Raw genomic sequence first — 59,846 nt, 5'->3', positions numbered from 1 at the left:
AGAAAGTGGTCCCAGGCTGGTAGTGTTTGGAGGCCTGGAAGAAACAAATACAAATCCTCACTGCACAGGTTCACTCTTAACCCAGGACTGAAAGGATTTCCAAGGATAAACAGGATTTCAAAAGCTAAATATGAGCACCCAAAATATAATTTTAATATACCTGAGGAAATAAGCCACCATGAATGAATCCACAGAAACCACAAACAAAATAATGAAGCTTGTGAACTTTAGATAGTGGAACTATTGGTTACAGAATGTAAAATAAGTTTATTAAAATGATTAAACAAAATAATATATGAGTAAGAAACAAGATACTGCTTTTTAAAAAGTGACCACGAAGCTTTGAGAAGTAACCAAGTAGAACTTCTACAAATAAAGAATTTAATAATTGCAACCAAAGCCAATGTTTGGGTTAAATAGCAGATTACACACTGAAGAGAGAATTAGTAAACTGGATGACAGATCTAAAGAAATTACTGAGAGCAGCCCAGAGACAAAGGAAGTATGAAAGAAAGATCAAGAGACATGGGGATAGATTGTGAAGATCTACCATATACTTAGCAAGAACTCTGAGAGAAGAGAGAAAACAAAAGGGATAGTAGATGAGATAATGCCTAAGAATTTTCAGAACTGAATAAAGACAAGAACCTTCAGATTCAAGAAGCAAAGTGAAGCCCAACCAGGATAAGCAAAAGAAATCTTTTCAAACACATCAACATGAAACTGCAGAATACCATAGGTAAAGCAACCAGAAAGGAAAGACACACCCTACAAAGAAACAACTATTAAATTTCTGAAGATTTATCAACTGCAACAATGGGTGCAAGTGGACAGTGGAAAAATATTTTCAAAGTACCAAGATAAAATAACCAAATTTACAAGTGTAGACCGAGCTAAATTATCAGTCATATGAAGGTGAAATAAAGATATCAGACAAAAGCAGAGACCGTTCGTTGCTGGTACTGTAACAGTGTTGTAGCTACACTTGTGGTGCTTGGGGCGCCTGGGTGGCTCAGTTGGTGGTTAAGCGGCTGCCTTCAGCTCAGGTCATGATCCCGGAGTCCTGGGATGGAGCCTGCTTCTTCCTCTCCCTCTGTCCCTCCCCCCACTTCTCATGCTCTCTCTCACTCTCAGATAAACAAAATCTTTAAAAAATAAAAATTTAGGGGCACCTGGGTGGCTCAGTCGTTAAGCGTCTGCCTTTGGCTCAGGTCACGATCCCAGGGTCCTGGGATCGAGCCCCACATTGGGCTCCCTGCTCTGTGGGAAGCCTGCTTCTCCCTCTCCCACTCCCCCTGCTTGTGTTCCCTCTCTCACTGTGTCTCTCACTGTCAAATAAATAAAATCTTTAAAAATATATATAAATAGGGCGCCTGGGTGGCTCAGATGGTTAAGCGTCTGCCTTCGGCTCAGGTCATGATTCCAGGGTCCTGGGATCGAGTCCCGCATCAGGCTCCCTGCTCCGTGGGAAGCCTGCTTCTCCCTCTGCCTCTCTCTCTCTCTCTCTCTCTATCTCTCATGAATAAATAATTAAAATCTTAAAAAAAAATTTAAAAATTTAAAAAAATAAAAAATATATAAATAAATAAATAAAAATTAAAAAATAAAAAATACAGCATTTAGGGGTGGCTGGCTGGCTCAGTTGGTAGAGCATGCGACTCTTGATCTCAGGGTCATGAGTTCAAGCCCCACGTTGGGCATAGAACTTACTTAAAAAATAATTTTTTTTAAGTTAAAAAATAAAGTGCTTATTCATTTTTCAAGTATCCAAAGATAATAAAGAGTTCAAAACCAGAAATGTTCTGTTATATCAAAAGTGATATCAAAAAAAAGTGATGTCATCTGCAACCATTTATTAGGCAAGAAGAGTCATATCAAAGTACTCTTCATTCACTTTCACATTTTTATTACACCTCTGAATACCTGTATAAATGAATAAATGGCTGAATCATGTCCCAGGCCACCATCTCAAATATTAACTTGAAAACTTATTTAAATACTGATGACACTTGGTTCTGATATGCAAAAGAAAAAAATATATATATGCACTCTGCCCTCCCCGCCACATATACTCTTAAGAGGTACCATGTTCCCCTGTCTATTCATACTTCAGTATGCTGTCTGTTGATGTTAACTGAATTTTAACTGACATAATTTCATTTCAGTGCCGCTATATTAATCCCACTGTGAAAGAAATGCTTGTAAAAAACACGGAATTCTTTCTTGTAAGAAAACGCTAAATAAGTAAAAAATTAGACTGGATTTGAAATTTTAGTGGTCTCTAATTATTTCTTTTTTTATGGCATTTGGTTGCCTTTTTCAAGTTCTTAAACATACCTTCAAAAAGAACTATTATGACTAGTCAAGTCATACATGTCAAATTCTAAAGGTTTATTCCCATAAAAACAACAGAATGTTTTAGGAAATTAAGCAGTGCTAGCATATATAAATGTATATCATTCCATTACTCTATGAAACACTGTCAACCAAACCCTGGTTTATTGGCTTCTGTTCTGAAACATGCCTGTCCTCAACGCATTGCCCTAAACAAACAGAAGGACATGCTTGCCTTTTTATTTTTATTTTTTTTCAAAGATCTTATTTTTAAGTAATCTCTACACCCAATATGGGGCTCAACCTCAAAACCCCAAGATCAAGAATTATATGCTCCACTGACTGAGCCAGCCAGGTGCCCCATACCTTTATGGCACTTACTTTATTTTCTAATTTTTTCCCAAGAAAAATAGTGGAATAAGAGCTTTTTAAAAAAAAAAAAAAAAAAGTCACTGAAGATACAAAAAAGAGGGGTATCTGGGTGGCTCAGTCGGTAGAGCATGTGACTCTTGATCTCAGGGTCATGAGTTCAAGCCCCAAGTTTGGCATGGAGCAAAAGATACAAAAAAGATTTTTTTTGTAAATGTACAACTTAATAAAAAATACTCTAAAAATGACAATCCGAATTGTCTTCCTGACAAATTCAGTACTAAGTATTAGTACTTAGTACTTAGTTTCATCTAGCCAATTCATATATTCAAAACAGTATAATAAAATACAAAAGGAGAATGGAAATGCTTTAAGGAATAATCAATCTTGATATTAATAATTTCTTAGCTGTCCTACTTTATTTTCTTTAAACTCTCGATGAGTAACTTTAATATTCAAAATTCATGTTTAAATAAACTGAGTCATCCAAAATATTTTATTCTTATTTATAATGATTTTCTCAATTTTTAGCTGAAATTAAAATGTTTCTAGTCATAAAATGAGAATAATTTGTCTCTAACATATAAAGTACTCATTTTCGTAACCGAAATGAGGATAAAATCACTTCTCACAAGATAAATATTTAACAAAATTAAGTTTCCTCTTCTGTTGGCACTTGCTTGAAGATTATCAAAGGTCTATACAACAGAGCACTAAATTCTGGAATTGGTTGAAAATGATCCAAAATTTCCTCTAGTACACATAATTTTAGACATAAATGAAGACAAAAGCAATGACAATTCTAGAAGAGCACTTCTAATTGCAAGTAAATAGGTCTTATTTAGGTTTATGGGAAGCATTAAACTCCATAAAACTTATAGGGAAAAATGGCCGTATTTGAAAACAGCCACAAGGATTAGAGTGGAACACAGGATGGTAATGAGCAGAGTCACAGAACATACTAAAGAGGTATGTATAGTCAGTCCCACTGGAACCTGTAGAGTCACGTTTTTATATACCTAGAGAGAGAGAGAGAGGTTAGAGACATTTAAAATGCATGTCCTAAGGTAAGACCAGTACTTGACTTTTAATGTAATTTTTTTCTTTTAGTATCTTTCAGCCAATGCTACACTACAGGGAACATTACTATTTGAGTGATTCTTTTGGATTCAACATTTCATTTAATATAATAGAATCAGACTCAATCACAATAATCCTTAAATTCTCATTAGTTTTGACTACTACTTTCTACCGATGCTAGCTATCTCCCATTGTCACCTCTGTAATCAATATAAGCATTTACCTCCTTTTGCTACGTTTCATATTAGAATACAGAATTCTCTCTCAAAGCCCCAAAGGAAAAACGTTAGAACAACAATAAAGCTAAAGTATCCAATCACTCCTGTTTTGCTGTTTCTCTCTCCAAAATACCTTTAAAAAGTCTGTTATTCACAAATCACACAATTGAATGTCTTTTACTGTTAAAACATCAAAGTCATTGTCATCCTGACCAGCAAAACAAGTTCTCCTACAGTTCAACTTGGTTTTTATTTTCTATTTGGTTTTGAAGATCAAGGGGGTCAGTTAGAAACTCTAGGAAATTTTATGGTTTAAAATAGGTTTTTAAAAACATGAAAATTTAGGTAACTTGGGAATGCTCTTATTTTTGGTTCCTTTTTATAAATATCTGGAGTATAATTTCACACCCCAAACAAATGTTACCAACATAATCTGTAACAAAGCCACCTGAAATTTAGCTTTCAAAAAAATGGTGTCTTAAATCAACAAGCCTTAGTGTAGATCACCCCCTTAGTAATGGTCACCTATTTCTCTGGTATACATAAACAAGAAATGTTAATACACGCACATACAATTCAAAGGGATTAATTATGACCTCTTATTTCAAGTTACATGGTCTAAAGGAGAACTGGATTCAGAATGTTTTAATAAGGTAATTACTTACTTTGTAGCAATGCATACAACCAATATTTTAAATTAATAAATTATAAACACTAATTATACTCTTCATTCACGTAAGAAAATCAAATGTAATTCTCCAGATGTATTTTAGAGTGTGAAAAAAGATTCGGGTTCCATATGGTAATGGAAATCTACTCAAAAGCAACTCTACATTGCAAAAGATATCAGCACAGTCATACATCTTACCAATTGTCAGTTCTAAGAGAATTCCCCACTACAAAATAGCAGTGCTTTGTAGTAAGCCTTCACCATAAGTAGTTGTTTTCTAGGCTAGCTGGTAGACAGGCTTCAAAGCAACTCCAAGGAAAATACTTCAAATCTAAATATCTACAATAGCCACATGAACAAATCTGCTTTATGTTTATCTGACTGACAGTCTGTCTGTTGGTTTAACATTTTAAATTTATTTTCCTTTTATTGCAGACTCATTTGACTCCTTATAAAAGTAAACTGTAAAAATGATGACACAGATTGTGCTATTCCACCAAAGGAAGCAGGCATTAAAGAGAATTAGGGTCAAAGAGAAACACAAACAGATATTACAACCATCAGTTAAAATGCAGCTCATAAAAGAGGAAGGAAAGGACAGAAAAAGAGGGAAAGAAAAGAAATGGTTGTATAAGATCACCACTCTGAAGAGAGAGAAGTAGACCATGTTAACTAAAGAAGGTAAACAGAAAACTACACTCCTTAGACAAAGCCAATGTTAATGAAGTAAGAATACTTACCTAATTTAGTAACTGAAAACAAGGTCAGAGGTCAAAACTATAAACATGGCTGGCCACAACCTGGATTTAGATATATAAATAGCAATACAACTGTCTAGAAACTTTATCACCGTTGAAATACTACTACTTGGAGCCTTTATTACCCTTTTCTCACTTGTTTTGTGCCATATAATGAAGTTAACTAATGGATTTTTGTTGTTCAAAAATTAATAAAAAGTTCTAAATAAAATAAAGTTGTACTGATAAAGTAAAACTCTTGGGTTTTACTGAAACCAGGCCACTTTCTTACACCATACACAAAAATAAACTCAAAATGGATTAAAGACCTAAATGTGAGACAGGAAACCATCAAACCCCTGGAAGAAAACATAGGCAGTAATTTCTTGGACATCAGCTGTCGAAACATTTTTCTAGATAAAGTAAAACCAGATGGACATAGCACTGTTCTTCATTGCTACTCCACATCTTTAAAAAGCATATTAGCTATACTTAGGCTCTGAACCAATGAGGCATGGAACTAACCCTAAATCTCCAGTCCCCAAATTAAATGATTCTGTAACTATAGAAATGAGGAACCACTGCTGCCATTAGTAGCAAGGAAACAACATTAAAAACAAACAAAAACAGCTTTCAATGGTAGAAGAGAAAATTGGCAGAAACATTATGAGTTTTAAATAATGTAGCATGATCGAAAAACAACATAAAATATTAACTTACTGATTTATATTTCATATTGTTCCACTGGCAGATATCCTTATTCTTCAAAGCACAAGGAGCTGCCACTTGTGACTGAGCCCAGCATTTCAAAATTGGAAACTCTGAGAAAAAGTGGTAGAACATCATATCAGAAAACCTGCATCTGGACTAGACCCTAGGCCAGTCTTTCATGTTGAGATATGAGTACTCAAACACTTTTCTACACAATGTACATGACCTGAATCCATCTTCACATGCTATTTTATTTAGCAGCCTATCCTAAGAGGATGCCTAAGAAATTACAAAATTACCAAGACTGTGCAGAAGTTAAGCATGAGTTCTTAACAAATCTCATTACAGTAGGTGCCACTTTTTAAAAAAGATGTTATTTATTTATTTATTTGAGAGAGAGAGAATGAGCAGAGGGAGAGAGGGAGAAGCAGACTCCCTGCTGAGCAGGAAGCCGGATGCATGCGGGGCTCAATCCCAGGACGCAGGGATCATGACCTGAGCCAAAGGCAAACTCTCAAGCAACTGAGCCACCCAGGCATCCCCAGTAGGTACCATTTTTAAAAAAATTTAACTTAAACTTTTTTTGAAATATAACATATATTCAGAAAAATGAACAGATCCTAAGCATACAACTAAAAAAATTTCCATAGACTAAACTAACCCATATAAAGAGCATTGAGGCTAAAAAAAACAAAAACAAAAACTAGAACCCCAGGGGCTCTCTCAAGAGAGAGAGCTTTTTCAAACTTTTTTCAGACAATTAAAAGAAAACTAGGTTGGATGAACAAACCTAACAAAGTTGAACAGTTTATTATTTTCTCATCATGAAATATATGATGGCTGCAAAGTATGATTAAAAACTTCCTATCCTCCAATCTTTAGTGCTACTGGTTTGTGAATATTCTAATCAACCCAAATTTGAAGACCCAAAGAACCAAAATCGGAAAGGGGTTTCTTAAAGTCTTGATTCTAGGAAGACTGAAAATGGGGAAGGATCATTTTTTTATTTTTTTTTAATATTTTATTTATTTATTTGACAGAGAGAGAGACAGCGAGAGGGAACAAAAGCAGGGGGAGTGGGAGAGGGAGAAGCAGGCTTCCCGCTGAGCAGGGAGCCCGATGCGGGGCTCGATCCCAGGACCCTGAGATCACGACCTGAGCCAAAGGCAGACGCTTAACGACTGAGCCACCCAGGCGCCCCACATCGTTTTTTTAATTTACTCAAACGCACACATAAAAACAGAAAGAACAATTACACCCGAAACCAAAAACTAATGGCCAATATTTACAACAAAACTAGGTGGTAAAGTATCCCCTCAAACACGAAAACCTATGCAGGTGGAGACAAACACCAACAGCTGCAAGTCCAGCAAATCAGCATGAAGAAACAGAAAGTAACACAGGGGCAAAAAGAAACACACCAGACATTATATGCGTAGTCCTACAAGAACTCAGCACCACCTATAGTCTTGTCAAAAGAATCAAAGCTAAATCTGATCACACCTCTGGAGCCAGCAGCCAATTTCCAGGAAATAAAGAGGCTAGATGAACAGCATGAGTACAATCACCAAAACCCCAGCCATGAGAAACTAGACAGGTCAAATGGCCCAGGTTTCTCCACAGGTAAATTAAAAAAAAAAAAAAAAGCAAGGGGAAGAGGAGAAACCTGTAAAGTAAGAGACTTAATGGAAATACATTTCTTTAAATGGGGAAGATGAGGCTTTACCATCTAAGAATGCCCACTTGGGCAGAAAAAGTATAAAGAAACATAAGCAAGTGATTAAGTCAGGATATGGGTTAGTCTTAGAGGAAAGGAGGAGGCTATGATTGAGACAAGACACAGAGAGCTGCTGCTAGGGTGACTGGCAAAGCTCTATTTCTCTACCTGGGTGGTAGTTACAAGGGTATTTGCCTTATAATAATTTACTAAAATATTTGCTTGTGAGGTTTTCTTGTATCTATGGTGTATTTTACAATCAAAAAGTTAAAAAAAGAGGGATGCCTGGGTGGCTCAGTCAGTTAAGCGTCTGCCTTTGGCTCGGGTCATGATCCCAGGGTCCTGGGACTGAGTCCCACATCAGGCTCCTTGGTTGGCACGGAGCCTTCTTCCCTCTGCCTGCCCCTCCCCCTGCTTGTGCACACGCACACGCTCTCTCTCTGACAAATAAATGAAACCTTAAAAAGAAAAGTTAAAAAAGAAAAAAGAAACCTGCTTTTGTCATCCCTGTCCTTGACTTCAGACTTGCCACCATACCTTTATTTTTATTTTCAACCCTCAGAAAAGACTTGCAACCCTCACCTTGGTCACAATACATCAATAAATCAGGGTTATTGACCACAATAAAGGTTTCCCCATCTTTACTATGTGGCCGATGATAGCGGTAGTGCACAGGCAAAAAAGCTTGGAAACAGTCAATGCACTGTGAATCTTGTCTGGCATAAATTAGAACTTCAGATTCCTTGGACAAATAACTGGGAGCTTCTATATTAAAGTCTTCTGAAACCATCACTGCCTGTCAAAAAGAAAACAAATATTAATCCAGAAGAAGAAATGAATGGGGAGGATTAATAAATAAAGCCACAAGATTGCTATGCAGATGAACAGAAATGTCAAATTTGAGTCAAACTCACTCCCCTTATAGATAATTTCCATTTCATTCCATCCTCAATTTTAAATAGAAAATACAGATGTGATCTATGTTTAATAAAAGTTTGTTTACTAAAAGTAAACTGAGGAAATTTTACTAATAAAAATTATGTATTTGTAATATCCTTATCAACCTTTGTTTAGGTGACAAAAGAGGTACTAAGAAAAGAGAAATTTTGTGAATACAGCATTATTTAATAAATATGAAAACTATGACAAAAACAGTTAACCCAGTATTGGATTGAAATGATTGGTATCATTCTGGTAATTTCCTGTTCTTGAGAGAAGCAAGTAAGATGGCAGTGAGTAAGATAGAGCACTGTGGTCAGGAAGTCAAAGCAAAGGTCAGCACTCTTCCCATATTAGGTATAAAAAGTTAAAAGAAAAATAGTAAATGATTCTTTAAAAAAATAATACAGTAAAAACCATTTTAAAACAGGTATTCTAGGGGCGCCTGGGTGGCTCAGTCAGTTAAGTGTCTGCCTTCGGCTCAGGTCATGATCTCAGGGTCCTAGGATCGAGCCGGTGACAGGTTCCCTGCTCAGCGGGGAGTCTGCTTATCCCTCTCCCTCTGCCCCTCCCCCCACGCTTGTGCTTTTGCTCACTCTCTCTCAAATGAAGAAATAAAAAATCTTAAAAAAAAAAAAAGATATTCTACTCCAAAAGTAAAAATGCATATGTGGCAGAAAATAGTCCTAAATTATAAATGTGTATATTATATATATATATACACAATATACACACACACATATATATATAATCCATGTACACGTATTTATGTTTGAGGCTCCATATATATATATATATATCCATCCACACATATTTATGTATAAACATACATATGCACATTCACACTCACATATACTTATACATACGTATATAGGCACTATATAACCTATGAGTCTGTATGTGAGTATGTATACACACACAACTTGTCTCTAGATTCTCTATGTGAAGTCCTGACATAGCTCCAAGAAAAAAAAAAGAATTAACATCTTCCTGTCATGGCAAGCAAACATCCTAATTCTCTTGTTTGACAGTGACACCAAGTGCTGTATTTTTTTCATATTTTTCCTTCTCTGTTAATCACAGGAATAAAAAGAATTCATTGGCAAAGGCCAAGTAGTTATATAATCTTATGAGTCATAATGAACTTTAAAGGTGATCAAATTAAACCACTGTCCCAATGAGGGCATTCATTGTTCAGGATCCAGCCACTGCTTGAATACACTCAAGGACTAAAAGGGAGGTTATTACATTGAGTCATATCATTTTATCTTCTGTTAAAAGGTTATTCCTTTTTTTTTTTTAGATTTATTTATTTGACAGAGAGAGAGCAAGAGCGTGGGGAGGAGGGGCAGAGGGAGAGGGAGAGAGTCTTAAGCAGGCTCGGTGCTGAGTGCAGAGCCCAACACAGGGCTTGATCCCACAACACGGAGATCACGACCTGAGCCGACACCCAAGAGTCAGATGCTCAACCTACTGTGTGACCCAGGGACCCCTATTCCTTTTTTATAAGTAGAAATCTAATGCTCTGGCCTTTAACATTCACAACTGTCCTTGCTTACAGTATCTACAATAAATTTGTTCCTTATTTCACTAAGGGTCACTCAAACATCGCCACTAAGTTTGCTCCTCCTCAGAGAAACAGTCATAGTTCTTGTAGGGGCACCTGGGTAAACAGCAATAATGTATTATCAAAAAAATGAAATGATGCATAAAAAATTCATCCAAAAAGAGCATATACTTGTTAAAAGACATGGATCTATACCTTTTCACAACAACACTCAACTACACGTCACAAACCACCACAGCTAAGTTAAATGAATTAAGCTATGAAATTGTGCCATACCTGTAACATTTGCCAGATCTTTCTCTGATAAACTATAGCTCTTTCAAAAACAGAAATAAATTCTCCCAATTAAGATACAGTAATTGGTGCCTTTGAACAACTTATACAATCTAAAAATATAAAACCTTTTTCTTTTTTAAAGATTTTATTTATTTACTTGACAGAGAGACACAGCGAGAGAGGGAACACAAGCAGGGGGAGTGGGAGAGGGAGAGGGAGAAGCAGGCTTCCCTGCCGAGTAGGGAGCCCAATGCGGGCCTCGATCCCGGGACCCTGGGATCATGACCTGAGCCAAAGGCAGATGCTTAATGACTGAGCTACCCAGGCGCCCCTAAAAATATAAAACTTTATAAAAATGAAATGTAGAATACTTTTCTGACACTGGGATGTTAATTCTAACAGTACATTTTTAAAAATGTTCTATCTGGCTAAAGGTTCACCAATTTTATCCATCTCAAAGAACCAGCTTTCAGTTTCACTGGTTTTCCCTGTTGTGTTTCTATTTTCTAATTCACTGATTTCTGTTTTTACTATTTCCATTCTCCTACTTACTTTGGTTTCATGTGCTCTTCTTTTTGTAATTTAGGGAGGCTTGGCTATCACTAATCTGAGACCTTTCTTCTTTCTAAAATAGGCATTTTAGGACTATAAATTTCCCCCTAAATGCAGCTCTAGCAGCACCCTACTAATTCTAATATATTGTTTTCACTTTTATTCAGCTCAAAATACTTTCTCTTTTGATTTCTTCTTTGACCTATGGACTACTTAGAAGTATGTTAATTGGCTCCCAAATGTTTGAGGCTTTTCCAGAAATCCTTCCATTCTTGATATCTACTTTAATTCCTCTGTAGTCAAAGAACACACTTTGTAAAACTTGAATTTGTCTAAGTATATTGAGACTTGTTTTATGACCTAGAATATGCTCTATCTTGATAAATGTTCCATGTACACCTAAAAAGAATGTATATTCCACTATTGTTGGGTGGAGTGTTCTATAAATGCCAGATTAGGTCAAGTTGACAGTTTTATTCAAATCTTATATATTCTTACTAATTTTCTGTCTAGTATATCAATTAATGAGAAAAGGGTACCGAAATCTTCAACTCTAACTGTAGATTTGTCTATTATACCTTACAGTTCTACCAGTTTTTCTTCATGCATTTTGAATCTGTGTTATTAGGTACATAAATGTTTATGGTTATTATTTCCTTCTGATGAGTTTATCCCATTATCAAAATGACTTTCTTTAGCTCTGGTGATAGTCTTTGCTCTGAAATCCACTTCACCTAAAATTAATATAGCCACTTCAGCTTCCTTTTGACCAGTGTGACCATTATATCTTTTCTTTTAAAATTTACTGTTCATTTCTTGTAAGCAACATACAGTTGGTTCTTGCTTTCTTATCCAATCTGATGATCTCTGCCTTTTAATGGGGATATTTAGACATTTACATTTAATGTGACTATTGATATGGTTGACATTTATCATCTTATTTTCTATATTTAACATCCAATTTTTGTTCCTTTTATGTTCTTTCTCTGCTTTTTGGATTAAATGAATACTTTTATAATTTCATTATAACTGCTTTGCTGGCATATTAGCTAAAACTCCTTGTGCTTTTTTTAACATTTAATTATTTATTTTTAAGTAGGCTCTAGGCCCAATGTGGGGCTTGAACTCATGACCCTCAGATCAAAAGTCATTTGCCCCATCGCCTGAGCCAGCCAGGCACCCCAAAACTCTTTGTTATTTTTATGGTTACTTTAGGGTTTACAGTAAATATCTTTAATGTAGCAGTCTACCCTTAAGTGATATTTTTTTATTTTTATTTTTTTAAAGATTTTATTTATTTGACACAGAGCGAGAGAGAGAGAGAGAGCACAAGCAGGGGGAGCAGCAGAGGGAGAGGAAGAAGCTGACTCCCTGCTGAGCAAGGAGCCCAATGTAGGGCTCAATCCCAGGACCCTGGGACCATGACCTGAGCCGAAGGCAGATGCTTAACCGACTGAGCCACCCAGGCGCCCCTACCCTTAAGTGATATTAAACTACTTCACATTTAGTGTAACAACCTTACAAAAGTATACTTCCATTTTCTCTTTCCCAACTTTGTGATATTAGTTGTCACGTATTTTATTTTTACATATGGTATAAATGCTATATTATTTTTGTCAATTATCTTGTAAATAAAAAATTTAAATAATAAGAGGGAAAAAAGTCTTATATTTACCCATGTAGTTATCATTTCAAGTGCTCTTCTCTCCTTAGTGTAGATATAGATTTTATCTGGTATCATTTTCCTTCCACCTGAAAGACCTCCTATAACATTTTTTATAGTGGAGGTCTATTGGTGATTAATTCTTTCAGATGTCTGAAAAGTCTTTATTTCATTTTCACTTTGAAAGATATTATCACTGCATACAGAATTCAAAATTCACATATTTTTTTCTTTCAATACTTTAAGGATGGTGTTGTACTGTTTTCTTGTTTGCATTATTTTTGACAAGAAACCTGTTATCTTTTATCTTTGTTCCTTTATATTTTACATGTTTTCCTTTCCCTCTTGACACTTTTAAAATTTTCTCATTCTCTGGCTTAAATCAACAACACAAGAAACAACAGGTGTTGGCAAGGATGTAGAGAAAGGGGAACCCTGTTGCACTGTTGGTGGGAATGCAAACTGGTGTAGACACTCTAGAAAACAGTATGAAGGTTCCTCAAAAAGTTAATGATCCAGCAATAGCACTACTAGGTATTTACCCAAAGAATACAAAAATACTAATTCAAAGGGATACATGCACCCTGATGTTTTCAGCAGCATTATCGACAATAGCTAAATTATAGAAACACTGTTAAGTATCCATCAACTGATGAATGGATAAGGAAGATGCAGAGGTGCCTGGCTGGCTCAGTCAGTAGTACAGCATGTGACTCTTGATCTCAGGGTTGTGAGGTTAAGCCCCACATTGGGCAGGGAGCCTACTTAAAAAAAAAAAAAAATTTAGTATATAAATACAATGAAATATTATTCAGCCATAAAAAAGAATGAAATCGGGCGCCTGGGTGGCTCAGTTGGTTAAGCGACTGCCTTCGGCTCAGGTCATGATCCTGGAGTCCTGGGATCGAGTCCCGCATCGGGCTCCCTGCTCAGTGGAGAGCCTGCTTCTGCCTCTCTCTCTGCCTGCCTCTCTGCCTACTTGTGCTTTCTCTCTGTGTGTCAAATAAATAAAATCTTTAAAAAAAAAAAAAAAAACAAAATCTTGCCATTTGCAATGACATGGACAGAGCTAGAAAGTATTATGCTAAGTGAAATAAGTCACAGAAAGACAAATGCCATATGATTTCACTCATACGTGGAATTTAAGAAAGAAAACAAATGAACAAAGAGAAAAAAAGAGAGAGAGGCAAACCAAGAAACAGATTCTTAACTACAGAGAACAAACTAATGGCTACCAGAAAGGAGGAAGGTGGGGGGATGTGTTAAACACGTGATGGGGATTAAGGAGTGCACTTGTTATGATGAGCACCAGGTGATATATGGAAGTGTTGGATCACCATTTTGTACACCTGAAACTAATATTACACTGTATGTTAACTAACTGGAATTTAAATAAAAACTTAATCTTTTTCTTATTCTCATAGTTTTATTTTTTTTTTAAGATTTTATTCATTTGAGAGAGAAAAAGAGAGAGAAAGCACAAGGTGGGAGAGGGGCAGGCGGAAAGGGAGAAGCAGACTCCCCACTGAGCATGGAGCCCAACATGGGGCTCGATCCCAGGACCCTGAGATCATGACCTGAGCCAAAGTCAGACACTTAACTGACTGACCCACCCAGGCACCTCTCATTCTCATTGTTTTAAACAATTTGAGTATCATGTATCTTGGTATAGTTTTCTTCATGTTTCTGGTACTTGAGCATCTTAGATATGTGGATTTATAGTTTTCATCAAATTTGGAAATTTGTCAGCCATTATTTCTTCAAATATTTTTTTCCATCTCCATTTCTCTCTTCTCTCCTTGGAAATTCCAATCACACCTTCTCCACCCCACCCCCCACACTGAGCTTTATTGAGATATAATTGACATATAACATTGTATAGGTCTAAGGCATACAACATAATCATCTGAAATACGTTTATAATGCAAAATGATTGCCACAGTAAGGTTAATACAACCATCAACACAGTTACCTTCTCATGTGTGTGTGCGTGTGTACAATGAAAACTTTTATTTTACTACTTTTTAAAGTAATCTCTACACCCAACATGGGGCTCAAACTCATGACCCTGAGATTAAGAGTCATGCTCTACTGAACCAGCCAGGCACCCCCGATGAGCACTTTTAAAGTATACTCTTTTAACAACTTTCAAATATACAATACACTATTGTTAACTATAGTCACCATGCTATACACTAGACCCCCAGAATTTACTCATCTTATAACTGGATGTCTGTACTCTTTGACCACCTTCAACTGTTTCTTCCATACTCTTGCTTCAGGCAACCACCAAACTACCCTCTGTTTCTGAGTTCAGTTTTTTTTTAGATTCCAAATATAAATGAGATCATACAGTATTTGTCTTTCTCTGTCTGACTTATTTCACTTAGCTTGTAGCAAATGGCAGGATTTTCTTCTTTTTTTTAGGTGAATAGCATTCCACTGTATATATTTCCATACATATTTTTTTATTCACTCATCTGTTGATGGACACTTAGGCTGTTTCCATAGCTTTTCTACTGTGAATAATGCTGCAAGGAACATGGAGCTAGAGATAATCTCTTCAAGATAGTCCAATCACAGGTATAGTAGGCCACTTGAAATTGTCCCACAACGGGGCGCCTGGGTGGCTCAGTTGGTTAAGCGACTGCCTTCGGCTCAGGTCATGATCCTGGGGTCCCTGGATCGAGTCCCGCATCGGGCTCCCTGCTCTGCAGGGAGTCTGCTTCTCCCTCTGACCCTCCCCGCTCTCATGCTCTCTCTCTCTCAAATAAATAAATAAAATAATTTTTTTAACGTCTTTTTTTTTTTTAAGATTTTATTTATTTATTTGAGAGAGAGAGAGAGCACATGAGAGGGGGAGGGCCAGAGGGAGAAGCAGACTCCCTGCAGAGCAGGGAGCCCGATGCGGGACTCGATCCAGGGACCCCAGGATCATGACCTGAGCCGAAGGCAGTCGCTTAACCAACTGAGCCACCCAGGCGCCCAATAAATAAATAAAATCTTTAAATAAAAAATTAAAAAAAAAGAAATTGTCCCACAACTCACTATTACTCTATTCACTTTTTATGTTTCTTTTTTTTTTTTAATCTGTTTTAGGTAGCTTCTATTACTATGTCTTCAAGTCCATTAATCTTTTCTTCTGCAATGTTTAAAATGCCATTAATTTTATCCAGAATATTTTCTATCTCATATACTGTAGTCTTAATCTTCACAAGTTTAATGTTGTCCTCTTATATATCTTCCACATCTATACTTAGTTTTTTGAACATATGGAATACAGTTATGATAACTGTTTTCATAGCCCAATGCTAACATCTGGGTCAGTTCTGGATTGGTTTTGATTGATTTATTTATCTCATTACAGGCTATATTTTCTCCCATCCTTGCATCTGATTTTTTATTAAAATCAAGACATTGTGATTTTGATATTGTTGGATGCTGGATATTTCTGTATTCCTGTAAGTATTCTTGAGCTTTGCTTATATGCAGTAAAGTTACTTACAGTTTGACTTTTTAAAGGTCGTGCTTTTAAGATTTGTTAAACAGGAATGCCATTATGTTCAGGCTAGGGCTAAATATCCCCCACTACTGAGTAAAAGTTCTTCCGTTTACTCTACCTAATGCCCAATGAATTATGAGGCTTTTCCTAGCATGGTTGCTGGGAACAGACACTACTACTGGCCCTATGTGAGTGTCTGACACTGTAACCTCTAATTTTTTCATATGGTTCTTTTCCCAGCAGCAAGTAGTTTCCTCACATACATGCACTAATCAATACTCAACTATGTACTTGAGGGGAAACTTTTATGGATCTCTGGAGTTATCTCTGCAATTCTCTTCTCTCTCTACACTGCCTTGTGAATTCTGGTGACCTTGGTCTTCCCAGAATTTCACCTTCATCTCATCAACTCAAGAAGTCTACTAGGCTCTGCTTGGGTTCTTGCTCCCTATACTACAGCCTGAAAACTCTCCAAGGCAATAAGCTGGCACAGTCCTAGAGCTCACCTTATATACTTTCCATTTATTTCAGATATCACTGCCCTCACTGCCTGATATTCAATGATCTTTTCCATTATTTCATATAATTTGTCTATTACTTGGTTGTTTCAAGTGGGAGAATAAATCTGATCTCTGTCCTCCAACTTGGTCAGGGCATAAGTCCTAATACTACATATTTTGATTGAGTAAAACTTATGATTTCAAAAACACAGCATTTCCATTTTGACTGATAGAAGAGCAATTTCATATGCTTCAATCTAATATTATGCTCTTTTCAAAGAATGTGAGATATTTTTATTAAATATATCAAATAGCCCTACCTAAAAATGAAATGAGATTCATTTGAAGTGCCTTATTCATGGTGACTCTGTTTAAGACTTGTCTTTATTTTCAAATTGCTCACAAACCATCACAAACTCCTTACAAAACATTTTATTGCCACCATCGCTCATTTAATTTGAACCCATTGTTCTATTTGCTGCAGTCACAAATTTTATCTCATGGAATAGTCAAGATCTCAATCTAAATACATAAGTATCAATCATTCCCTACATAAAAATTTCCTTCTATCCAGTTATATTCATCATTTAATACCACTTCTTGAGACAAAGTTTCTCTGCACAAAGAATCGGGCCACAGTCTCAACAGCTAGGCAGAAAGAAATAGCATCTCATATATCAGGATACCAACTTCTAATTATCTATGTGTCACAAATGAGACATCTATTTGAAATGAAAAAGTAAATTCACTTAAAATGCTTATAATTAGGGATTAAAAAATTAGGAAACAGAAAATTAAGATAAAGAGAAGTTTGTCAATCAATCCAGAGTGGCATCCTTTGCCTGCCCAGTCTTCTTATTACAATTAATCTGCACATACCCAATCTTATCCCAAGAGGGGGGCATGTGATCTCTTTTTGGGTACTCCTATGCAAAAAAATTCCATTTTCTTAAAACATGGTAGGCAATTTTATTAAGTAGGTTTAAATATGGTTCCAATCCATGTCACTACAAGCCAAGAACCACATTTAAATTTGAAACCTATTATTTAAAATTTTAGAAGCCTCATTCAGAATTCATGACTCAGTGAAGGAAAGAAAGGAGGAAAAAAGCAATGAGGTATTTCCACATGTATACATTTACTGAGACCGCCATATATGTGAACATGTTTATCTAAACTGCTATATATGTACAAAAAAACCTCAGAACACAGGAAGAAACTTGGTGAATGGGGGTTGAGATAGGTGGAAGCTCATCATTGTACACCTTTTTATACCTTTTGAATTTTGAACCATGAGAATATAATTACCTATTCAAAAAAATTTAAATAAGTAATTAAAACAGATGAAGAAATTGGCCTAAACCACAATTAGAAATAAATTGTCATCATAAATGACTCCTAGTATATCTATTTTGCCTCTTTTATATTCACATATAGATTATAATCTTAAGAATAAAGACGGTGCTTCCCAAAATTTCTTAATAGGAATCATCTGAGTTGTTAAAACAGACTTTGGGGTCCAATCTAGACCTACTGAATTAAACTTTCCCAGGAAGACATAATCTGCACAAAAAGTGGCCCCAAGTGATTTTTACCAAAAGTCAGAGACCCTGTTAACTAAGGAATAAAATTCATTTCTGGAAAGAGCAACAACTTTGTAATTAGACAGCTCTGGATTTATCTTTTGGCTCTTCCATTTACCTGTGTGATCCTGGATAAGTTACCTGGCCTTTTTGTACCTCAGTTTCCTTATCTATAAAATGGAGAAATAATACTACTAGGGTTGTTATAAAGATTGATCTATGCAAAGGGTATGGTACATAATCTTTCTCTAATGCTTAATTTTACCTTGCTTCCTTAAAAAAAAAGAAAGAAAGAAAAAAGAAGAAGATGTCTGACATACAGATAGCCAATAAGTATCAGCTTCCTTTCCTCCCACATCCAAATTATACAGGTGTTCATATATATGTCACTCAAACAATACTGTTAAATGCTGCTGAAGCAGTATTTATTAATCATTAATCTTCTCAAAGACACATAATTTTCTTAGTCATGAAACTAAGAACCATTCTAGCAAAAAGCATTTAACTAGCTCAGTTTAGTTGGCTTATTACTGACAAGTTTGACACATATCACTCACTTTTTAAAGAATACTTCCATCCTACCTAAAAAAAAAGTTACTTTACACACTTTAACAAAATGAATAAAAAATACAATGTTGTCTTGTCTATTATTTTTTCCTAATCCAAATTATAGCATCCCTAAAATAATTTCTCTCTCTTAAAAAAATCCTCTAATAGTTGTACCTCTGTTATGTTTCTCTCTCGTAATGAAGCCAACTCATACGGATCCACAAAAAGTCCTGTCGGGATGTACTGTTTAATTAAGAGTCGGCAGGTCCGTAAGTCCTCAATGCTTTCTCCAAATTTCACTTTTATTAAAAGGTCTCTGTAAGACAAGTATGTTTAAAATATATCTCTTCATTCAATTATTAAATGACATAGCATAACATTATATTCAAGTTGGTGGAAACACTGTATTTCAAATTCAAACTCAAAATCTATTTTTCAAAACATTATAAAGTCAAATGAAGTATTTATATCATGTCAGAACCACTCATTAGATCTTTCATAAATTCTTGTCAAGAGCCACATTATAGTATTAGTATGAAAACAGACAACGATCAATGGAAAGAAATATAGTCCAAAAATGGACACACATATATTTATATGGCAATAAAGGTGCCAACATGATTTGATGGGGAAAGGAGAGTCTTTTCACCAAATGGTACTGAAACAAATAGATATCTATATAGAAAAAAATGAACCTTGACATCAACCTCATACCATATACAAATATTAATTTGAAATAGAAGGGTGCCTGGGTGACTCAGTCAGTTAAGCGTCTGCCTTCGGCTCAGGTCGATTGAGCCCCACATCGGGATCCTTGCTCAGCGGGGAGCCTGTTTCTCCCCTGTCTACCGTTCTCCCTGCTTGTGCTTGCTCTCTCCCTCTCTGTGTCAAATAAATAAATAAAATCTTAAAAAAAAATAATTTGAAATAGATTATAAACCTAAATGTATAACTGTCCCAGCTTTCTGTCTGAAGGCACATTTGGGACCAAATGCAGGGAAGGAAATCCAAAGTACAACATGGTGGTTTTGCTTAAATTATAAAACAGAGACAGAATTTAAGAGAGACTGAAGTGGCTGGAAGTCAAGGTGCTAAATTCTAGAGAGGAGGGAACTATGTAGAAAGAGTTCTATAAATCTGAATGGGACTCCCCTTGAGATTTTGTTGAATACTAAGAAAAGCATGAGTAACGTTTAACTCCAAAAGACTGGGCAAAGAACGACCAGGGAACTGAAAAATGAGAAATTCTAAAATTTCACACACAGTTGGGAGATATTTGCATTTCAACCAACCAGAGATCACAGCTTTTGGTAGAGATACCAATAGAGTAAGGCCTTAGCAGCTAAATTAGCCTTGCAGTAAAGGCCACTTTAATTTTAGACCTATATAAAAAAAAAGGTTAAAAGGATCAAGCTCATAAACAAGTAACTTAATTGCTAACAGAAAAAATAAGACAAACACACTCAAAAACGCTCATATCTACAACATTCACTTTGTTCAGTATCCCATCAAAAGTCTCTAAACATGTGGGTGCCTGGGTGGCTCAGTCAGTTGGGCATCCGACTCTTGGCTTTGCCTCGGGTCATGATCTTGGAGTCCTGAGACTAAGCCCTAAGTTGAGCTCCACCCTCAGCACAGAGTCTACTTGGGATCTTCTCTCTCCTCCCCCCTCAAGGGCACTCTCTCTCGCTCTCTCTAAAATAAATAAATAGGGGCTCCTGGGTGCCTCAGTCAGTTAAGCATCTGCCTTCGGCTCAGGTCATGATCCCAGGGTCCTGGGATTGAGCCCTGAGTCAGGCTCCCTGCTTAGTGGGGAGTCTGCTTCTGCCTCTGCCTCACCCCTTCACTTGTGCTCTCTCTGGCTCTCTCACTCTCTCTCAAATAAATAAAATCTTAAAAAAAAAATAAAATCGTTAAAAAAAAGTCACTAAAGATGCAAAAGAGCAGGGAAATGTGACCAATAACCAAGAAAGAAATCATTCAATAGAAAGAAATGACAGAATTGACAAAACTAGCAAAGGACGTTAAAAGTCTTCTTAAATATGCCCAACATGTCAAAGGTTTAAAGAAAAAAATGAACACTGTGAAGGAAAGAGAAGAGATTTTATATATATATATGAAGAACTAAATGCAACTTCGAGATGAAAAGCAATTTCAAAATAAAAAAAAAACTATCCAGACATGAGTAAAAGCATTTAGACACTGCAAAGAAAAGATCAGTGACTTGGAGACAAAGCAACAGAAACTATCCAAACTGAAGAATAGAGAAAAAAAATTGGGGGAAAAAAAAAGAAACAGTTTCAGTGACTGTAAACAATATCAAGTGGTCTAATATATATATCTAGTTTGAGTCCTAGAAATAGAGAAGAGAATGTAATAGAAAAAATATTTTAAGACATAATGGCTGAAAATTTTCTGAATTTCATGAAAACTATAAGCCCATAAATCCAAGAAACTCAACAAATCCCAAGCAGGATAAACACAAAGAAAACCACACCAAGGGGTGCCTGGGTGGCTCAGTTGGTTAAGCGACAGCCTTTGGCTCAGGTCATGATCCTGGAGTCCCAGGATCGAGTCCCGCATTGGGCTCCCTGCGGGGGTCTGCTTCTCAGCAGGGAGTCTGCTTCTCCCTCTAACCCTCCTCCCTCTCATGCTCTCTGTCTCTCATTCTCTCTCTCAGATAAATAAATAAAATCTTTAAAAAAAAAAAAAGGAAAAAAAACCACACCAAGATATACTATCATCCAGTCACTGGAAAAAAAAATCTTAAAAGCCATCAGAGGAAAAAGAAACATTATAGAGAATAAAAAAGAATAAGCCAGAGAACAATGGGACAAAGCATTTAAAGTATTAACCGAGAAAAGGCTACCAATATAGAATTATATATCCAAAAGGAAAAGCCTTCAAAAATAAAGGCAAAATAAAAACTAAAACAAATATGAACTAAGAGAATTTGTCACTGCAAGAAATGATAAAGGAAATTCTTCAGGCAGAAAGATAACATGTGGAAAGAGGGATCTACAAGAAAGAAGAGCAAATGGTAAGTATGTGAGTGAATATAAGAACTTTTTTTCTTATTTTTTATTGCTTTAAAATGTGACTGATAGAGAAATTGGAACCCCGTGCATTGTTGCTGGAAATGTAAACTGGTGCAGCCTCTAAGGAAAACAGGATGATGATTCCACAAAAAATTAACATGGATGAATCTTGAGCACATTATGCTAAGTGAAATAAGTCAGTGACAAATACTGTGTGATTCTGCTTATAAGAGGTACTGAGGGGCGCCTGGGTGGCTCAGTCATTAAGTGTCTGCCTTCAGCTTGGGTCATGATCCCAGGGTCCTGGGATCGAGCCCCACATCGGGCTCCCTGCTCTGCGGGAAGCCTGCTTCTCCCTCTCCCACTCCCCCTGCTTGTGTTCCCTCTCTCACTGTGTCTCTCTCTGCCAAATAAATAAAATCTTAAAAAAAAAAAAAAAAGGTATTGAGAGTAGTCAAATTCAGAGAGACAGAAAGTGAAACGCTTGTTGCCAGGGGCTGGAAGGGGAGAATGGGGGGCTGTTTAATAGGTAGAGTTTCAATTTTGCAAGATGAAAAGAGTTCTGTGGATGGATGGTGGTGATGGTAACACAATAAAGTGAATGTCCTGAATGCCACCCAAGTGTACAATTAAAAATGGTTAAGATGGGGGATGCCTGACTGGCTCAGTTGGTAGAACATGTATGTAACTCTTGATCTCAGGGTCATGAGTTCAAGCCCCACATTGGATGTGAAGCCTACTTAAAATTTTTTTAAAAATGTTAAGTGTTGGGGCACCTGGGTGGCTCAGTCGTTAAGCGTCTGCCTTCAGCTCAGGTCATGATCCCGGGGTCCTGGGATCAAGCCCCGCATCGGGCTCCCTGCTCAGCGGGAAGCCTGCTTCTCCCTCTCCCACTCCCCCTGCTTGTGTTCCCTCTCTCGTTGTGTCTCTCTCTGTCAAATAAATAAAATCTTTAAAAAAAAAAATGTTAAGTGTTATGTTATGTGTGCTTTACCACAATTAAATAATAATAAAAAAATACATGACTATTCAAAACAAAAATAATAACAGTAGCGGGGCTTATAAGTAAAATATAAAGTTGATACATGTATGGCAACAAAAGCATAAAAGAGAGGAGAAAGAAATGAACTATTCTAAGATTTATATATTATTCATAGTATGGAATAACACTGGAAGGTAGACTATGATAAGTTAAAATTGCACACTGTAAACCCTGAAGCAACCAACTAAAAAAAGAGAGAGGTATCATTAATAAGCCAAAAACGGAGATAAAGTGGAATGCTTAAAAAATACTCAATTCATCAAAAATAAGGCAAGAAAAGAGAGAAAAGATTAGCTAGGACAAATAGAAAAGCAAACAGAGAGGCGCCTGGGTTGCTCAGTCAGTTGAGTTGACTCCTGATTTCAGCTCAGGGCATGATCTCAGGGTTGTGGGGTAAAGCCCGGAGTCAGGCTCCATGCTGGGTGAGGGGCCTGCTTGAGACTTTCTCTCTCCCTCTCCTTCTACCCTTCCTCCCCCTCTCTAAAAATAGAAAGAAAAGAAAAAAAAGAAAAGCAAATAGAAAAAATGTAGCAAGATGGGTAGATTTAAATCAAACCAACCAAATCAACATTTATATTAAAAGTAAATGGTCTAATCACTCTAATTAGAATGTAGAGATTGACAGACTGGTTAAATAGCAACACTTAATTATATGCTGTCTACAACATACATATTAATAATAAAAATAAGGAGTGGCTACATTAACATAAAAAATGCAGACTTCGGAACAAGGAATATTGTCAGGGATAACAAAGGACATTAAACCAAGATAAAAGGATCAATTAACCAAGAAGATATAACAATCCTAAATGTACTGTGTGCACCTAAAAAACACTGCTTCAAAATATTCATGTATTTTATTTCACAGCAAAAACTGGGAGAACTTCAAGGATAAATAGATAAATCTGCAATTACAGCCAGAGATTTTAATACCCCTCTCTCGATAATGGATAGAATAAGCACAAAAGCAGGAAGGATACAGAAGGCATGAACAACCTTCAATCAAGTTTATCTGACATTTATAGAATGTTCTACCAAACAAAAGCACATTACAGAAGAAAAATTGTAAGCTGGGCAATTAAAAAAATCTCTAGAAGTTTCAAAGGACTGAAATCATGTTAAGTATAGTCTCTAACCACATGGAATTAAGTTAGAAATCAAGAGGAGGAGGAGACACGGCCTTGACCAAAGCCACAGCCTCAGGCTCAGTCTCCTCCTTTGGCTATGCCTGGGATCTGCTGCCAGAAGGCTTTGGCTTCACGGCTGCTTGTGTAATCTCAGGTTTCTTTACCTCCAGAAGGAAAAAAAAATGGATACCTCACATCCTGGAAATTCATTTAGGAGACTGAAATTAGGGACTTCTTTCAAATTTGGACATGGCCAATTGAGGAGCAACAAGACCTAACAGGCCAAGTACTGTAAATAAAATATGCCAGTTGAAACTAGTACTTCTGGGAGAGTCTGCTGTTGGCTTATCAAGTCTAGTTTCAAGATAGTACCACTGTGGCTGCTTTTGTAACCCAAGCTGTCTATCATGATAATACAACAGTGAAGTCTGAAATACGCAATACAGGTGGTCGAGAATGATACTATAGCCTAGCTCCAATGTACTACAGAAGAGCACAGTCAGCCACAGGTGAAGAGGAGAGCTCAAATGAGTCCTTTGCAAGAGCAAAAAACTGAGTTAAAGAACCTCAGAGGCAAGCAAGTCTTAGCTTTACCAGGAAACAAAGCTGACCTAGAATAAAAGAGCTATAGATTTCCAGGAAGCACAGTCCTATGCAGATGACAAGTTTATTATTCACAGAGATATCAGCTAAAACATCAATGAATGTGAATGAAATATTTACAATAATAGCTAAAAAGCTGCCAAATAATGAACCACAGAATCCAGGAGCAAATTCTGCCAGAGAAGAGTAGCAGAACTTACTGAACCTACACAGCCTACCAGGGGTCAGTGTAATTAAACCTCCCCTTTGAGCTATCTGGAATATTCTTCTGCTTCCTAAATGTAAGTAACAGTGAAATTGGTGCACTTACCCAGTCCAGTATAACTTCCAAAAAGAGACTTATGATAGTCAAGTTTCTTTTTTTTTATCTGTTAATTTGAGAGAGAATGAACGGTGAGAGGGAAGGGGCAGAGGAACTGAGCCACCAAGGCGCCCTGAGTCAAATTTCTTTTCTTTTTTTTAAAGATTTATTTATTTATTTGACAGAGAGAGAGAGAGAGAGATCACAAGCAGGCAGACAGGCAGGCAGAGGGAGAGGGAGAAGCAGGCTCTCTGCTGAGGCAGAGGGAGAGGGAGAAGCAGGCTCCCTGCTGAGGCAGAGGGAGAGGCAAAAGCAGGCTTCCCACTGAGCACAGAGCCCGATGTGGGGCTGATCCCAGGACCCTGGGACCATGACCTGAGCCGAAGGCAGACACTTAACTGACTGAGCCACCCAGGTGCCCCTCAAATTTCTAATATAGAAGTATTTTAAGTGTTTTGAACTTAATTTTTAATAACATTCATGTGTCCCTCTGCCTGTTTCAGTAAAAGGAGAAAATGAAAGCTGTGTGTGTCTACTTGCTTTATTGGAAGGTTAGGGGAAATCATTTCTCAGCACCCGAGATCTAACAAACGACTATCTGGACCCTCAGTTAACCAGACAGTTCTATGAAAAAGTCTATGAAAAAGACTTAGAACTTATTAAGTTCCCTGCTCAGCGGGGAGCCTGCTTCTCCCTCTCCTCCCAGCTGTGCTCTCTTTCACTGTCTCTCTCTCTCTCTCTCAAATAAATAAAATCTTCAAAAAAAAAATTTTTTAAATATCAAATCTTAAAAAAACAAAACAAATTAACAAGAAAATAGTCCCAAGGGATGCCTGGGTGGCTCAGTTGGTTAAGCATCTGCCTTCGGCTCAGGTCACGATCCCGGGGTCCTGGGATCGAGTCTTGCATCGGGCTCCTTGCTCAGTGGGGAGTCTGCTTCTCCCTCTGCCTGCCGCTCCCCCTGCTCGTGCGCTCACATGCTCTCTCTCAATGACAAATAAATAAATAATCCTTAAAAAAAAAAAAAGAAAAAGAAAATAGTCCGGTATCTTCAGGCGAAGAAAATGAACATCAGTGCATTCTAACCTATAACCAGTCCTGTTATGTTTTTTTAGAGATTTATTTATTTGACAGAGAGAGCGCACAAGTAGGCAGAGCGGCAGACAGAGGGAGAAGCAGGCTCCCCGCCAGGCAGGGAGCCTGATGCGGGGCTCGATCCCAGGACTCTGGGATCATGACCTGAGCCGAAGGCAGCTGCCCAACTGACTGAGCCACCCAGATGCCCCACCAGTCCTGTTATTTTTAAAATAGACTTTAAGGGCACCTGGGTGGCTCAGTCAGTTAAGTGTCTGCCTTTGGCTCAGGTCATGATCCCATGATCCCATGATCCCATGCTCTGCAGGGAGTCTGCTTCTCCCTCTGCCCCTCCTCTCACTTGTTCTTTCAATCTTTCTCTCTCTCTCTAATAAATAAATAAAATCTTTAAAAAATAAAATAAAATAAAATAGACTTTAAAAAAATCAAATGTAACCATAGCTAGCTTTAGGAATATGAAACTGATAAATGCATCTTTTGGAGGGGGGAGGGGCAGAAAGAGAGGGAGAGGGAGAGAGAGAATCTCAAGCAGGCCCACACCCAGCATGAGCCCGACATGGGACTTGATCCCACAACCCTGAGAACATGACCTGAGCCGAAATCAAGAGTCAGATGTTTAACCAACTAAGCCACCCAGGCGCCCCATGATAAATGCATCTTAATGAATAGCACTTCCAGCAAACATGCGAGCTCTTCAACAAAAATGAAACAAACCAGATGTCTGTGAATCTGTTTACTTACTACTGATTTTGTTTAGAGGTTAAAAAGGGGCTTTTGTTCCCTTTGGATATAATAAAGTCAATGCACTATGTACATTTAAACTTATTTTAAATTCAATATTCAACTGTATTGTAAGTAGGATACTACACTGTAGTTTCCATATATGTTTACTACTCTTCTGCAATATTAAGAGTTGTTTAAAAGTATACAAACTGTACAGTTACTAAAACAACTAATTATTCCTCTCTCCTCCTTTGAAAGGAAGGGCTTCAGTTGTTCCTGTATGGCCAGACCACCATAAACAACATACCTGTAATCTGTCACATGAATGTTGCAATATGTTGATAATCTTGCAGCCTTGTTTTCCCAAATTCATTTTATTTTGATCCATTTGGTATATTGTACTAATTGTTTTAGATATTTCCACTATGTGTCAAAAATGACTTAATCTATTTAAGTACTGAAGAGCTATCAGAACTTATACATTTACAGTAATTCAGAATTAGTAGGAAAACAGTTCACCAGTGTTTAGTTTTATATTGAGGTGTCCAGGTTGGAATAAAATAGTATAGGGGCACCTGGGTGGCTCAGTTGTGAAGCGTCTGCCTTCGGCTCAGGTCATGATCCCAGGGTCCTGGGATCGAGCCCCATGTCGGGTTCCCTGCTCAGCGGGAAGCCTGCTTCTCCCTCTCCCGCTCCCCCTGCTTGTGTTCCTGCTCTCGCTGTGTCTCTCTCTGTCAAATAAATTAAAAAAAAAAAAAAAAAAATCTGTAAAAAGTTTCTGGAAAATCCCCCAAAGCCTTAAAATCAAACAACATATGTCTAAATAACTGATGTGTCAAAGAAGAAATCAAAAAGGAAACTAAAAAATATCCTGAACTAAATGAAAATGAAAAAAAATGTCAAAATTTATAGGATACAGCTACAGCCCTGTATAGAAAGAAACATACAGCCATAAATGCAAAGATACTTATATTAAGGGAAAAAAATCTAAAATCAATGACCTAAGCTGCCACCTTAAAAAACTAAGAAGGAAGAAATTAAACTCAAAGCAAAAAGGAAAGAAATAATAAAGAACAGAAATCAATGAAATAGAAAGTAGACAAATAATAAACATCAATGAAATGTCTTCTTTCCAAAGATCAGTAACATTAATGAATCTCTAGACTGATCATGAAACAGAAAAAGCACAGACTGCCAGAATTAGGAATAAAAGAGTGTGTGGGGGGGGGTGCCTGGGTGGCTTGGTTAGTTAAGCAACTGACTCTTAATCTCAGCTTGTCTTGATCTCAGGGTCATGAGTTCAAGTCCCGTGTTGGGCTCCATGCTGGGTGTGGAGCTTACTTAAAAAATTCTTTAGGGGCATCTGGGTGGCTCAGTCAGGCATCTGCCTTCGGCTCGGGTCATGATCTCAGTGTCCTGGGATGGAGCCTCGCATCGGGCTCCCTGCTCAGTGGGGAGCCTGCTTCTCTCTCTCCCTCTGCCTCTCTCCCTCGCTCATGCTCTCCCCCACCCAAGTAAATAATATCTTTAAAAACAAAAAAAAAATTTTAAATAAAAAAGTTATTTTTAAAAAAGGAATAAAAGAGGGAACATTATTATACAACCTTTACCTGTGAAGAGGAAAACAGGAATATTTTAGTAATTTTATTCCAATAAATTAAACTTAAATAAAATAGCTAAATTCCTGGAAAGTAAAAATGACCAAAACTGACAAAAGAAAAAATAGAATATCTGAATAGCTCTGTATCTTGAATTGTAATTAAAATTTAAAGCCTTCCATACAGAAAACCTCCAGCCTATATGGCTTTATTGTTGAATTCTACTGAATATTAAAAAAAAATATCAATGCTACACAATCAGAAAATAGAGAAGGAAATATTCCCCATTTTTTTTTTTTACAAGGCCAAAACTGGCCTGACACCAAAACCCAAATGAGGCATCACAACAAACAAGAAGTACAGACCAATATCCCTAATGAATAGAGAAATAAAAATCCTTAACAAGATACTAGCAAATCAAATCCAATAATATTTCAAAAAGATAATGCATCATGACTAAGTGGTAGGTTTATTGGAATTATCAACGTATGTACTGTACCATATTGACAAAATAAAGTAGAAAAATCAAGATTCTGTTATAGTAGATGCAGAAAAAGCTTTTCACAAAGCTTAATACTAATCAGGAAAAACACTTTAAACTCAAAGCAAAAAGGGAAGAAATAATAAAGAGCATAAACCAATGAAATAGAAAGTAGACAAACAGAGAAATGTCAATGAAATGTATTCTTTCCAAAGATCAGTAACATTGATGAATCTCTAGATTGATCATGAGAAAAAAACACAGGAAAGTTAACGTAAGAGAACATCCTCAACTGATAAAAGCCATCTACAAAAACACCTAGTAAACATTGCGCTTAATGGTGAAAGACTGGATACCTTCCCTTTAAGATGAGAAACAAGGATGAATGGAAAGGGAAGGATGTCTGCTCTCACCACTTTTATTCACACTGTATTAGAGCTTCTAGCCAGTTTAAAAAGGCAAGGATATAAAAATCATACAGACTATCTTTCCTCACAAACCCATGATCATCTATGTAGAATATCCTAAGGAATCCAGGAAAAAGCTACAGGCATTGATAAGTGATCTCAGCAAGGAATTAGGGTACAATATCAACCTACAAAAATCAACTGTATTTTATTACCAGCAACAACCAAGCAGTAATAAAATTTTTAAAATAATACTTTTTACATAAAAAAACAAACCAACCATGAAACACTTAGGGGTAAATTTTTTTTTTAAGATCTATTTATTTTAGAGAGAGAGGGAGAGAGAACACAAGTGGGAAGGGCAGAGGAAGAGGGAGAGAACTTCAGGCAGTCTCCACTAAGCATAGAGCTCGACTTTCGGCTTGATCTCAGGGTCCTGAGATCATGACCTGAGCCAAAACCAAGAGCCAGGTGCTTAACCAACTGTACCACCCAGACGCCCGGTTTTTTTCGTTTGTTGGTTTGGTTTGGAAGATTTTATTTATTTATTTATTTGAGAGGGAGAGAGCACATGTATGTGCACGCACATGCGTGAGTGGGGGTACAAGCAGAGACAGACAATCTTAAGCAGACTCCTTGCTCAGCAGGGGCCTAGTCAGGAGTTGGGGGGGGTTGGGGGGGGCAGCGGCGGCTTGATCTCATGACCCATGAGATCATGACCTGAGTCAAAACCAAGTGTCAGATGCTTAATCAACTGAGCCACCCAGGCGCCCAACTTAGAGGTAAATTTAACAAAAGATGCGTAAGACTTATACTCTAAAAGTCACAATATCGTTAAAGATAAGCTGATAAACCTAAATTAATGAAGATGCCATATGCATGCACTGGAATACTCATTAACAGTAACATGTCACTTCTCTACAAATTGATCAAGAATTTCAACAGAATCCCAATCAAAATTTCATGAAGCTTTTTTGAAAAAATCTACAAATTGATCCCAAAAGTTATACGGAGCTGCAAAGGATCTAGAATAACCAAAACCACTCTGAAAAAAAAGTTGAAGCATTCAGATGTTTTGAAGCTGTAATTTCAAGCTACAGTTATCAAGGTAGTGCATTACTGGCATATGGATGGACGTTTAGATCAAGGGTTGGCAAACTTTTTCTGTAAAGGTCCTAACAGTAAATACTTTAGGCTTTGTGAGCCTTATGAGGTTTCTGTTACATATTTTTCCTTACCTTTAACAACAACAAAAACCTTCAAAAATGTAAAAATTATTTTTAGTTCAAGAGTGGTACAAAACAGGCCATGTGCAGGCTTTGGCCTTGCGCCAGTTTGCCAAATGTTTGTGCATAATAGAGTGCACAAATAGATACTCACATATAAGGTAATTATTTTCCAATAAATGTATCAAGGTAATTTGATGAGGAAAGAATAATCCTTTCACCAAATGACGCTGGATCAACTGGATATCCATAAGGAAAACAATTAACCTCAACCCTTCCTTAATAGTACACACAAAAATAATTCAAAATGGATCACACCCCATATGACACTTATTTCTTTTTCTTTTTTTATTTTTTATGTTGGCTCTACTCACGACCCTGAAATCAAGACCTGAGCTGGAATCAAGAGTTGGATGCTTAACTGAGTGAGCCATCCAGGACTGTCCCATATGACACTTCTAAAAGAAAATTTCACTGATCTTGAAACAGACATGGATTTCTTACACAGGACACAAAACCACTAACTATAAAAGAAAAAAATTGATAAATTAAAAATTAGAATTCTTACAACCCAATAATAAGATGACAAACCACTCAGTTTAAAAATCGACAAGATTTGGGGCATCTGGGGGGCTCATTCAGTTGGGCATCTACCTTTGGCTCAGGCTGCGATCCCAGGGTCCTGGGATCCAGCCCCGCGTCAGGCTCCCTGCTCAGCGGGGAGCCTGCTTCTCCCTCTCCCTCTGCCACTGCCCCTGCTTGTGCATGCTCTCTCTGTCAAATAAAATCTTAAAAATAAATAAATCAATTAATTAAATAATTAAATAAATAAAAATGGACAAGATTTAAGCAGATGCCTCACAAAGGAAGATACACCAGTGGCCAAAAAGCACATGAAAAGATGCTCAACACCATTAGTCATCAGGGAAATACCCATTAAACCCACAATGAGTTACCACAACACACTGACCAGAATCTCTATAATTAAAAAGACTGACCATACCAAGTGTTGGCAACGATGTGGCAGGGACAGAACTCTCATACACTGCTCATAGGAATGTAAAACAGTATAACCACTTTGAAAAACAGTTTTGCAGTTTCTTAAGTTCAACATACACCTACCATACAGCCAGCAACCCAACAGAAATGAAAACATGTTCACACAAAGACTTGTACACAGATGTTCATTATAGCTTTATTTATCATAGCCCAAAATTAGAAATGACCCCAATGCCATAAAAATGTGAATGGATAAACAAATTTTAGTACTCAGCAACAAAAAGGAACAAATTACTGCCGTGCAGAACATGGATAAATCTCACTGATATAATGCTGAGAGAACCGAGATATCAAAAAGATATACTGTATGGTTTCATTTACATAAAATTCTAGAAAATCTATATAGTGAAAGAAAATCGATCAGTGGTTAGCTGAGTCTGGGTATGGGTGAGGAAGAGTAATTCAAAGCAGCAGCACATGGGTATTTTTGGAGATGATGAAAATACTCTATATTTTGATTGGGGTGGTGGTTACATGGGTATATAGAATTGTCAAAACTTGGGGCGCCTGGGTGGCTCAGTCGTTAAGTGTCTGCCCTCGGCTCAGGTCATGATCCCAGGGTCCTGGGATCGAGCCCCGCATCGGGCTCCTTGCTCCGTGGGAAGCCTGCTTCTCCCTCTCCCACTCCCCCTGCTTGTGTTCCCTCTCTCGCTGTGTCTCTCTCTGTCACATAAATAAATAAAATCTTAAAAAAAAAAAAAAGAACTGTCAAAACTCAATGAAGTTGATTAAAAAATCACTATGAGGGGTGCCTGGATGGAGCAGTCGGTTAAGACCGACTCTTGGTTTCGCTCAGGTCATGATCTTGGGGTCCTTAGGCCCCACGCTCAGCACAGAGTCTGCTTGAGATTCTCTCTCACTCTCCCTTACCCCTTCCCCCCAAAATAAATAAATAAATCTTTAAAAAATCACTATGAAATAGTACTATAATAATTCCTTTTACCTGTAAGAAAACAAAGCACCAGGGTTAAAACACCCGTGTTACAGTCTTTATAGAAAAATTGTTACCTCTGACTCAAAAGGTATGGGGAAATGCTTTGAGACTTTATTTAAATGTATGATATTAGGTTTTGGTTCTCAGACAATCAATACATTTTTATGGACACACTGCTCCTAGAACACAGCAGCAATTTCAAGAATTGACTATTAAGAGCAGCTATACAGAGAAAGAGTTGTTTTGGATTTTTTTTTTTTTTTTGCTTATATTCTTCCAAGTAGCCTGAGGTAATTTTACATATGGCATTTTATTTTCCTAATAATTTGTATTCATTGAAAGAATTTTGAATAATATTTGTGGTATTGTTATATTCTATTTTCATCCAAAAATATTTCTAGTGATGTAAAAGCGAAGAGTAGAATACGCCAATCAATTAAATCCAAAAGGATTTAAATTAAATTAAATCCAAAAGGATTTGAGGAAACAAAAATATTTTCCCTCCTTGAAAAAAAGAGAAAGAAAGAAAGAAAGAAAATCGAAGCACTGAGAAACTAATTTATCCAAGAGCCAGGATTCAAACCCTAATAGTTTTACTCTAATGCCCACATTCTTAGCCACTATATCACTCTTCCTCTATAAAAGTAGAATATATACCTATAATATCTTTTATTCCAGATAATGCATATGTATTTATGAACATGTTCTATTTTATAATTAGAAAATATATATATACTTAAAAAGACAGAGACTATTCAGGACCTCCCTCCAAGATGACATTCAATCTATTAATCAGAACATGTTGGATAACTCTGTTAATCTTTATGAAGTCATTCAACCGTTTTATCTTTCAGTTCACATTCTTTATCTTGTTCACAAATACAACATGTAAAACTTCATCAAAAGTCTTGCAGAAAATCAGATATACTATATCTACAGCATTTCTTTGATCTACCTATCTAATGGATCTGTATGAAGGACATAAATTTGTCATAAATTCATGCTAGTTCCCAGAGACTACCACTTCCTCTTCTGTGTTCACAAACCATCCTTTTAACAATCTGGGCTAGAATTTTGCCCAGAAGCTACATCAATTAACTCCCAGATTATCCAAAGATTACAAACAGAAGTTCAGCAATCATTTAAGCAAATTCTTCTACTACACTGAACTATAGATCATCACAGAAGGGAGACCCTAAACTCATTCATAATAGTAAGGTCCTTTTATATAATTCCCTTACATATTCTTTTTTTTTTTTTTTTAAGATTTTATTTATTTATTTGACAGAGAAAGACACAGCGAGCGAGGGAACACAAACGGGGAGTGGGAGAGGGAGAAGCAGACTCCCTGCCGAGCAGGGAGCCCGATGCAGGACTCGGTCCCGGGATTCCAGGATCATGACCTGAGCCGAAGGCAGTCGCTTAACCAACTGAGCCACCCAGGCGCCCTCCCTTACATATTCTGCACTTCAGTTTCCTCCTACCAATATTTGCTTGGCCCTCTCCAGAGTGGAAGTAATTCTTCTTGACCAAGAAGACAGAAATAAGAAAAGCTAACAAATTCTACTTTCTATAATCTGTTAATGTTTCCTCCTCTACCCTAGCAGCAAGACTACACCTACTCTAACCATTTACCTAAAAAGCCTTTTTAAAAAATGATTACTGGCATTTTCTGAAGGTCTCAAATAACTCTGAGATTTCTAGTTTCTGAATCTATTCTTACGGGTTCTGTCACTCTTCATCCTTGGTTTCATGTCCTGGTTTTTACCTTCAGTACTTCTAACTGGACAGCTACTTTTGCTGCCACAATAGCCTTTTCAGGAACTTCTTTCTTCCTCACTGACAGTAATTACACTGTCAAATGTGCATTATTTAGTATTTCCTATTTCTCTTGAGAATACATCCCAATTTCTCTAAGGACAGAAGCTATAACCTTGGCATGGGTGCTGGGTGGTTCAGTCGGTTGGGCATCAGACTCTTGATTTCTGCTCAGGTCATGATCTCAGGGTCCTGGGATGGTGCTCAGTGGGGAGTCTGCTTGTGATTCTCTCTCCCTCTGCCTCTGCCCCTCCCCCTGCTTGCACACATGCTCTCTCTCAAATAAATCTTAAAAAAAAAAAAAAAAAGAAGCAGCTATAACCTTGGCATAACTACCCTGACATTGCTTAAAATTTGTCTAAAACTTGGTCAAAAACTCCTTTTAGAAGTGACTTCCCTCCCAAAATCAGTTTGTTTGTTTTTTTTTTTTAAAGATTTTATTTATTTATTTGACAGATAGAGAACACAAGTAGGCAGAGAGGCAGGCAGAGGGAGAGGAAGAAGCAGACTCACCGCTGAGCAGGGAGCCCGACGTGGGGCTCGATCCCAGGACTCCAGGATCATGACCCGAGCCGAAGGCAGCCGCTTAACCGACTGAGCCACCCAGGCGCCCCAGCCCAAAATCAGTTTTATTATTTTATAGTCACATCTCCTCTTTCACTGAAACTGTATTGCCCAACTTGATCATCTATCTCCTTGTTTGTAATAAAAACTAACATTTCCTGGGGATGTACTATGTGACAAGCACTACATTAAAAGACTTCCCATATATTCTCAGATTTAATCCTTGTGAACCTAATGAGGAAATACCATCATTATCTAATTTTACTGGTAAGGTGGCAAAGATTTAAGTAAGCTTGACTTAGGCCGACAGTTACTAAATAATAGAGCTACACTCTGAGCCCAAATCTGTCTGAGTTAAAAAACAAACAAAACAAAACAAACCCCAAGTTTTTTCTACTATACCTCCTAGCCATTCACATGTAGGCTAACTTTAAAGAGAGTGAGAGTGAGATGTCTCAGTTTAAGGTGACTTATAAAATGCAGCGATTTTAAAAAATAAATGTATCAGATTTTATATATCAAATATCAGAATCATTTCAAATTAATTACCTTGAAAAACTTTAAAGTTTGGGAAGTTTTCTTACAGAACAGTTTCTACAACTTTTTATTACTCTTAAATATCTTCAATACTAGCAAATATTCATTTTTGAGAATTTTTTTAAGTGGGAAGCAAAGCAAGGTTTACTGAGCGATAGTAAAGTTTATTGAATGATAGAGTACAAAGCTCCCAAAGAGGAAGGGGACCTGAGATGGTTGCCCAAGAATAATTTCTATTTTGGGAACAGCTTGGTCATTTGGAACCAAGTCTTATAAATCAGAAACAGTGATTTAGGGTGATATAATACATGAGACCATGGCTTTGGAGTACGATAGTCATAAATTTGAGTTAGAGCCCTACCACCCTAACTTTTACTAAATTATTTAAATTCTCTGAACCCTACTTCTCTCATCTGAAAAGCAAAAAAGGGAATCACTTTTTGGCCTTCTGGCTAAGATCAAGTGAAAAACAAGAAAGGTATCGTCTATCTCACAACCATTGTGAAGATTAAGTAAATCTGGCTATATGTATGTTATATATATTAAAAATACACATGTGGGGCGCCTGGGTGGCTCAGTCGTTAAGCGTCTGCCTTCGGCTCAGGTCATGGTCCCAGGGTCCTGGGATCGAGCCCCACATCGGGCTCCCTGCACCGTGGGAAGCCTGCTTCTCCCTCTCCCACTCCCCCTGCTTGTGTTCCCTCTCTCACTGTGTCTCTCTCGGTCAAATAAATAAAATCTTTAAAAAAAAAAAAAATACACATGTGGGCACCTGGGTGGCTCAGTTGGTTAAGTGCCTACCTTCAGCTCAGGTCATGATCCTGGGGTCCTGGGATGGAGTCCTGTGTCGGGTTCCCTGCTCAGCAGGGAGTCTGCTTCTTCCTCTGCCCCTCCACTCCCTCCACTCGTGCTCATGCGCACACGCTCTCTCTCGCAAAAATAAATAAAATCTTTAAAAAAATACACATGCATGGTAAATAATACACATTTGTTTTCTCCTCTTCTCTGTTATTGTATTTATTTATTTATTTTTTAAGATTTTATTTATTTATTTGAGAGCAAGAATGAGAGAGAGAGAGCATGAGAGGGGGAGGGTCAGAGGGAGAAGCAGACTCCCTGCCGAGCAGGGAGCCCGATGCGGGACTCGATCCCGGGACTCCAGGATCATGACCTGAGCCGAAGGCAGTCACTTAACCAACTGAGCCACCCAGGCGCCCTGTATTTATTTTTAATAATTTATTTGACAGAGAGAGTGCGTGAGCAAGCAAGGAGAATGGCAAGCAGAGGGAGAAGCAGACTCCCGGCTGAGTAGGGAGCCCAACACAGGACTCATCCCAGGACCCTGAGATCATGACCTGAGCCGAAGGCAGACACTTAACCTACTGAGCCACCCAGGCACCCCCCTCTACTGTTATTTTGATCATTATTTCAAACTGTGAACCACAGATGATAAATCTGTCACTTATAACTTGTAAGAAGGCAAGCAATTTTCAGTTTATCCATTTTCCAGCTATTGATTTTTTGCTCTAAATTATACGAAACAGTACTATGACATAAGTAAAAGTCAGTGGGCAACTTACCTATGGAAACCGTCTTTCAAAACTTCTTGCCTCAAAATAATTTCTGAACAAGTGGCCCTTATGCCTATAAGAACCAGAAGATTTCTTAAAATAAAATAAGCACTCAGTGAAAGAATACTTAAATAATTAGAAAATTGTTTGAATAGGCTTTACTTGCCTGGAAAATCTAACCAACCTATAAACAAAACAAAAGCTTTTAAAACTTAAACAATTTGAGCTATCTAAAAAGCTACTTCTAATAAAGCATAGGCATTAAGAACATTGACTTTGGTGTTAAATTGCCTAGTTTCAAATCTGAGTCTGTCCCTTAAAGCTATGTGACTTTGGACAAGATAGTTTATCTCTCTAGTATTTGTCATGAGAATTTAATACATGTAGAAGCATGCAGAACAGGGCTTACCACATAGTAAGAGCTCTATGTGTTTGTCATTAATACTATTTTATTCAGATGATCCCAGGACACCAAAAGGAACAGAATGGCTAAAGAGCCAGGAAAACTCAAGTTTTAATCCTGGTTCACTGAAACCGTGTTTCAGATACGTACTGCCAACTTCTGTATTCTACCACCCATGCCTACAAAACTGAGAAGATGGTACATTTATACCTTGTGGAGCTGTTGGGAAAGTTTAAAACAGAAACAAAAACCTGAGGCTTGTGAAAGATTCAAAGGGTTCCTTTATAAACGTAGAATAACCCCAAATCTCACTGTACTGACACCATGCAGAAGTCAGATATTAAAACTATTACTCGATGTCAGCATCATAAAATTAAAAATTCAGGGGCACCTGGGTGGCTCAGTCAGTTAAACGTGTGACTCTTGATTTCAGATCAGGTCATGATCTCAGGCTCTGTGCTGGGTGTGGAGCCTGCCTAAGATTTTCTCTAACTAAAAATAAATAAATAGATAAAAATAAATAAATAAATAAATGGATGGATGGATAAATAAATAAATAAATAATTCAGTTACTGATGACCATCAACTCTGCCAGGTACCTTGCTATGGAACTTTACTCCATTTTCAAAAGCTGGAAGTGTATGGAAAGAACATTAGAGCAAACACAAAGAAAACCATATATTATTGTGTATTGCTAAGTCTATTAGATTTATTCCTGAAAAGATGCATGAAAAATATGAAAATGAAAATACTGAAATATACAAGGGAAGGAAAAAAGTATGGAAAAATAATATTTATTAAATGATATCCATATGACAAATCCTCTACTTGGGGATTTCACATGTTTTAACTTTCACAACCTAGCAAAACAGGCAGGCAAAATTACTGCCATTTGCACACAGGAGGAAACTCTGTAATAAACAGTTTTAACTGGTTCTAGGCCATACCACTAAGTAAGTTACTGATTAGAAGCAAGATTTGCCAGAGTTTTAAAGCCTAAGATATTTCCACTTTCCTATTTTAAAAAATCATCATTTGCTTCAGAGAACCATATATAATCATTTCCAAAAAATAACTTTGGGTATCTTTTTTACAAATCTAGATGTTCCATTATGTTTAATTTTAATAAGGGTGGAGAGTAAGGATTTATATCTACCTATAAGTTAAACTAGGAAAAAAAGGTCAGATTAATAGGCTTAAATTCTATTGGGATATACACTACAGAATAGTAAATCATATTCATCTTGGGATGGTAGGAAGTAATTTACAAACAGTATAGCAAATAGATTGTTTATGATTTTTAAAGCAAAAATACCATTTTCAAAATGAATTGGTTGCATCTGAATGACCTTCAAGATTTTTCCTCTTAAATATTACTTTGATTACTGTGGCCTGAACTGGCTCTGGAAACTGACCTCTTTTTAATCATAAAATACCAGGGCTGGAAGAGTCTTTAGAGATCACCAAGTCCAGTTGTTTAAAAATTCATTTTGGCTTCATTAATACTTCAAATAAATTTGGAAACCTAATATGTGAAGACACAAAAGCTGTGACTGACACTAGCCTAATATCCTCACTTTACAGATGGAGGAACTTACCTAATTTGTACTGACTTTCCTTATTGTAATTACTACGGCACTTCCCCACTACTCTGCAAGCTCCACAAGGGTTGGGGCCGTATTTAGCTCAGCGCTGGATCCACAGCACTGCGGCCCACCAACTCGGGCCCAAAGAAATGAATCAACTCGCTTGCCCAGCCCGTAGTCGTAAGAGAAGCTCCAGCCCAATCCAGTCTATTACAAAAAGTTTGTAAAGCAAAACCAGTTGTCCTCCCCTTCCCACGCCATTACCCCGTCAGTGTCTCTAGAGATTCTGGACTGGAATTCTCACACCCCACAGGGCACTGTGGCCTTGCTGGTCCCCTCGGGGGTCCCAAGCTTCATGCATCCCAAGACACTTGACCGCCGTACTTCATTCACGATATTTTAGTAATAGTACGGCCAGTACTACCTCTGAACGACAAAGCCAGACTCTCCAGAGACCCAAGAGAAGCCTCTGAGCAGTGCCTGTGGGGTGGGAAGGGTGGGAAGCACGTGGCCTCTGCTTTTAACCTCCTCCAGGTCACCCAGCAGGTTCTACGTCCGCGCACCGAGGTCCGGAGAAGTACCAAACCTTGCAAAGCTCGGAGGATGGAAAAGTCCTGACTGCCCCCGACCCACCGGCCCCCCCGCCCCTCCCTTTACCAGCATCGATGGGGGCGGCGGCGAAGGCCGTGCCTGGTGTGCTGGTGAGTCCAGCCGCCTCCCACAGGAGCAGCCAGGCCACCGCTCGGACGCCCACGGCCCTGGGAGCCAGGACGCTGGAGAACGCGGCCCCAGAGGAGCGCGCGGGGACGAAATGCGGACTGAGGAGACTGCGCACGCCTTATGCCGCTCCTAGAGCGTGCTGCCACGGAGTTAGTGACCGTGACGGAAGACAGTACGTGCGCCTGCGGTCCTGCCGTTCCCCGGCTTCCCGCAGCTCTAATCCCCCGACGCTTCCGGCGTTGCGGGAGGCGACAACCCTAGTGGCTCCCTCGCCGCCCCGCCCCTCGCCGTCGGGTCGGGGGGCGGGGCAAGGAGCGGCGCACGCGCCGTGACTTACGCCAGGGCTGTTGCTGTGGGAACGATTCCCTGGACTCCCATCCAGACCTAGACCCCCGCGCAGTCCTGCGAGCCGTATCGGGGAGCTCCCTATCTCCACCTCCACTTCCAGGTACTTGCGGATACGGCCTTTCTGCGGGGAAATTCACCCTACAGTCAAGTCTGCGGGTTTATGGCTGTCTCCTCTTCCTACAGCAGCAGGCTCCGCCTGGCCTCAAAGTCGAATTAAGTGCTCCGCTGTGCACTACAGTTGGGTGGAAACAAACCCCTCACGGCGGTTTTAAGACCATCCCCTGCAGAAGATGCACTTTCTGTATTTCTTTAAGGGTAAGAAAGTCAGTCTTGCAGTAGCGGGGACGTGAGTTAGGGAGAGGATCGTCTCTCTGTTGGCAAAATCTATACACTTTTAGGGGCTGCAGGGGATGTTTAGCAAGATTATGGCAGTCATTGATTCCTGGGGAGAAAAGTATTAATTCCTAGAAGGAAGAGTTAGGTCAATGTATCGTCTGTCTTCATGAATTAAATTGAATCTGTAAGTAGGCCCAGGTGCAGATTGAAGCTAGGACCGGTGTCTGCAAGAAGAAAGATGTCAGACTGTACTATCGAAAACTGAAAATAGCAGTATAAGCATGAAATTAAGAAATATGGAGATAGGGGCGCCTGGGTGGCTCAGTCGTTAAGCGTCTGCCTTCCGCTCAGGTCATGATCTCAGGGTCCTGGGATCGAGCCCCGCATCGAGCCCCGCATCGAGCCCCGCATCGGGCTCCCTGCTCAGCGGGAAGCCTGCTTCTCCCTCTCCCACTCCCCCTGCTTGTGTTCCTGCTCTCGCTGTTTCTCTGTCAAATAAGTAAATAAAATCTAAAAATAAAAAAAAAATACGGAGGTAGATTTTGGAAGAAACACTTAAAAGAATTGAAACTGGTTGCCTATGAAGAGAGGAAAGGCAGAGGACAACAGTTTTTTGTTAAAATCATCAGAATTATTTTACATTTTAAACAATATAAAATTACTTTAGTACAAATAAAAGTTAAATTTTTAAAAAGATTTTATTTATTTATTTGACAGAGAGAGACAGCGAGAGAGGGAACACAAGCAGGAGGAGTGGGAGAGGGAGAGGGAGAAGCAGGCTTCCTGCCGAGCAGGGAGCCCGATGCGGGGTTCGATCCCAGAGCGGAGGCAGACACTTAACCGACTGAGCCACCCAGGCGCCCCCAAAAGTTAAATTTTAAAAAGACTCTGTAGTCAAAAAAGCGACATTGTTATCAATTGCGTACATCAGTCATGAATACAGCCATTTATTTGCTTGAGTGCGTGGAATTTATATTGTGCTCGGTAGGATCTCCTAGAAAGCTTACTAACAGACCAGATTTTAATGACGTGAACTGGGAGTAGTATTTGTAGAAGGGGATGGGGTGGGATCGTTTGCATCAGATCAGAGCACAGTAATTTGAAAAGGCAGTTCCTTATTATTAATTTCTTTTTTTCTTCCTTTCTTTCTTTCTTTTTTTTTTTTTTTTAAGATTTCATCCATTTATTTGACAGAGAGAGAAAGCACAAGTAGGCAGAGAGGCAGGCAGAGGGAGAAAGAGAAGCAGGCTCCCCGCTGAGCAGGGAGCCTGATTCAGGGCTGGATCCCAGGACCCTGGGATTATGACCTGAGTGGAAGGCTGATGCTTAACCGACTGAGCCACCCACGTGACCCTCTGATTAATTTCTTAAAAGTAAAAATTCTGACGTCCAACAATAAGGAGTGAATAGTATAGGTAATGGTATATCCATAGGACAAAACACTTGACAGTCATAAAAATGTGCATTTTAGTAAAGTATCTAAGGACAAAATCACATAAGTTGTTAAATTTACAAGGCAGGAAATAGATGTATAATATAAAAAATACTATACTAGAAAACTATATGTGTAGGAAAAAAAGAAAGAATCAAGGGTAATCATTTTATATGTTTCCTCCTCCTCCTCCCCCATGCTACCCCCAATCTTCTCCAAAGTACTATGTTCCTATGGTGATTCTCTAGCAGAATAAAGTTTATGAAGGTATCATCACCCTATGCTGCTTTACCTCTCAGTTCCTTGACATTTGCAAATCTTCCTGAGAATATCATAGTCCTATCTAAAGCAATCCCTATAATTAAGTGTATTATGGCATTAGGCACCAGGAAGAGGGAATAGAAAGTGTTAACTGCAAAATAGCGGTGTTTCTTGTAACTGAGAAAACATAGTGAGACAAATAAGTTGAAATAAAAACCATGTAAACTTTATTGCCTTGTATATGTAGAGGTTGAATCTGTACCGGGTCTGCATTTTTTATCAGACTTATAGACTATAAACACTTAAAGGATATACAGGGGCTGTATCTTATATTAGTACATTAAATTAAATTTTTTTTAAAGATTGTATTTATTTATTTATTAGAGAGAGAGTGAGTGTGTGTGCAAGTGAGGGGAGGGGGAGAGGGAGAGAAGCAGACTCCTTGCTGAGTGCAGAGCCCAGTGCGGGGCTCGGGCTCACCCTGAGATCATGACCTGAGCCAAACCAAGAGTTGGCCCCTCAACTGACTGAGCCACCCAGGCACCCCTAGTACATTAAACAAGTATGTATGGTATTTTGCTGAGAAATTCTGGTGAACAATGGATATGTTCCCTGCCCTCCTGCAGCATATAGAATAGAAGGGAAGATAAATGATTCAATAAGTAATCATAAAAAACCTGATGAGTAAAATGATTGGGAATGTGCAGAGGAGACAGATGTGGTCTGGTGAACCTCTCAGGACATAATGTTTAAGGTTAAAAAATCATAGTATCTTGCCATAGAGGGTACGTGTACATACTTGTTTAATTGATAAATTAAAAAGATCCTCTAAGTTGATTCTTGGGCTGACTTAGGGGTTCGTATACATATCTTTGGTTAAGAGTGCAGTACACTAAGAGGTCCAGACTGAACTGCATTTCCAGGCTCATGTGTGAACAAACCTACACGCCTCAATGAACCAGGGATCCAACAACTAAGGATAACCTCAGGGCCAAACTGAACTTTCAGGGTAGGTCTCAAAGTATTGAAATTGACAGGCTGAGCATGCAACTCTAGAACTGGACTAGAGCCAGATCTGCTGGGGAGGAGGGGTACTGGGGAGTGTGATTTATCCAACACATATTTTTTTTCCCCTTTAGCAGGAAGTTATTATGTGACTAACACATTTTCATCAGATTTCCTCTGATTTACCCTGAAGTGTATGTGAGAATGATGTGCACTGCCAAGAAATGTGGAATTAGGTTCCAGCCTCCAGCTATTATCTTAATCTATGAGAATGAAATGAAGGGGAAAAGTCGCCAACGCATCATGCCAGTCCGAAACTTTTCGAAGTTTTCAGGTACCTCATGTTTTATCTTGCCTCCTATCTTAAATGTTCTCTAAATCACTTAGTAAGAATGATTTCAGTCTCATAACAGAGCGGCATGGCCTTCAGAGTTAGACAGTCCTAGGTTCAAATCATGACTATCAGGGTAGATAGGTGAGCCCCAGCTAAATTACTTATTGTCAGTGAGCTTCAATTTCCTGATCTGTAAATGGAAATTGATAATCCCACCCTTTCAGAATTGTAATATGGGTTAAATGAGATAGCATTATTCAATCATACTGAATCCCTTCTCTCCCTCCAAATGTGTTTTTTATTTGTAGTCTTGATTTTTTCTTAGTACCAGTGCTAATATCTAAAACTAATAAATCCTTTTCATCTCAAATGTTTTCTCCAGTTGCAAGTGTTTAACATCTCCTCAAAGTGATTTTAAGTTAAGGAAATAAAAAATGCACCCTCCTCCCCCCACCACACTCAAAGCTCGATATAAAGGAATAATAGTTCTGGAAAATAATTCATTCTGAAAAAGCCACTTAGCTACTTGGCTCTCACAGCAGATAATGCTTTCAGTAGTTTGCAGTGTATCTGTTGTGTGTGGTATATAGTTTCATTTTTCCCTCCTAGATTGCAACAGAGCTGCTGAACAATTAAAGAATAATCCGCGACACAAGAATTACCTGGAACAAGTGTCCCTGAGGCAGCTAGAGAAGTTATTCAGTTTTTTACGAGGTTACTTGTGGGGGCAGAGTTTGGCAGAAACAATGGAACAAATTCAACGGGAAACAACAATTGATCCTGAGGAAGACCTGAACAAACTAGATGATAAGGAACTTGCTAAGCGAAAGAGCATCATGGATGAACTTTTTGAGAAAAATCAAAAGAAGAAGGATGATCCAAATTTCGTTTATGACATCGAAGTTGAGTTCCCACAGGATGAACAACTGCAGTCTTGTGGCTGGGACACAGAGTCCGCTGACGAGTTCTGATATCAAAAACTCAAAGAATTGATTGGGCTAGCAGAAAATCCATGTCTATACAAAGGATGTATGAACATGGTTCTAGAAAAATCTGTAAAGAACACTAAATGTACATGTTGGGTCAAGTTTGGATTGACCAGGTTACTTTTCAAAACCAGGACATGTACAGTATCTACTATGTAGATGCATGAGGAAGATACGAAAACCAGAATATAGGAGTCTGCCTTTAAGGAGCTTACAATCTAATTGGAAGATAACTCAAAAGCTTGTGAAAAGCTAATTAACAGAATTAGGCAGCAAAAAGATTAGAGCCAGATGCTTAATAAAAGTTAAAGAGGGTCAGAGCCTAGATGACCATAGGGTTAGAATAGTCAGGGAAGACTTTGTCCTTTAGTAGAGAGATGGGACTTTGCCTGGCCCTCAAAATGGTGGTGTTTGGGTAGAAGTTTATATAGAATTCCAGATGAGAGAAGCTGGGAGAAAAAAGGGGGGGGGAGGGATGGGTAGTGGTATAGAGATAGGGATTAGAACATTTTATTTGAGGGACAGTAAGCATATTATAGTTTGGTAAAATTGGAAGGCGTGTATGGTTACCAGGGGATTATCCTGTGTGCATTTGTCTTTAACTCCGGAGTATATGTATATATATGTATTTTAACTCCAGAGTAGGAGAGTAGCCCTACAGAATGCCCTGCAGCTGCAAGTGGATGTCATTTGATGGACAGCAGGGGAATTCTGCAGCTCCAGGAATCAGGAAACCTGTACTAAAGATATTCTGAAACCCTGAAGCTCTTCCCATAAATAAGGAGGTTTGTTTGTAAAATGGGAAATCTAGTCATAATGAATGAATAATAGGCATCACCAGTTTAGGCCTATTCATGAGTTTGGATCTACAAAGAGAAGATCTTTGTTGAACCAGGTTATATGTGTACAGATACATCTTTCTTCTTGTTAGAATATTGTTTAATTGGCAGATATTCTATGTTTTCTGCAAGGAGATTAATACTCACTAAATAAAGGTGTAAAAATTACTCACTCTTTCTACCTGTCCATCCCTACTCTCTTTACCATTAAAAGCCCCATGAAAGGGATCAATCTTCTTTTTTTTTTACAAAAAGTTACAAATTTATTCACATAACATATTCTAACACGTATCAAAGTTTCAAGCAGGTCCTTTTGAATCTCGAATAAGAAATTACAACATTCAGCATTAATTAAAAATAAGAAAAGGGTGATGGTGGTCATTTATGGGTTTTAGTCTAAAATGAAAATGCAGAGAACATTTATTTTGGTGGATCTGTGTTGATGCCATATTTCTCCTTGAGAAGCTTCAACTGCTCTTCCTTCTTTTTTGTGTCCATCTTCTGAAATGCCCTGTTGGCATTATAGTACAAAACCACCAGGTATCTGTTACAAATATTGAATCCTGAAAGGTGATCACATGCATTCTTGGCATCAAAGATGTCTTCATAGACCACATAAGCTGTTCCTCTAGTTTCGGGTGTATTCCCCATTCGCCCTCTTGGCCACTTGCATCGCCATCTTGGCGGGCTGATAAGGTTACCGCAGCAAACACTGGAATTCCTCCAGACACCTCCGGAGCTCGCTCTACCAGACCGCAACACCACGTCAAGGCCAGAACATCAACCAAAGGGATCATTCTTACAGTGGTATCACCAGGGCTTACAGTGGTCATGCGTCATATGTACATTTGCCAAAGGTAGCAAAAAAATGTTCAGGATCAGAGATTCTTCTGTATCTACATAGTATTCCATTGTACAGATGTAGATGGTATATTTTAAAAGTTGTCCTTAGGTTGTTTTTCCTTTCACTATTACAAACAGTGTCACAGCAAATAACCTTGTACATTCTCTGTTTTGCACATTTGTAAAACTATAAGTTATGATTAGAAGGGAATTGCTGGGTATGTCTATTCTAAATTTTAATAGATATTGCTAACTTGTCCTTCAAAGAAGTTCATTCATCCATTCATCCATGAACACCTGTTACATGCTGAGCCTGTATTATTCTGGAGTCTGGGTATGTAGCAGTATACACAACAAAGTCCTTGCCTTTATAAGGTTTCCAATCTAGTGGGAGAGGACAGACAATAAACATAAATACATAGAATAATGTCACATGATAAGTGCTTGGAATTAAAAACATGGTAAAAAGAGAATAATGGAGGGGTTTGGAAGCCACTTTTTTTGACAGCAATCAGAGAATGCCTCACTGTAGAGGTGGGACATTTGAGTAAAGACTTGAAGGAGGTAAGGAAAAAGCGATATGCATTTCATGAGTAGTAGAGAAAGGTAGGTGTGTGGGCCCCCAGGGGTGGAGTGTGCTTGGCTTACTTGAGGAAGAGCAAGGCCATAGATGTGGCTAATATAGATTGAGCAAGAGAAAAATGGTAGGAGATGAAGATGGAATGTATTTTACCAATGCATAGTACTTCAATGAAGGTTGTACCAACTTTATAAACAGTCGGCAGTACATGAGGGTACCTGTTTTCCCCACATGCTCATCAACAGACAGTGTTCTTAAACTTGTTGATCTTTGCCAATTTTATAATTTAAAAATGGTATCTTGTATTAATTTGAATTTCTTTTATTATGAGTGCAATTGAGCATTTTCATACACTTAACAATTTTTTTATGATATCACATCATTTGCTCATTTTTCTATTGTGTTACTGGTCTTTTTCTTACTGATTTGTAAAAAGTTCTTTATTGGGGCACTTGGGTGGCTCAGTCGGTTAAGTGTCTGCCTTTAGCTCGGGTCATGATCCCGAGGTCCTGAGATCGAGCCCCGCAGTGGGCTCCCTGCTCAGCATGGAGTCTGCTTCTGCCTCTCCCTCTGCTTGCCACTCCCCCTGCTTGTACTCTCTCTCTCTGTCAAATAAATAAATCTTTAAAAAAAAAAGTTCTTTATTAAGGAAAATAGTCCTTGGTCTGTGATATGAGTTGCAGATATTTCCACATTTTTCATTTGTGTTTTGACTTTGTTTATGATATTTTTTCCAGGCAGATTTTTTTTTCAAGTCAAATTGATCAATATTTTTCTCTGTGCTTCTGCATTTTTGTCATATTTAGAGAGGCATTCCTCACCCCAAGCTTTTTTTTTTTTAATCCCATGATTTTTTCTACACAGGAATTTATTTTGGTACAAAATACAAGATGTGAATCCCAACTTTACTTTTTCCCAGATGCACATCGAACTCTCCCAACACTACTGTATACTGAATTACCTATATTTCCCTCAATGATTTTAAAGTGCATGCTTTATCATATACAAGTTCCCATATGTATCAAAATAGCTATCTTTTGATTATATTAATGTCATCTGTAGCACACTTTCCCAATCTGTTTTTTGATGTTTATTGAGCACATCTTGTGTTCACTAAATGAAGAGCTACAGTAAGATACAAAATGAGCCATAACTTTTGCCTTTGAGATATTAACATAGTTTTGCAAAACAAGAAAACTAGCATATATAAGCTAGAGGTACTGACTAAAGCAGGAGGGGGAGATCATGTGAGCTGAACAGGTTTTTTTTTATGTATCTTATCTAAACCAAATTCTGAGCTCTTTCAAATTTTTTCCATTATAAAATGAATACATAGTCAATACCCATTATCTTAAAATTTAGACAGATACCAGAGTGTAAAAGTAAAGGGAAAATTCTCTCCTCAACTTCACTCAATTCCAACTCTGCAGAGAATTTGGCTTCCCTAGAGGGCTCTGGATCCCATCATCTCTTGTGACCTGGCCTCAGCAATATTCTTTCTCTCTCTCTGCCTCTTCCTCATTTTCAGCTTCATTCCCTTCTGGCTCATTCTCTACAGTCTGTAAACATGCATAAGACCTTGCCATATTAAAACAAGAAAACATCGCTTTATCTTTCTTTACCTAATACCATATCTAACCAAATTATAACTCACCTAGTTGTTAGATAAATCTAACCCTTTCCCCACTACTGCACCCTTTAGAGCAGATCTGGCTCTAGTCTGATTCTAGACTAGACTGAACTAGACTAGACTAGACATGCTCAGCCTGTGAAACTCAATACTTTGAGACCTGCCCTTAAAGTTCGGTTTGGCTCTGGGTTATTCTGTCTGTTGGATCCCTAAGGATCTCTGGTTCATTGAGAGGCGTAGGTTTGTTCACATGTAAGCCTGGAAATAAAATTCAGTTTGGATCTCTTAGTGTACTTAATGTACTGTAGTCTTCACAAAGATTGTATATAAATCCCTGGGTCAGCATAAGAATTGAGTACCAATTCAACAAGTGTGTAATCAAGTACCCTGTAGGTCAAGGTACTGTGAGTGGTCACCTTAAACATTATGTCCTGAGAGGTTCACCAGATCTGCTCCCTTGCACTTTTGCAATTATTTTACTCAGGTTTTTTTGTAATTATTTCATCATCTATCTAATGTTTTGACAAAATGAGTAGATGAAAATTGAGGAAAGGTCATTGGATTTGGCAACTAGGTCGCTGTTGATATTCAAGAATGAAGATTAAAGGGAGTGATTGGATAGAAATTGCAGGATAGGGATGCCTGGGTGGCTCAGTCAGTTAAACATCTGCCTTCAGCTCAGGTCATGATCCCAGAGTCCTGGGATCAAGCCCCTCATCGGGCTCCCTGCTTAGCGAGGAGCCTGCTTCTCCCTCTGCCTGCCACTCCCCCTGCTTGTGCTCTCTCTCTCTCTCTGACAAATAAATAAATAAAATCTTAAGAAAAAAAAGAAAAAGAAATTGCAGGATATTATGAAGAAAACGTAGGATCATAGACCTAAATGAGAAAGCTAAAACTGAAAAAAAAAAAAAAAAAAGCTAAAACGAAATAGCTTTTAGAAGAAAATAAAGGAGAAAATCTTTATGACCTTGGTGTCTCACTTCAGGCTGTTATAACAAAATACCATACCAGCCTGATCGGTTTCTGGTAAGGACCTCTTCCATGTTGCAAGCTACCCACTTTCAGAGCATAGCAAGCCAGCCCTTTCATGACTCATTTTGAGGGCACTAATCCCATTCATGAGAGCTCCACCCTTACGACCCCCTCTAAGTCTAATTACCTCCCAAAGGCCCTACCTTATAATACCATCACTTTGGGGTTTAGGGCTTCAGCATATAAATTTTGGGAGGACATAAACATTCAGTGCATAGGGGCGCCTGGGTGGCTTCGTCGGTTAAGCGTCTGCCTTCGGCTCAGGTCATGATCCCAGGGTCCTGGGATTGGGCTCCCTGCTCGGCAGGAAGCCTGCTTCTCCCTCTTCCACTCCCCCTGCTTGTGTTCCCTCTCTTGCTGTCTCTCTCTCTGTCAAATAAATAAATAAAATCTTTAAAAAAAAACAAAAACCATTCAGTGCATAACACTAGGTGTAGGCAAAGAGATCTTTGAATTGACACCAAAAACCTGATTTATAAAAGGAAAAAATTTATATATTGGACTTCCTCAAAATTTAGAAATTTTGTACTCTGAAGACAACGTTGAGAACATAAAACAGACTGAAAGAAAATATCCACAGATTATAGCTAAAAAAACACTTGTATCCAGCATATAAAGAGAACTCTTGGGCGCCTGGGTGGCTCAGTCGGTTAAGCAGCTGCCTTTGGCTCAGGTCATGATCCCAGGGTCCTGGTACTGAGCCCTGCATCGGGCTCCCTGCTCTGTGGGGAGCCTGCTTCTCCCTCTCCCTCTGCCTGCTTCTCTGCCTACTTGTGCTCTCTCTCTCTCTGTCAAATAAATAAATAAAATCTTTAAAAAAAAAAAAAAAGAGAGAACTCTTACAATTTGGGACGCCTGGCTGGCTCAGTCAGTGGAGTATTCAACTCTTGATCTCAGGGTAGAGATTACTTAAAAATAAAATCTTTTGTGGCACCTGGGTGGCTCAGTTGTTAAGCATCTGCCTTCCGCTCAGGTCATGGTCCCAGGGTCCTGGGATCGAGCCCGGCATAGGGCTCCCTGCTCAGCGGGAAGCCTACTTCTCTCTCTCCCACTCCCTCTGCTTGTGTTCCCTCTCTCGCTGGCTGTCTCTCTCTCTCTGTTAAATAAATAAATAAAATCTTTTTAAAAAAATAAAAAAATTTTAAATTTTATTTATTTATTTGAGTGAGAGAGAGAGATTGAGAGAATGAGTGGGAAGAGGGGCAGAGGGAGAAGCAGACTCCCCACTGAGTAGGGAGCCTGCTGAGACTCGATCCCAGGACCCCGGGATCATGACCTGAGCCAAAGGCAGACACTTAACCCAGGGGCCCTAAAAATAATATCTTAAAAAAAAAAAAAAAAACAACTCTTACAACTCAATAATAAAAGAAAGAACCCAGTTTAAAAATGAACAAAAGATGGATGCCTGGGTGGCTCCGTTGGTTAAGCGTCCAACACAATAAATAAATAAAATCTTTAAAAAAAATGAATAAAAGACTTACATAGACATTTCACCAAAGAAGATATGCAAATTGTTCATAAGCACTTGAAAAAATGTTCAACATCACCAGCCATTAAAGAAATGCAAATTAACAGGGGCAACTGGCTGGCTCAGTCGGTAAAGCATAGGACTCTTGATCTCAGGGCTGTGAGTTCAAGCCCCACATTGGGTATGGAGCCTACTCAAAAAAAAAAAAAAAAAAGCAAATTAAAACTATAATGAGATAGTACTTCACACCCATTAGAATGTCTATAATAAAAAAAGATGATTAGAAATGTTAATGAGGATATAGACAAATTGGAACATTGTTGGTGGGAACATAAAATGACTGAGCCATTTCAGAAAACAGTTTGGCAGTTTCTGAAAAAGTTACACATAAACTGGGGCACTTGGGTGGCTCAGTCAGTTAAGCATCTGCCTTTGGCTCAGGTTATGATCTCGGGGTCCTGGGATCAGCCCTGCATCTGGGCTCCCTGCTCAGTGGGGAGTCTGCTTCTCCCTCTCCCTCTGCCTCTCCCCCCCTCCCGCCCCCGCTTGTGCTCTCTCTCTCTCTCAAATGGATAAGTGAAATCTTAAAAAAAAAAAAAAAAAAGGGCACCTGGGTGGCTCAGTTGGTTAAGTGACTGCCTTCAGCTAGGTCATGATCCTGGAGTCCCGGATCGAGTCCCACATCGGGCTCCCTGCTCAGCTAGGGGTCTGCTTCTCCCTCTGACCCTCTCCCTTCTCATGCTCTCTGTCTCTCATTCTCTCTCTCAAATAAATAAATAAAATCTTTAAAAAAAAAAAGTTACACATAAACTTACTATACTACCCAGTAGTTCCACCCCTGGAATCTATGCAAGAAAAATAAAGACATATGTCCACCCAAAGAATGTACTTGAATGTTCATAACAGCCTAAAAAGGGAAACACTTCAATTATCCATCAGTTGGCAAGGGAAGAAACAAAAGTGTAATATCTACATGATAGAATAGTGATCAGCAATAAAACATTATGTTAAATGAAAGAAGCCAGACCAAAAAACTACGTATCATATGATCCATTTATATGAAAAAGCCAAAAAGGCAACTCTATAGAGACGGAAAGCAGACTAGTGGTTGCCTGAGGCTGAGGCTGAGGAATGGGAATTGACTGCACATGGGTCAGTGGATGATGGGGGTGACGGAAACACTCTAAAACCAGATTTCGTGACATTTGCACAATTCTGTAAATTCACTAAAAATATTTGATCTCTGCACTTAAAAACAGGCAAATTTTATGGTGTATATATATTTAGGTATGTATGGTTTACCTCAATAAAGCTATTAAAAAATAGGGGGGGCACCTGGGTGGCTCAGTTGGTTAAGCATCTGACTCTTGGTTTTGGCTCAGGTCATGATCTCAGGGTCGTGAGATCAAGCCCCCCTCCCCTGCCTTGGGCTCCTTGCTCAGCATTCAGTGTGGAGTGTACAGAAGATTCTTTCCCTTCCTCCCCCTCCCCCTCTGCTCCTCCCCAACTAGTGCTCACTCTCTCTCTCTAAAATATATACAGAAATAAAATCTTTAAAAAAAAATAGGAAACAGAATAGAATTAATGTCATCAGATCATTTTTTCTAAGAATGAACAAGAGGGTTAAAGATACGTGTAAAACTTCTCTAAACACACATAAGAGATGGAAATTGAAAAAGATTGGAGAAGGGATGGAATAAAGGCATTCATTTGAAAGACAATTCTTGAGTACTTACTCTATGGAAGCTCTCCAGGAGGTCTGAAAAGGACATCTGGCTTTAAAAGAGATGGAAGAGCCCGAAGACTGATATGGACCAGTTAGGATGGCAGGAGCAAGTTGCAGTTTACGATTTAGGTCTTCTTCTTAATGAACCTGGCAGAGCCATCTACCTAATTATAGTAAGGAGGAGCTAGAGGAGAGAGTGAGGAAGTGGGGTGAAAATGAGAGGTGAGCAGAAGAACTTTTGTTAAGATGGAAGGGTAATGTTGGATGTGTTCAACATAGATGGAGAAAGTAGAATGTCGGGGTTGAACGAAAATCTACAATCTAGGAGTTACAAGCTAAAAAGGATGTCCCCCATCCTTACCTCCTCTCCCCTAAAAACAAGCAAAATTACTTCTGGTGGTCAAATTGGTAAGAATGTTGATGACTGAATTAACAACCACCTTCAAGCTCAAAAATTTTAGCTTTTATGGCTATAAAAGTCCTTGCCTCAATGGTTCACCATTTCACACTACAGCAGATACTGTGAATTACCTACCCAATATCCTTTTCCCCTTCTTCATTGCCTGCAGAGACCCAATATTATTTCTTTATGTATAACTGCTCCCACATAAGTCACAGATCCAGAGGCAAATTTTGATTGGTCTCAATAATTCCCAGTGGTCCCATTTCTTTGTCTATGATTGGCTTAGAGATGGGTGTGTTACTCAGTAATAGCCAATGACATGTGTAGAGGATCTACAAGGACTTGTGGAAAAATTGTTCTCTATTTGTTGGAGAAAAGAAAAGTCCCCTCTAGTTCTCTGGACATGGTTATATCTGGATGTGACACCTGGAAATACTGTTGGCAGCCTGAGGATAACACTAATCATTTAATGAGAGCAGAACAGAGAGAATCACAGAAAGATGGAGCCAGAACCCTAGCATATAACACCTGGAGTTATGGACTCTTGTGAAATTACCTTCTGGAGGAGCAACGGCTCAAATGTTGAAAGGTCCTGGGAACACTGACGAGAGGCAGAGAGCAGAAGAAAATCAGCCAGATCCTAAAAGCATTGGGTAGGTATAAAATGCTTACTATGGTTTGGGACAACAGCATCAGTAATTTAAAGAAGAAAATGTAAAAGGACAGAATTAATAGTGGATGTGTAGAAAAAGGAAGAGAAAAAGTATGGAGGAAAAAAGTGATAAAAGATTAGTTGTTTTTTTTAAGTCAGAAAAAGTTCTTGTTCTACCAGAAGCAAACAAACAAAAAAATGGTAATACATGTTCAAGACAGGCAGGATATTCTTTGAATGAATGCTCCTTGTTCCTTTTTTTTTTTCTTAAGATTTTATTTATTTGTCAGAGAGAGCACAAGCAGGGGGAGCGGCAGGCAGAAGGAGAAGCAGGCTTCCCGCCGAGCAGGGAGCCCGATGATCCCAGGACCCTGGGATCATGACCTAAGCCAAAGGCAGACGCTTAATCAGCTGAGCCACCCAGACATCCCGATGCTCCTTGTTCCTAACCTAAATATGGACACCCTACTGTATGATTAGGGGTGTAGGAGCCTTTGAGTTTCTGGTAAGAACTCTTAGATTAGCAAATTCGATTAGGACTGCCTTCTTGACTTTAACCATATGCTTCAATACTTAAAAGGAAATTTTAACCAGAGCCAAGCATCTGTCATCAGTACTGTTAAATATTTGTTGATTCCATTGTCTTTCTTTCCTGTTTTTAGATAGTGAGTACTACATAATCTTCACATTTCTGATTGGATGCATTCTCCACTGACAAGAAACTCAAAGGTATCCATTATTTCTGATAATTAACCACAAAATAGAATGGATACATTAAAATCCTAATGTAGTCTTCAAAAGTTCATTTTACCCAAAACTTAATCTCTTCCCTCACTTGACCTCTTTTCCCTCTGCTCTATACCAAACACTCTCACCCTGAAATGAGTTATCAACTTACAACAAAAGAAATTTGGGGAGATTATGTTGTCTCCCTCTCATATCCACTGTTTACCACTTGAGAAGTACTAACACTCCAAAACAGGGAAAAGACTAACAGTAGAAGTGTATACAAGCTTTATATTAAAAATGTTATTAAGTTATATAAAATATATATATATGAAAAATATAAAGATTTGTGTTAAAAAATTATCCAAAACTTACAAATAAGGGAAAAGATGAGGGCCATGCATCTTTTTCATTATTATACTGCCAGCATTATTTAAAAGCTTTCCCGAGGATTCCTAATTTTCTAGGATAATGTATCTATGTTTGACATGGCTACTTACTATTTGATTAAAGCCCAGATACTGTGCATTTACACGTTAATTAAAAAATTTCTGTCCAGTAGAGAATGTAATCAATAGGTTTATTTGCCTCTAGGACATTAACCTAGCAATTTTATTCTAACATTCCTTTGTGAAAGCCTACAAATTCTTACTTCTTCAAAATATTTTTTGAACCAGTTTTACCATCTCATTGGTCCCCTTCATCAATAAGTTAATAAGTCTCAGACATGTGTTCATTTTATATTGGTATGAGAGCTACGGGTTTTTACATTTTTTTAAACTATACTTTGACACCTGGTAGCCCATCTGATAAAAGGATTAACATTTTTTTTAACCTTTGGGGACATAGTTTTGATATAATAGGTTGACATATTTTAAACTTTCAACTTTTGACATTTCCACCTGTGAGAGGAGCCGGGAACAGGAAACAGGCAAAAGAGGAAGAGGCCAAGTTGAAAAATCAGACAAATAAAGGACAACTGCCATATGAGGAGTCACCCCCCTTTGGGTTCCAGCTGGCCCTAGCAAGCAAGCCATGTCACTATCTTCCTGACTTGGCCTCTGGGCAGGCCTACCCTCCTACAGCCAAGTTAACCTGTCGGACTCCAGAATAAGAGTGCTGGGGGCAGCAATCTGGCTGGAAAGGTTGGGGAAAGGGTGGTAGCCAGGAGAATTGTCTTCAACACATATAGCAAATGCACTGTACGTCTTGAAGTCCCTCCCCGGCTACTCCTTGACTCTGCCATTACCCACAGCCATAGTTCCATCTTAAGGGAACTAGGATATTTAACTATTCCTGCTAAAATTAAAAACAAAAAGCCCCCACTACCATTAGAGGGCAGTGCGTGTGTGTGTGTGTGTGTGTCTTTAATTTATTAAAAGACAGCTTTGGCTTGGCACTGGAAGGATGTTAGTAATATTTTCTTAAAATGTAAGCCACATGCCTACACTTACATCCAGAGTGAATGCTGGGGTGAACCTTGCCCAGCCGTTACATTGTTTTTAAATCATCTTTTTAAAATGCTAGGTTTTCTGTGGTGTACTTAGCTTCATTCATTTTAAGCACCTAATATGTGCCAAGCACTATTCTGGATAATAGTGATAGAGAGGAGAACATGGCAGATAGGAACCCACGTTCACGGAGCTCACATTTCAGTGGGGAGAAATAAGTAAATAAGAAAAATATTATATGACTATAAGCGCTGTGCAGATAAATTAAGGTAGGGCTGTATGGGGTTAATCCTTCCCTTAATCATCATTCCCTCCTACAAAATGTAGAAAGGAAAACAAGGAAAGAAAATTCTGTCAGCCTGATAAAGCCACGAATGCAAATTCCAAGATCATGTAACTAAAACACCTGTATGACTAAGTCACATTTTATAACACTTTTATGCCCAATAAACTTTGTTTTTAAAATCCAACTTCATCTTTTCCTAACTGTTTCTAATTTTTGTCCATTCCTCTGTGTGACTTCATCTTCTTCAAAAGGCTAATGAGATGTCACCCTAAGGGAAAGGAACCAGGGGTTAGTGTCTCTGCTCTCCCTCCCCATGGGCCAAGTTTTCAGCCACAGCTGAGCCAAGCCTCTCCTTAGGGGGAGGCTGATGAGGTTTGTGTGCACGGGAGAACCTGCGTGCTCAGTTGTCTCTGAAACTGATGACCAAGGAGAAAGACTCCTCAGAGAACAGAATACCTTCATCTTTGTCCCTTCCCCTCCATTTCCTCATGTGTAAAATGATATGTGTATACTTGTTTTCACTGGGCCAACGTAAAGCCTAAATAAGGTAGTGCGTGCATAGTGCTGTACCTGGCCAGGAGTACGTATTTGATAAATGGAAGTTTAAAAAAATGTCTCTTGGGCACCTGGGTGGCTCCGTTGGTTAAGCAACTGCCTTCAGCTCAGGTCATGATCCTGGAGTCCCGGGATCGAGTCCCACATCGGGCTCCCTGCTTGGCAGGGAGTCTGCTTCTCCCTCTGACCCTCCTCCCTCTCATTCTCTCTGTCTCTCATTCTCTCTCTCTCTCAAAAAAAAAAAAAAAAAAAAAATCTTAAAAAAAAAAAAATAAGGGCGCCTGGGTGGCTCAGTTGGTTAAGCGACTGCCTTCGGCTCAGGTCATGATCCTGGAGTCCCGGGATCGAGTCCCGCATCGGGCTCCCTGCTCGGCAGGGAGTCTGCTTCTCCCTCTGACCCTCCCCCCTCTCATGTGCTCTCTGTCTCTCTCATTCTCTCTGTCTCAAATAAATACATAAAATCTTTAAAAATAAATAAATAAATAAATAAATAAATAAATAAATAAATAAATAAATGTCTCTTGCCCTCATGCACTATTGGTGGGAATGTAAACTGGTAAAGCCACTGCAGAAAACAGTGTAGAGTTTTCTCAAAAAATTAAAAATAGAAATACCATATGGTCCAATAATTCCACTACTGGGTATTTACCCCCTCCCCAAATGAAACACTGCTTTGAAGAGATACATGCACCCCTCTGTTCATTGCAGCATTATTTACAATAGCCTAGATATGGAAGCAACCCCGTTCCACTGATAGATGAATGGACAAAGAAGATGTGGAATATTAGCCATAATACACAATGGAATATTAGCCATAAAAAAGAACGATCTTGCCATTTGCGACAACATGGATAGACCTCGAGGGTATTATGCTAAGTGAAATAAGTAAGAAAGACAAAAACAAATATCATATGATTTCACTTATACGTGGAATCTAAAAAACCAAAAGGAACAAACAAAAAGTAAACTAAAAGCAGAAACAGACCCATAAATATAAAAGACAAACTGATGGTTCCTAGAGGTGAGGGGTGTGGGGGCATGAGCAAAATGAGTGAAGAGTGGGAAATACGGGCTTCTAGTTAATGGAATGAAGAAGTCACAGGAATGAAAGGCACAGCATAGGGAGTATAGTCAATGGTTCTGTATTAGAGTCGTATGGGGACAGATGGTCGCTACACTTGTGGTGAGCGCAGCATAGTATATGGACCTGTCATAGCACTATGTTGTACACCTGAAATTAATTTAACATTGTGTGTCAACTATACTTCAATTTAAAAAATTTTTTTAATTGAAAAAAAAAGAAGGCTCTTGCCTCTAGTGCTCTCGTAAGCTCCAGATATATGTTAGTGGTGTACATTTGTACTTTCAGATGTACAGAAGGAACACTAAAATTCAAGGCAGCTGAGGCTGGGCAGTAATAGCTCACTGAAGAACAGGAGCAAGATTTTATAATATTTTGAATGACTGCTCTAAAACCAATAGGATGAACTATTACGGAGATCCAGAGCTTCCATTAAGAAATATGAACTGCAGGAGCACAGGCTGGGAAAGAATTCACTTAACAGCAATTAGCGTGAGACAGAGGGGTTTTAACTGACAGTAGATTCGGTATGAGCAGACTACAGAGTGGCTGCCAAGGAAGCTAATGTAATCCCATGCCACACTAATTGAGGTTTAATGTCCAGATCAAGGGAAGGAATGGCCCATGGTACTCTGCCTTGGCCAGATCCTGTCTGGAGCCACATTCTCTTTCAGGAGGCTCATTTTAAAAGGGACATTGACAAACTGGACCATGCCACATGAGAATCGATGGGGAGACATGCTGGGTTTTTGCCTGGAAAAGAGAAGATTGCTCTTAATGCATATTATTTAAAGACTTTCTGTATGGAAGAATGTAGCAGTACTTCCAGAGGGCAACTCAAGGCACAGTGGGTGGACCTTTAAGGACAGATCTCACCTCAATAAAAGGAGTAACTTTCTGAGGATCAAAGTTTCCAGCAATAGGAAGGATGACTTCTGTTTAGTAATGACCTAACTATCCCTGAAAGCAATCTAGGAAGGCAGTGGTTGGGAGGTTAAGTGGATCAGTGTTTTTCAAACTGCTTTCTATGGAGCGGCATCCTACGGAGCCAGGGTGGGGATGGGAATGGTAATGGTTCCAGAGTGATAGGAAGGAAGGAGACTAGGGTGGTGGAAATGGGACCCCTACTTTAACCACAGCAGCTCAGTTCTTATGTTTTTAAGTTTTCCTCATTTCAGAGTTCTACTTGAGGTATTTGTCATGGGCTCTGCTGTTAAATCAAATTTTGAAAACCGTTGGAGGTGATGGCTTTCTCACCAACTCAGGTGGTGACGCAACACCCGTCTCTTAGGCCCACGACTGGTCAGAGAGCACTCTAGAACAGAGTCTAGATAAGTCTCAGCTTTGTCTGAGCTCAGTCACCTCTGGAGCTTTCTAAATGGTCCTTTCCTTCCCTTAAAACAAAAAAACAACACGGTCTTAGTCTTTTGGTTAGCAGCCCTTAGTCTGTAAGTCCTGACAGTGTGCTGGATACCTAGCATTAACCTTTAAGCTTTTCCTCACATGCCCCCTTTCCACTTTGGTTTGCCTCCTCATGCAGGCGTTCCTCCTGTCCTCCCTCCTCCATCAACCTCCACCTCCGGCAGATCAGGCTTACCCCTCCATCCAAGGGGGAGAGAAATCGTGGGGCCAAGTTGTAGTCAGAACTCTAGCCCTGGACATCTGTACTTCTCCTGTCCAGCAGGCCTCCAGGAGACACGACTGGACCAGCACAGCCCTTGGAAGGGAGCTCAACAGGTAGGAGGATTCCTTTCTGCTCACTGGGGTTTCCCCCGCTGCTCCAGGCTTGAGCTCTCTCCTCCCTACTCAGAACCTCCTCTTTACTAGTATTTATACCAGGGTTTCCCAAACCAGGCTTCAAAAAATTTGAGCAGCTTTTTAGAAGTCTGGACCCAGTAACTCCACAGATGTGTTCAATCAGAATCTTGCAGGGTGGGATCTAGGAACATGTGTTTGTAACAAGTTTCTCCCAAGGGACTCTATTTGGGAACCAGTGGGGTCTATCACTCCCTTTGGCACTAAGCCCATCTTACCTTGCATGGCGATTCCTATCTTATGAATCCTGTCTTCCC

At 38.7% G+C, this 59,846-nt stretch overlaps 2 protein-coding genes and 1 pseudogene across 8 annotated transcripts; 2 read left to right on the top strand and 1 right to left on the bottom strand.

The window, feature by feature from the left end:
* Nucleotides 1-2,370: 2,370 nt before the first annotated feature.
* On the bottom strand, nt 2,371-40,426 carry PIGX (phosphatidylinositol glycan anchor biosynthesis class X). Its single transcript, XM_045902099.3, has 8 exons — nt 40,410-40,426; nt 40,253-40,269; nt 39,738-39,917; nt 37,101-37,164; nt 19,142-19,283; nt 8,419-8,632; nt 6,129-6,229; nt 2,371-3,722 (listed from the first exon to the last, which is right to left on the bottom strand). The coding sequence occupies exons 1-8, from the start codon at nt 40,424-40,426 to the stop codon at nt 3,579-3,581; spliced, it is 879 nt and encodes a 292-aa protein (XP_045758055.1). The 3' UTR covers nt 2,371-3,578.
* On the top strand, nt 24,424-25,014 carry LOC123834361 (ras-related protein Rab-5A-like; annotated as a pseudogene).
* CEP19 (centrosomal protein 19) lies at nt 40,112-45,509 on the top strand. 7 transcript variants are annotated; one of them, XM_045903096.3, is made up of 4 exons: nt 40,116-40,248; nt 40,332-40,463; nt 43,376-43,516; nt 44,126-45,509. In XM_045903096.3, exons 2-4 carry the CDS (start codon nt 40,439-40,441, stop codon nt 44,485-44,487), a joined length of 528 nt encoding a protein of 175 aa, XP_045759052.1. In that variant the 5' UTR covers nt 40,116-40,248; nt 40,332-40,438; the 3' UTR covers nt 44,488-45,509. The 7 variants fall into 7 exon arrangements, with proteins under 7 accessions (XP_045759055.1, XP_045759052.1, XP_054360231.1 ...); XM_054504255.2 differs by having other exon boundaries at nt 40,140-40,248; nt 40,335-40,463; XM_045903099.3 differs by lacking the exon at nt 40,332-40,463 and having other exon boundaries at nt 40,112-40,248.
* Nucleotides 45,510-59,846: the final 14,337 nt, after the last annotated feature.

The sequence above is a fragment of the Mirounga angustirostris genome, unplaced genomic scaffold, assembly GCF_029215605.1.
Source record: "Mirounga angustirostris isolate CCGP_5_RB_7025 unplaced genomic scaffold, mMirAng1.0.hap1 SCAF_1, whole genome shotgun sequence".
Taxonomy (NCBI): Eukaryota; Metazoa; Chordata; class Mammalia; order Carnivora; family Phocidae; genus Mirounga; species Mirounga angustirostris.
The sequence above is the reverse complement of the archived record's forward strand: the minus strand, read 5'-3'. Positions and strand labels throughout refer to the sequence as shown.

Bases quoted from the DNA above. Each gene is read 5' to 3' on its own strand.
- CEP19 (XM_045903096.3), top strand. From the start codon at position 40,439: ATGCACTTTCTGTATTTCTTTAAGG. The intron at 40,464-43,375 runs GTAAGAAAGTCA...TTTACCCTGAAG, and splicing joins CTTTCTGTATTTCTTTAAGG to TGTATGTGAGAATGATGTGC. The intron at 43,517-44,125 runs GTACCTCATGTT...TTTCCCTCCTAG, and splicing joins AAACTTTTCGAAGTTTTCAG to ATTGCAACAGAGCTGCTGAA.
- PIGX (XM_045902099.3), bottom strand. The intron at 19,284-37,100 runs GTAAGTTGCCCA...CTTGTCTTACAG, and splicing joins TTGAAAGACGGTTTCCATAG to AGACCTTTTAATAAAAGTGA. The intron at 6,230-8,418 runs GTGAGGGTTGCA...ACTTTTTCTCAG, and splicing joins ATTGATGTATTGTGACCAAG to AGTTTCCAATTTTGAAATGC.